General features: G+C 39.6%; 2 protein-coding genes across 4 annotated transcripts; both read right to left on the bottom strand.

The window, feature by feature from the left end:
* Nucleotides 1–14,935: 14,935 nt before the first annotated feature.
* On the bottom strand, nucleotides 14,936–56,432 carry atxn7l1 (ataxin 7-like 1). 3 transcript variants are annotated; one of them, XM_020714120.3, is made up of 13 exons: nucleotides 56,241–56,346; nucleotides 55,718–55,792; nucleotides 42,124–42,228; nucleotides 33,322–33,441; nucleotides 32,791–32,989; nucleotides 30,137–30,576; nucleotides 26,315–26,397; nucleotides 23,648–23,913; nucleotides 22,969–23,185; nucleotides 21,450–21,571; nucleotides 20,055–20,555; nucleotides 19,149–19,359; nucleotides 14,936–18,566 (listed from the first exon to the last, which is right to left on the bottom strand). In XM_020714120.3, the coding sequence occupies exons 4-13, from the start codon at nucleotides 33,335–33,337 to the stop codon at nucleotides 18,549–18,551; spliced, it is 2,073 nt and encodes a 690-aa protein (XP_020569779.1). In that variant the 5' UTR covers nucleotides 33,338–33,441; nucleotides 42,124–42,228; nucleotides 55,718–55,792; nucleotides 56,241–56,346; the 3' UTR covers nucleotides 14,936–18,548. The 3 variants fall into 3 exon arrangements, with proteins under 3 accessions (XP_020569779.1, XP_011489356.1, XP_011489357.1); XM_011491054.4 differs by lacking the exon at nucleotides 33,322–33,441 and having other exon boundaries at nucleotides 56,241–56,430; XM_011491055.4 differs by lacking the exons at nucleotides 33,322–33,441; nucleotides 55,718–55,792 and having other exon boundaries at nucleotides 56,241–56,432.
* A 3,253-nt stretch (nucleotides 56,433–59,685) lies between these two features.
* On the bottom strand, nucleotides 59,686–69,352 carry sypl1 (synaptophysin-like 1). The gene is made up of 5 exons (XM_004083130.5): nucleotides 68,562–69,352; nucleotides 62,933–63,051; nucleotides 62,484–62,688; nucleotides 62,215–62,406; nucleotides 59,686–61,540 (listed from the first exon to the last, which is right to left on the bottom strand). The coding sequence occupies exons 1-5, from the start codon at nucleotides 68,631–68,633 to the stop codon at nucleotides 61,409–61,411; spliced, it is 720 nt and encodes a 239-aa protein (XP_004083178.1). The 5' UTR covers nucleotides 68,634–69,352; the 3' UTR covers nucleotides 59,686–61,408.
* Nucleotides 69,353–72,089: the final 2,737 nt, after the last annotated feature.

Raw genomic sequence — 72,089 nt, 5'->3', positions numbered from 1 at the left:
TATATATTTTTTGCCACACATTAAGTTTTGAGTTACTTCCAAAGATTGTGAATTGATAAACTGTCACTCTACGATGTTCTTCTAACGTTTTTCCACCAACAGGGATGCTTGTTTTCTGATTCATTACGGTTTTTATTCAGTAATATGTCACCAAATGGTAAAATGCTTGCCTGAAAAAGGAAAATAGCCCCTCAGTATGATGCTACTACCACCATGTGTCACAATCGCAAGTGGTGCCAGTAGAGTTTTAAGGCTTTTTCTTCTGAAAATTTTTTTTAAATATTTTTTCTTCTAATTTTTCTATGATGGAGGACATATTTGAAGACGATGAAGCTTAAAATTGCATATCTGAGTATTTCTTTATTCAAATCATTGGGAATAAGGAGAATATGGATAACGGGAAATGGGGCAGGCTTACTCAACAGTACCTCCCACAACTTGTAGGCAAAGTTCTAATGAACTACTACTGCTGTGCAGAAACTATGTCCAGAAAATGACTAAGGCTTTTTTGATTTTGGCTAAAAACTTAATAATCACAATTTTAAATTCTAAAGTTGATCAAAAGAGGATCGGAGTGGAACTTTAAGGATTTTCTTTTCTAAACCAAAAAGTGTCCGGTGTGTTTCTATATTTCAAATATTTGTGCATAAACTCCAGTCTGGCTTTCATGTCAGCAGCAGGGCTTGTTGAAAAAATCAGTCTTGAGTTGATCATTTTAAGAAAAACAGTGTCTTCAGTTACTGTTTGGTTTAAAGACATCTTTGATTTACTGATGTCTCTGGGGGTTTTTTTTCTCAAAGTTTTTGAAAATGTTAAACTATGTTAACAGTAAAAATTCATTTGATTGATGAAGAGGCGACTGTTCAAGATACATTGAGTAATTTAGGAGAAGCTCTATCACACAGTAAGCATTTTTATTTTTTCCATGTCGATGAGTTAATTTTTGGACATTTTATTATTATTATTTTAATCTATATAGATTATACTGGTCCTTTAAGTAAAGCTGAAATGTCTCTTGGCTATTGGTTTTATTCCTCAAAAATTATTTTAAAAGAGGAATGGATTTTTTTTTAACCTAACAGTCAATTTTTTTTGAAATTTTTTTTATCTAAAATTATGCATTCAACACAGCTGGTAAGATATTTTGTATTTTTGGAGTTATTAATTTGTAAGTGTTGGCCATACAAAATCAGAAGTGCTAAATTCTTTACACTGAGCAAAAAGTAGTACACTTGAAGTTTATTTTATGAAGTATACTGGAGTATAACAAGTCTACTACGTATATGTAGTATAGCAAGTATACTAACTGAATATTTCTTCAGACTAAATAGGAACATTTTAAGTTTATAATTAATAGATAGTATATAAAAATTAAACTTCAAGTACACTGCCTCACTTTTTGTATGGGCTAAGTATACTTGTAGTACACCTGGAGTACCTTTGACTAAGGGTATGCAGCACTCTAAGGGGAACTTTGCCATTAGAATTTCACTAAATTCAGAGTTCATTTCTCAGATTTGCTTGGTAAAAAGAAACTTTTCAGGGGTGCCCAAACCCCGGCCTTGAGGGCCGGCCTCCTGCTGGCTTTCTATAAAACTCAGCCTTATCTGCTGTTGATTACCTGATCAGGTGTGTTTGGCCAATGAGGAGCTTCAATGGCAGGTTGGTTGGAATACAGGTAGGATGCCGCCCTCGAAACTGGGATTTGGGCACCCCTGGATGGATTTTGTAAGTGAATTTTAGAGTGAGTTAACATCACTGGGAAGTAGATGCACAACTGTGCCATCAAACTGAAGTAATCTACAGACAGTACCTGATTTCTAAATGGTAAATGTGATTTAAGAAGGAGATTTAGATACTTAGCTACATATGATAGTCTGAAGACTTGTTGAACTCAACTTTGGTCCTGGAAATCTTCCATCCTCCCCGTTTCCCGGTTGTCTCTGCACTGTTTCTGCTCAGGTGTTTCCTCAATCTGATTGACTGAACACACCTGATCCAGGTAATCAACAGCAAAAAGTCCAGGGAGAGCTGGAAAACAGGTATTGACGGTGGATCTCACCTGGAGAGATTACCACCCCAAAACGTGCAGCTTTTGTAACTGCTTGATTTTTCCTGGCCACTTGGTCTTCTGCCAAGAGTGCAGCGTGAAAGCCAGCGAAACCACGTAAAGGTGTGAGATTCTGGGGATATTTCCTGCTCAGCCAGAACAAATTTACTGATTTATTCCAGTGGAAAAGCCCTCAAAATGAATATTTTGATCCTGAAAAGTGCTCTGACTAATTTAAAAACTGCTCTGTCAGCTAATTATGAATAGAACAAGCAAATTTCCTGTTGTTTATAATGCAGAATAATCATTTAACAATTGATTTGTGATCCAAAACACCAATTTAATGAGAACTGTGTTGCTTTAAATGGTACAAAATTAAAAATAATAAAACTTTTCAACTTCATAAAAAACACCTGTTGCATGCGGCACAGCTCTGGAGGCATCTTGAAGCATCGTTACCTTTTCTATTATTGGACTCAAACTTGTTCTTGATTGGCCGATGGCTTTGTGAATCCCTGAAATGGCCCTAACACAAGTGTCTCCCCTATAAAAAAAAAGGAAAAACTTAAAGCAAATCAAATAATGGCAAGCACTCAGCAAACTGAATCGTATGGGTGGAATCTGAGAAGTTCCATAAAAAGTAATAATCCCTGCCAGCCCTTCCCTTTAGACTCACGAGAGCCTACAACAAAAGATGCCCACCTCCATCGTCTATACACAATTAGCTAAAGCACCAGCTTTATGCCATTATCATAAGAATGCCGGTTGCAATGGGTGGTGGTGCAGGGAGTTGCGGAGTGGGGTGGGGTGGGGGTCTCCTCAGCATTCATGGAACAGAACTGAAAGCTTTTATCTTAACAAATACATGCAGGCTGCATTTATTTCACCATCTGTGGACATGTTTGGACACTTTTGGTGCATGAAAACACAATTAGTTTACGCTGGTCATCTGTTTGCAATTACAAGCTACAAGGATGGGGAGGAGGCTCATAAATAATTACAATTGTAATGATTTCTTTTCTTTATTTATAACACATTTTAGATCCTGAAAGCTTAAAAAAAAGTGTTTCCGTCAATTGGGTTTCTTGAAAAACTTTGATCTTGATGACTGCTGTCGTTGGGTAACTTTAAGGTGCTTTACACAACAAAATGATGAGGTCGTGCTAGATACGGTTGACCACAAGGTGTCAATGTTGTTGGGTAATATGGCTCTACTCCCATGTTGTCTGGAAGTTTCATTAACATGAGCAGCAGGTAAAAGTGCCTGCTGGACTTCATGCTCATCAATCTAATTGGATGTGGAGATTTTGTGCGCCGAGCGGGAACAGAAGCCGGGATGCAGGCATGCTTCCGTGTGCTTTAATGCTGGCTCGGGACGCAGCCGTTTTACGTGCAAACAGACCAACTGACCTGATTGAACGTTTCCCACCTCCCCCCTCCCTGGAGAAACGTCCTCCCCAGCTCCCGTCACGTGCCGTCTCACTCTTACGAAATGATTAGCATCAGAAAGGTCAATTGAGCTTTTTTTTAAACTAAATTTATTTGCAGTATTAGGAATTTGAAGTGCTCGAGTCTTTTGGTGCTTTTCAAAAAAAGAAAAACATGGACAAAAATGGGACAACCCAGGTGAGACCCATGAGGTCCTACATCATAGAAGCTGCAAGGTGTGCCCTATGTAAATAGGGTGCAGGGGTCATCGTTGATCCAGCCTCAAAATCACCAAACATCTCTGCTTTATTTTTATTTACTCCTTAATTTGATCTGTTATTTGTTTGGATTGGACCAAACAATCGACTGATCCTGGTCTTTTTGAATGATGACAAATGTTGCCAACACTTTTTTCTCTACATCCAATCTTCTTCCACTTTCGGCTTCTCCCATCAGGGGTCGCCACAGCGAACGAGTCGCATGGTAAATTTGGCAATGTTTTACGCCGGATGCCCTTCCTGACGCAACCTTCTCAAACCGGGCTTGGAGCCGGCAGAGGTAGAGAAGGGAACAGGGAGCAGCCCGGAGTCGAACCCGGGTTTCACGGACGGAAGGCGCCGCAAACCAGCACGAGCTAAACTGGCTCCCCATGTAGTGGCTAAATTGCAATAGTTGTTTGTCTTTTGGCTTTTCCCATCAGGGGTCGACACAGCGAACTAGTCGCATGGTAAGCTTGGCAATGTTTTACACCGGATGCCCTTCCTGACGCAACCCTCTCAAAGCAACCGGGCTTGGGACCGGCACAGAGGTAGAGAAGGGAACAGGGAGCAGCCTGGAGTTGAACCCTGGTTTCACGGATGGAAGGCGCCGCAAACCAGCACGAGCTGAAACTTCCTGTTTGAAGCAGGTTTAAAAATCAAAAATAACAATTCCCCATGTTCCCACAAGGTGGCTTGTTGCACAACCAAGTAAAACCCCATGAACATACCAGTATGGTGAAAAATCTTGTTTTTAACCTATGTGAAAAGATTTTGTTAAGTTTTATTACAGTTTTTTGTTAAAAACAATATTTAGAGTGACATTTCCATCCTTTGTCATGTTATTTCGGTTATTGAAAGTGGGCCTAAAGTGGACTTAATCTTTCAACTCTTTAACAATGGAACTTTAGTTTCAGTGTTGAAATTATTCGACTTCCGTTACTATTTAATCGCTATTAACGTAAATAATGTCAAGGTGAGCATCAAGCCCTCAGTCGTTTTTATTGGTATGGCTTCCAGCAACCGTTAGGGTTGTTTTTCCCTCCTTTTCAGCGATTTTTGGAAATCTGGGTTTTGGTGACATCACATCAGACCAAAAATGAGGATGACTGTGGAGCCATAATAAAGCAGGTTCCATTTCACTCTGTTTCAACCAACAGTGAAGTCACTTCAGTTTTCTTTAGTCTTTGCGCTTAACTGTGTTTCTAATGCTACGCTCACACAGCCTTCAGCATGATGTGTTTGAGCACCCAGTTTTAACGAAAACTCTATTTAAATGTGCGGACGTCCTCATTAAAAAACGCTCTATGTCACGACTAAACGCAAGTTTTTAAGTCCGTATTCAACATGCATGGGCACTCACGTTGAAAGTTAAACCTGGTCCAACTTTGACCAATCAGAGACTCAGATTTGGTAGCGACGTATGGGTAGCGTTTCTTTTTATTTACAGATGTACCAGCTGTTTGAAAATTGATCATAAAGGAGAAATTCTATGACACAGAGTCATTCATATATTGAAATAGAACTGTGAAAGACATTTCACACCAAGCCTCTTCCAACTGTAGGGGGCGGACATGCGCTAGTAAACAGTAGAAAAAGAAGAAGCCCCTCCCTGCTTCTTCAGTGTTAACACTGTAAGCGACAATGGTGGACAAAATTGTTGGTACCCCTCAGTTAAAGAAAAAATGTCCACAATGCTCACTGAAATGACTTGAAACATTCAAAAGTAACAATAAATTAAAATTTATTGAAAATTAAATAATCAAAATCAGCCATTACTTTTCAGTTGTTCATTAACAGAATTATATTTTTTTTAAAACTAATGAAATAGGGCTGGACATAAATGATGGTACCTCAATAAAAGACTGAGAACTAATTGCCCAGGGGGTCATGATGAACTCAGGTATGTCCTTTAATTGACATCACAGCTGTTTTCAAACCCAAAATCAGTCAGTCTGCCTATTTAAAGGGAGACAAATAGTCCCGTTGCTGTATGGTGAAAAGGTGTGAACCACACTGAACATCGACAACAGAAAGCAAAGGAGAGAACTGTCCCAGGACATTAGAAAACAAAATTATAGACAAACATCGTAAAGGTAAAGGCTATAAAACCATCTCTAAGCAGCTTGAAGTTCCTGTGACGACAGTGGCACATATTATCCAGAAGTTTAAGACCCACGGGACAGTAGCCAACCTCCCTGGACGTGGCCGGAAGAGGAAAACTGATGACAAATTGAGGAGATGGATAGTTGGAACTGCATCCAAAGAGCCCAGAACAACCTCCAAAGACATTAAAGGGGAACTCCTAGATCAAGGTACATCAGTGTCAGATCGCACCATTCGTCGTTGTTTGAGCCAGAATGGACTTCATGGGAGACGACCAAGGAGGACACCACTGTTGAAAAGGAAATCATAAAAAAGCCAGACTGGAATTTGCAAAAATGCATGCTGACAACCCACAAAGCTTCTGGGAAAATGTCCTTTGGACAGATGAGACAAAACTGGAACTTTTTGGTAAGGCACATCAGCTCCATGTTGGTAGACTCAAAAATGAAGCATAAAACGAAAAGAACACTGTTCCTACTGTGAAACATGGAGAAGGCTCAGTTCTGTTTTGGGGCTGCTTTGCTGCATTTGGCACAGGGTGTCTTGAAGTTGTGCAAGGTCAAATGAAATCTCAAGATTATCCAGGCATTCTGGATAGAAATGTGCTGCCTAGTGTCAGAAAGCTTGGTCTCAGTCGCAGGTCATGGGTCTTCCAACAGGAAAACGATCCAAAACACACAAAACACAACCTCTGAGATTATAAAAAGGACTAGGGTGACAAGGTGACAGCTACAGAAATCACCAATTAGCATCCCAGCAGCAGACACAAAATCCAACCTGCACAGCCACAATTATCACCAACACAGATTCATTGACAACACCCAGTTTCAAACATGTAAACTTTTATTTTTTTGGTTGATTTTTTTTTTGGCCTTGGAAACTGGACATTATGCCTGTGACAATATTGGAAAATGATCCTGTCATGAAATGCTCCAAGTCTGCAAAATAGAACAACCAATTGGGTTGAAATCAACTGTTTTTGACTTCCAGCTCAATGACAAACGCAGTGATTTTTTTGCTTATATAAAATTATGAGAAATGGAGATTACAGACAGATACAAACCCCACAAATCCATTCATCCATCCATTTTCCAAACACATTTAATTCCTTTTGGGGACACGTGGTTGCTGGAGCCTATCCCAGCTATATTGGTGCAAGGCACGGTGCACCTTCGACAGGTCCCCAGTCAATCACACGGTCGCACAATCACAAACTCACATTACCACATATGGACAATTTAGAGTAGAGTTGCAGTACAGTACAAAAGATACCCTTAAGACCCGTTCACACCGGGACGAATTTCGCTGGCGATTTTCGCCGACGTTTAACGCCTCGTGACTAAACAAAGGGCACCAATGTGAGTGTGCACACCGACGCGAAAAAACGCCACGCGTCAAAGCGTCAAAAAAAAAAAAACGCCTTGGGTTCGTTTTTTTTTTCCGACGCGTCGCGTCGAAATCTATTCGACCAATGAGAATGCCGATTTTTGCCCACGTGTCTGGAGCTTCTGAAGTTACAGTAAAACACAACTTGGGGGCGCTCAAACACAAAACTGCCTTGCTGAGCACACATACCAGCGAAGAAGATAGACGTCAAGTAGCGTCTACACTGCCGCGAAGAAATAATGACGGACATTCTAAAATATCCCCGAACCAAGCACCAGTTGGAGCTACTGGTGCTTGAAATATTCATGTTTTCTTTGTATTATTCTGACTAGCGCGTAAATACTTGCTCTCTTCTTCTGAGTGAAAAGCGACTTTAAGAAGCGTAAAGTTGCGCAGCGCCACCTTGTGTACAGGAGTATTTCTGTTTACATTAAGCGCCATCTAATGTCAGGGAATGAAATTGCATGTTCACTCGGCTCATCGTCAGCGAAAATCGCCTGGGTGTGAACACAAAAAACGTGGCGAAAAACGCTGGCGAATAACGCCTGGCGAATATTCGTCCCGGTGTGTACAGGCCTTTACAATAACATACCAGCCTATGTCATTGTTATTACAAACTTTGAGTTTAACCACTATCAGGGCCTTGAAGAAGAAGCAATGAGTCAGTCGTCTGTTCATCTGAACAGTTGCGGTTAAAATAGTAGAAAACAGAAAGAAAGAAAAATCTGGGAGACCAGTTGTATGAAAAGAGGAACAAAAACACAATGACTGTTCAATTGTTAAACACGGGAGTGATGAGGAAGAGTGACCAATGCATTATGGGACAGCACTAAGAAGCAGAACTGAAGTGCTGGTTCGTGGTTATCGAGGCCATTAAAGCTTGAATCTTAAAATTAAAGACATAGTCTCTAGTCTTGAAATCAAGAGGAAAGTCATTTTCACTTTTTCTTTTAGTGAGAAATTTTGAAACAGCTTCATACTATAGTCTGAAAGCATAAAGTGAAAATATAAAGAATCAGTGTTTCTGCATTTCAATAACACTGGATGTTTTATTTTACTTTGGTCATATTAAAAAGAACAGAATTCTTCTTCCACTTTCGGCTTCTCCCATCAGGGGTCGCCACAGCGAACAAGTCGCATGGTAAATTTGGCAATGTTTTACGCCGGATGCCCTTCCTGAGACGCAACCTTCTCAAACCGGGCTTGGAACCGGCACAGAAGTAGAGAAGGGAACAGGGAGCAGCCCAGAGTCGAACCCAGGTTTCACGGACGGAAGGCGCCGCAAACCAGCACGAGCTAAACTGGCTCCCTATTAAAAAGAACAGAATATGGTTTTATAATTTCTTTTATGTATGTATTGAAAGAATTTCCCTAAATAACCAAATAAAAGCAATTTATCGTAAATGTACATAAAAACAAGTTAAACAGACATTTGTATTATTAAAATGTGTTTTCAATAAACAACTGTTGTAAATTTTAGGCAAGCCTATGATAAGCAGCGTATCAGCATAAAAACTGAACTTTCAGTAATGTCTGATAAAACGAGTTTAACAAAAAATATACAGTATATAAAGTAGAAAAACACCAGATTAAAGTGGAGATCTAACAGACAGAACTAAATGCTGAGTCAAAGTCGCTGGACTCAGCATTTAACAATCAGTTAAAAAGTTTTACTGAAAACATGTTGTAGAGAAATGTAAACTCAAGTTGATTTTGAGTGTAATGACACCAAAAGTGCGTAAATTCAAGAAAAAAAAACACATTTTTTATCTGAAAGCCCACAGAATAATCAGAAATACTGGGTTCACGTTTTGTTTTTGGCAGACAGAAGGAAGTCCGAGTTTGAGATCAACCCAAAAAAATGTTTTTGTTCCATATTTTAAAAAAATAATGAAAAAATATTTAATTTTTTCAAAAACAAATTAAATATTCTGATGATATCTAGCAAAAAAAGAGTTCATGGAAGAGCTCCCTCTGTGCAGATTTAATCAATGAGCATTAACAGCACAAAGGTCACTTTATAAAAAAAAAAATCTATTTTTTCTGTTTTTGTAGTGGAAGCCTCTTCTCTTTGCAGCTGAATAGGTTTTTCAGAAAATATAATTTTGTAACACTAAACTGTTCCAGTTTTAACTTCTTTCTGTTGATGTAGAGGAGATTTATCTCTACTCAAGAGTTCCTTCTGAGTGATCAAGCTTTCTTTTATCTTTTATGCTACTTTCACATATGGCTCAAAAATGCGCATTGAAGCAAGCACTTCCAATGAAAAGTTTATGTAAACGCATGCATTTGCATATTTTAGGCTTCTGCGTTCAACACTCTTGCCATTTTTCGATTACAAAATACAAAGCTGTTTGGTAGTGACCTCTGGGTTGCGTCTTTTTTAAAACACAGAAGTGCCAACTGTTTGAAAACTGGTCATGAAGGAGAAATTAATCATTGTTTCGGGCTGGACTTCTATGTCAAGTCTTTCATAAATCGGGATGGAGCAAGATTCCCGAGATTTTCACCACTATGAAATTTCGCACCAAACCTCGTCCAATCGTGAGTACATGAGCTAGTGTTGGGTAGCGACAGACCAGTGTGAACACCATGTGCTAAAAGCACAGTCAAGAATGCCTGTTTAGCAGGTTCTTAAACACGCCACACATGCCTGGAGTGTACATACTGTAGCTTTAGGGATTGCTCAGCCACCCTGCTAAGGAAACTCATTTCAGACATTACTATCCAGTATCTCATCTTTTCACTCATGACCAATGATGAGGGTTGGAACACAATAAATCGAAAGCTTGGTTCTTTTGGTTCAGCACCTTTTTGACTATAATGGGTGTGGATTACTGCAGCCGCTGCACCAATCAGTCTGTCAATCTTACATTCTTCCTACACTTTTAAACAACACCACAAGATACTTTAACTCTTCTGGTTGGGGCAGGAGCTCCTAACCTACATAGACTTAGAGGTGCAAAGTCTGAAGCCTTAGTCACATGGACCCATATGTGAGGTTGACCTGTACTGTTGATGTGGGTTTTTTGGGTTGTCTGGGGCCGTTGAGGGTCATAGACAGGGGGCCACATCGTATCTTGCAGTTCCCTTGAAGCTCGTACAGCCACTTTAACGGACGCCATAAAATTGGAACGTACCATTGTCGCGCGAGTGGTCATTGTACCAGATCCTTACTGAGTGCAGACAAATGCTGCACGCATGGGGTGTGCAGGTGATACGCAAGTGCCCATAGGACTACCGTAGGACCCCCTGCTTCTCATCTCTGTCATCCTTGTTTAAGTGTTTATTATGACCTGTCACTCACAGCATCCCTGTAAAAAAAAAAGAAGTGCACAGGTTCACAGAGTGGTCTACAGCCTTGATATTTCCCGTGGGCCACCTGCTTTCCCCATACAGGCTTTCCCTTTTTTTGCCAGCAGAAAACCAATATCCACCCTTCAGGCCAGTTGTAACTAAGTCTTAATTACAGTAGCTTCACAATCCACTGTGAACCACCCCAGTGCAAACTGAAGCTCCTGATGAAGCAAGAAAACAACACCATCTGCAAGAAGTAGAGATAAAAACCAGCAGTCCTCAAACTGGACTTTCTCTGGCCTTTGGCTACACCTCGAAATTCTGTCCATAAACATTTTGAACAGAACCGGTAACTCAGGGATGAGTCATGACTTCTGCTTGGGTGATGGACTGGCCTACTCCTGTGTCCTCGGTGGAAATAGTGTCGATAGGATTCAGAGCATTCCCTGGACCTCTTCATGATGTCCTCAGTCAATGCAGTCAAGGAAGCTTGAATTTTGTTGGAGGTTCCCCGATTGTTCTTCTCCACGGCCTCTTCAAGTTCCTCTCAGACCGAAGTTTGTGGCTCTGTCTGCAACTGTCAATACCTGTCTATAGCTGCCTCAGGGCTCTCACAAGCCAAACAGACTTGATCAGACTTCTTCTTCAGTTTAACAGAATCCCTGTGTGGGTTGGCGCTCCGAAGCTAGATTCACACCGGCAACGTGAATTCAAGCGACCATTTTTAATGAAATGTCGATGTAAAAGCACATAAATGCTTATTTTTGGCTTCCACATTCAACCTCTCGAGTTCACATTTTTTAAAACTGGTCTTTGGGGTCTACATACAAAACACACAACCACTGAACACGGGTTGAAAGTTAAACCAGGTGACCCATCAAGGACTCTGATTCAGTAGTGACATTTGTGTATCGTCCTTTTTAATTCATGGAGGTGTCAACTGTTTGAAAATTGATCATGCAGGAGAAATTACTTATTACGGTTTGTGCCCGGCCGGATTTTCACACCAAGTCTCTTCCAACTCTGAGTCTATTAGTATCAGGCAGCGACAGTCCACTGTGAACACCATAGAATGCTGTTTAGCGCATTCTTGAATGCAGAACAAAAGAGCTGGAAAATGTGGTCCACTAAGATCCAATATCTCCAGCCTCCTCCTATATCTGGTCAACGTTCTCCCAGATGTGGGGCATGAAGAATCTTCTGCCAGGGGCGGAGCTACAGGGTGCAGGGGAGGTGGGGCAGGTGCACCCCTAGCAAAAAATCCCCTTATTTGCTCCCAAAGCTTTGAGTCAATATTAGTATAATTTCTGACAACTATTAATTGCATTGATCCTCTTGGCTTTTCAGAATTTCTACAACTTTTACCTTTTTTTTGCAACAGCTTTACATTAGTAATAGCACCTCAGCTAAAAGAACTGCAGTTTTATTATGAAGAATAAGAATAATAAAACTATTTGAAATACGTATTTTTGATCACTTTATTTCAAGTCTTTTGCCCTCCCCCACCAAATAAAATGCTCTAGCGCCGCCCCTGCAGTGGGCTCATCCAGATGTTCCCACCAGACTAACAACACGGAAAATCTGTTGAAAGCTCCGCCCCCTCTGTTCACCACAGTGACTAAGACACAGAATGGAGGATGAAAAACTACAAAGTCAGTTATTGACCAGTCACCCAGTGCCACAGGCACCGATGGACACCCTTGGGCTTGGACATGGTGTTCATTGTGGATAAACTATAACTGGTAGAAAAGTCCCAAAATAAAAATAAGATCATGGGGAGTCCTCCTGGTCACTGAGGTGAACTTCGACACATGACGTCTGACCTGGTGGTTAAAGCAAACCATAACGTGACTTAGATGACTGATACAGACGTCTCTGAAGGGATTCATTGAACAGTAAAAACATGTGTTGTGGTTCGATAGATCATCTTTTGACTCATTTTGTGGGTTAAACCAACAAGCAAACGAAAAAGGAAAAAAATCCATATGGACTGAAGCTACTTGAACAAAAAAATCTTGTAGCTTTGGCCAGTAATAGTAATGACTTTAAACATATAAGATGAAAAACATGGACAGATACTGGACTGGTCTATGATCAATCAAGGCCAGCGCAGTGGGGTGGTGGTTGACACCGAAATGCGAGACGGCCCTGGTTTGAATCCCAAACCTTCTGTGGAGTTTGCACGTTCTCCACGTGCATGTTATTCGGCTTTCTCCGGTTTCCTCCCACAGTCCAAAAACAAGCTTGATTGCTGAGTCTAAATACTCCATCAGGAATGGGTGTCTGTCGGTCTCTGTAGACCTGTGATGGACCGTCCAGGGTTCACCCCGTCTTTGCCCTACAATAGCTGGGATAGGCTCCGGCAACCTCTGTGACCCTACACACGACAAAAGGGAATAGAAGATAAATACATGTTGAAACAAACACGGCATCATCATCATCCATTTACTTAACCTGATGAATCCTTTTTGGGGTCACAGTTGCTGGAGCCTATTCCAGCTACTGCTGGGTGAAGGCAGGGAAGAGCCTGAACAGGTCGCACGTTTCTTTCAGGTCCACACACCCACACACACCTGAGAGACAATTTAGGATCATCAAGTAATAGTCGGGGATTAAAGGGCAAAAATGGGCCTTCGTTCACAGAGCGGATCTCTGGAACTGCAGAGATCGTATGACCCATTTGTGCCGGTGTCAGAACCTGGAACCTGTGGATGAAGTTCTGCCACAAGTCCAGATTCTGTTTTCTCATTTGATCCTTACATCAGAACATCAACAGAAAAATCAGGTACCTTTAAAAGATGACAGTATATTACACATCAACAAGTTAAAAGATTTTCTGTATGAAACTGGAGATTGTAGGTCTTTCTTAATCTTATAAAAATATATTTTTAAAATTAAGTCATTTATCTCAACACTTGTTCAATTAAAAAGTAGCTAAACTGAACTGTATTTAGGTAAAATAAACCAAAATTCTTCCAGTAAATTCTTAATTGACCATAACTCTATCTGAGGAGAAAAATCCGGATATTTGATTAGCAAAAGCATTACATTTGTTTTTTTAGATCAGAAAAACTTTATTGATCCCTGATAAGAAAGCGAACTATTGTGAAATAGATGTCAGTCTTTGAAAACATTGATCTGACAGAACATGTAAGTGACGGCCTCATAAGAAACCCCTACAAGAACCATTAAAAAAACAACTACTAAGTTTGAAAATATTTTTCTATTTTTCGCCCAAATCTGTTAAAAAAGCAGTGAAACTTTAATGAATTCTGTTGCTAATAAGGATAAATCAAAATCTACCCGGAAACAAACTCGAAAAACGCTGAAAATATTCTTAATACTTACTTTGTTTTTAACAAAGCAGCTTTTTGTTGACGTAATTTCCTTTTTTCTTCTCAACAGTTTGACTTTTTCCTATAAGACACTAGTCACATTGTTGGGGAAATGTACATTGATAGTCTACAATTTCCTGTCTATGCAAAATATAATGACAATTAATGTGAATAATTGAATTTAGTTTAAAAAATGGATAGGCTCCGGCAGCCACGTGACCCCGAAAGGGACAAAACAGGGTTAGAAGATGAATAACTGAATGAATGAATTAAATGTAATTAAAGTAGCATACATTTTGGAAAGATAAAAGCAGTAAAAATGAGGCTAAACCGCAAAATATTTTATGATAATTTGCCAAAAATACTTAATTATAGGTTGAAATTGTCTAAAAAGATTCACCTTTAGATTGCAATCGATGATAGTGAGCAAAGGAAACGTCTCTTTTTTTTTTTTTTAGAATTCTCCTTTAGAGGAAGCACTTTCTGCCGATCTACAGAGGAGGATGTGGTTAGAAAACCATCTTCTGGGTAGGATGTGCTCATTGTGTGGACAGACGTGCAGTGAGAGATGCAGCTGAATTGCAAGGTATTTACTTTAAAGCGCCAAGATTTAAAAAACAAAAATGGCCTCATGGTGGCGCTACGTTAAAATAAATTGGAGGATGAAATTTGAAGATATTGCCTCTGGCGATTTGGACATATAGCTTGCATTGTTTTTTTTTTAATTTGTTTTTTTTTTCTCAATTAAATGTTTATTTTTCAAGTTAAGGTCAAAGAGACTGAAAAAAAAATGCTTAAAAAATAAAATAAAAATGGTTTAAAAAGAACAATAATTTTAAATATTGTCCTAAAAGAAAGCAAAATTCATTTAAAATGATATGCTTTGTCAAAAAAAGTGTAATTTTTATGGTCAAATTGAAGCATAAATTGGAAGTTTTCACAAAAAAAGGATAAAAGATCCTAAGAAGACACAATAAAGAGGGTTTTGTGTTTCAAAAGAGGAACACAAATCTATAAAATCACGTGGGACACTCATTCTGAAAATCTCAATGGATGACATTTGCACAAATAACAGATGCTTTTTCATTCATTTAATAAAAGCTCGGATACAAGATCATCTTTACAGCTTGTTATGTCCTATAGTTGAAAAAACAATTCTTATTATTTTGAAATCAACTGCAGCAAAGATGAATAAAACACTGAAATCCCTCAAGGCAAAAGTCTTTCTCTTCAACATTCACCACAGCTTTAGATTATTCGACAATGACAACAGTGTGCTGGTTTAGGGGTCAACCGCCACGACCTTTTCCTGTATGCTTCCCAGAAATACTAACAAATATAGAAAATCTCGGATATTCATAGAAATACATCCAGATCTGAAGGTTGGAACAAGTTTAAAGGAGGAAAAAACCTCAAACTAAACTGTAAATGGGAGCTTTGTTTAGGTTTTTGTAGCCAAAAAAATCCCATTTTTAAAATCTTTTTTTTCTTTTTTCAAAGTGCCTTTTCCCTAAATTTTTTTTTGAAAAAGTAGCTTGTTTAAAATTCACCTGCTGATTTCCTGGGGGAAAAAAAAGACAGATGAGAAAAAACATCTGGACAAAAAGATGCTAATATTTCTAACATGAATGCTAACACCGACGTGTATCTACAGGAAAGATTTCCCAGCAGATGATCCCACACACTTCATGAAGTCTGCCGGAAAGCACTTTTGAACTTTTGTTTTTTTTTAAAAAGGAGTTTAAAAATGCAACACAAAAACGGCTGCTTATTTACAAATCGTCCAGATTAGCGCTTAGAGACCAAGCTAATTGTAGCAAGTAAAACTCAAAATGGCTTCAGTTGTGCGAGTGCGAGTAAAAAAATGACTTTTCTGGAGGGTTCATTTTTAAAATAGATCAAAAGCTGATTGAAGTGGGACTTTAACCAGTAAAATCACCTAAAATCCACGCATGAAGGTAACTTTTGACACCTCATTCAACCGAATAAAGTAGCTGATAATACTTGTGGGTCACTGGAGGTAAAAAAAACTTTTAACATAAAATGCTTTTTGTTTATCTCCACTTTGACTAAATCTGCATTTTTATGATCGCTTAAATGATAGGAATGACTAATTTATACTGTAGTAGGTGAATGGCCCGGTTCTGGCCTCTCACTCAACACAATGAAACCAGTGTCGACCCATCAGCCTGGGAAGAAAGATAAATACAGTTAAAGATCCAACTAAAGCTTTCAACGCTGGATGGAAGAGGAAAGAAAAATGTGGAGCTACAGGCAAACAGTGAAAACAAGGAGAAGGAGATGCTTTGATTTGCTGTGAAGGAATCCACCATGTTTGATGTCTAGAACCCGCTAGCAGTGTTTTATGCTACGTTCACACCAGGCTTGGAAACGCGGGTTCCAGCGACCACTTTTCATTTCTAAGTCTGTATAAATGTTTTGGGTTTCCATGTTCAAAACTCTTCCATTGACGCATCGCTACGCAAGTTTTTAAGTCGTTTTTTATGGGGGGCTCTACGTACCAAAACACGCCCTCATTGAGCGTGAGTTAAAAGGTATAATAGGTTGAACTTTGACCAGTCAGAGACTCGGATTTGGTAGCTTTAAATTGACAGAAGTACAAACCTTATATGGTTCTAGCCGGAATTATTTAAGGAAATTGTGTCCGAAATCCTTCACTACTCACTACTTAGTGCACTATATAGTGCGTTCGCCATTTTGTAGTGCTGTCTGAATCTACCATTCCAAAAACAAGTGCCCTAGAAATTTCCCAGAAGTCTGCAAAAAACCTGAGTACATCAATGCTCACTAGATTGACAAATACAGACCACAATGCATTGGGTCTGAACAATTTTTGCACAAAAAAGTAAATGTGTTTTTTTAATAAACCATCAAAGTTTTCATCATTGGAACAATGTGGATTCATTAATAGCTGTCGCAATATTTTGTTATTGTTAAGATTTTCATGTTCGGAAAATAGTAAATCAAACTTTATCTATAAAAAGCGCTTTTCCTACTTGTGCAGTTCAAAGAGCTTCACAATAAAAAACATACACAGAAGTAAGAAGGGTGTCTGGTTTTTAAAATCCAGGGCCCTAGATCGTCCGGCACTAGATCGTTATTTTGCAGTAGTGGTCAGGGAATAGGGAGGGAATTCGGAAGTCTTACATTTATCGGATTAGAGCCTGGAGGAGGATTTGCACCAAGCCTCTTCCCACTGTGAGTGCATGTGCCAGCATCGTACACCGTATGCTAACAGCTCGTTCAAGTATGTCTGTTTTGCTCGTTCTTGAACGCGCATCACATGCCAGGGTGAGAGCAGCCTTAGGAGACGCCCCGGTGACTCTCTGGATCACTTTTGAGCGCAGGACAGGGCGAAAAAAATAAAGTTTTCCTTAGAACAGAATAAACTTCGGTGACTAAAGAACCAAAACGGCTCAACCCCTGAATGCCTCTTCCAAAAAAAAAAAGAAAAAAAAAAAAGAAAAAAACCCCAACAGTGCATTTACACAACATGCCATGTGGAAACCAGACGCAAAATTTCAGAATCTGCCATAAAACTGTTGAAGTATTTCAACTTTCTCTTGATAAAATACTTGAACTGACTAAACTGAACACTGGTAAACTCGAGTTAAGCCCGTCAGCTGGTAATGCAACAAGGAAATGAAATAAACAGTAAAAAAAGGTTCCTATTTGGCTTTGTGCGTGTATTGAAATGGCGTTAGAAGATATATTTATGTATATATACAAATAATGTTATTTTTGTTACCAACCTCATTCTTAAAAACACATGAAGAAGCCAGGCCAGTCTCATTATTCCTGTCAAGCCTAAAGAAAAGTTAGAATTCCCTCTCTAATATAAGCTAAAAGAGGACAATTATTAATAAATACAAAAACAGTAACAGATATGTACACATAGGAACTGTAATAATACTTTCTTTAAAATGCCATAGAAATGTTTTACTTAAAAAAAAAAAGAAAAATGTCTCTGTAGCTTTAACCTCATTGGTTAGTTAGATATCAAACATTCAAAGATGATAAATTAATTTACAAAAAAGAAAGGCAGTCCAAAAAAAATTGTAGTAATAAATCCATTTTTGGGGAGAGCTGCTGCTTTCCAAACAACCTAGAACTGAGAACAGACTGTATTTTATTTTGAAAATCCAATGCACTGATGTGGCAGTGTGGCGACACAAGCCAGGTTTTCCTCTCCCGGGTGTGAACTGGGGTTGTGTGTAGGACCGCTACAGGCGGTGGAGGGAGCGCCGGATGCTTGTAAGTGCACTTTGAACGCAGGCGTGCTGAGGTGGGCGGGGCTCGAGATGAAGACAGAAAAGGAAAGGAGTCCGTATTGATGTCATCTCCTGTTTTCGAGCATCTCCCACCTTCAGCTCTACAGTGGTGGTGTTGTGAACAATACCTGGTACATGCAGCGCTAATTCCCTTTCAGAAGGATAGTTTGAATGCAATGGCGTCCGGTGAAAATCGTGGTCACGGCAGCTTTCCAAACAGAAGCATGTCCAGGCTTCACAGCGCTGCCGTCACGCTCGATCAACTGAACGGCCATTGTTGTCATCCAGAGGATGCAGTCTGATTGGTGCCGTCACTGGAGGAGTGGTGAGGTCAAAGGTCACAAACGGTGCTGGCCCACGCAGCTGCCCGGCGTCCTGTCCACAAACCGGCTTTCTGTCAGTGATGCAGCTTGGCCTGTGGAGACGAAATGCACTCAGTGTTCTGGGTTTATTATGAGGACTAACATCCTCTCATTAGCTGAAACCATAGAAGCTAAAGGCAGTTTTTACGCCATTGACTGTATATGAGAACTGGACTGAGCGACCCCTCCCCCCTGGCATTCAGGAAGTTCACGCTGACTCCATCAAGCCAAAATCCCATTAACTTCTATGAAGAAATGAACATCTAATTTAATTGTGAGAATTGTTTTAATTTTAATTTTTCTTGATAACCTTCAGTTTTTTCTTTCTTATAAAAGCATGTAATCTCACATCAAACATTCAAAACGTTTGACAGATTACCCCAAACCCGCTTTCAAGTGGTAGGGGCGTGGGCTTTCAAAAACGCTCACTCCTGATTGCTGAGAGCGGTTGCCATAGAAACAATGACCAATGGACCAATTGCTGCTTACTGACAATGTTCGTCTCCAACATGGCGGCGTCTATGTTGCAAAAAATGGCGACTGATTTCATTGGAGCCGGAAGTAACGCTTTTTCTGCAGGTGATGTCACACTCGCTCAGTCCAGTTCTTGTATAGAGTCTGTGGTTGACACCTACGTGTCTCGGGGATTCCGACCCCGAAGCCAGGATTCCCCCGCTTTCCTTTGCTTTCCCGAAAACGCTCTCCATTCCGCCTAGCCGGCTCAGCTTGCTGGGCTTCCCTTTGTAAGAGCTGGGGCTCCTCCTCTTTCTCCCCTCAGCTCCTCCCCCGTAAGCTAAGGGTCCTGTGGGGGGAGCCATTGGCTGATTGGGCACTGAGGCTGCTTCCCTGTTTGAGAAGAGGAAAATGCTGGAAAAGGGTTGTAAAAGCGCAACATACAGACCCACTCTGATCGTCTTTTGATCTATTTTTAATCATGATTATGCTGTTTTTAGCAAAAAAAAAAACTAGCATTGTTTTCTAGGACATAGTTTCTGCAGAGCACCAGTAGTTCATTAGGAATTCACCTCTGAGCTTGCTGAGAGCTCTTTGTTTACATGCTCTACTTCTAGTCTTCAGTACGTACAGTTTTGAGCCAGATTCCAGCTCGGACGAGGAAAACAAAGATCTACATGGATCTAGTTGTATACAAGAGGATGCATCGGAATGGAGCGGAGCAGAGAGCTTGCGGCCCACCCAGTGTATTTTCTGCATCATAATTATGATCTTTTTCCAACAGTATTTCCTCGTCTGCTCCCTATTCCCAACGATTTGAAGGAAGAAATACTCAAACTTAATTTTAAGCTTAATCTTCTTCATATTTGTAAAGAAATACACCTCAAAATCACGATGAAAACACCAAAAATATTCATCAGAGTGGATCTTTCAGCCAAGTTCGATGCTGCAATCATCATAACTATTTGATTGTCCCTGTAGAGTTTTCCTGTAGTCCTGGCTACACATAAAATATAAATGAATTAAATCCAATTAAAGTTTCCTTTCACAATCTCACACTTTTGAACGTTTGAAGTTTCTGAACTCACCTCTTCTGTGAGGTCTGAGTGAGAGACCCATCCCCTCTGGCGAGCCAGGCATCTGAGCTGCTCAAAAACCCACTTTCCCCCGGACAAGGTCTCTTTTTCGGAGCCGTACCCCCTGAGCCTTGCAATGCTGAATAAAAGTTGCTGCTGTTCTTCTTGCTGTCTACAGTCTGAAAGGAGGAAGAAGGCGAGGAGGTCGACGAGTGGGAGGAGTTTAGCTTCTTCTTCAGTCCCGTTGAAGAGTCCTCCGTGGCTTCTTTGGACGGGCGGCTGGCTCTGTGAGCGCCGTTGCGTCCTTTTGCCGGCGGGAAAGCCGGGGCGGGCCGCTGCGGGGAGTCCCTGATGCCGAGCGCCCCGCCGGTGGAGGCAGACTGGGGGAACGGAGGGGGGAGTTGGGAGTTGGTGGGGGAGGTGAAGGAGGTGGGAGAATGTAGTGAAGGAGACAGAACGGGGGTACCAGACGGGGAGAGGGAGGGGAGGCTCTCTGCAGCCAGAGGAACCTTCCTGAATTGAAGAAAGGAGACGTTTTCAACAAAATAGTCCCCGAAAAACAACACACACACTTTCAACTGTTTCCAACTGTTTTTGTATTCAATTCTTAACCGACTTCCAACACACATTTTTTTTTACTTTCCTTTCATTCGAGACACAGCTTTACAACAAGCTAGTTGTTTATTAATACTTTGGTCACATATCCCAAAACGCCACAGCGGGGCAAGTTTTTCATCGCATTTGGCAGTCTCATTTTTACATTGAGAGGTTTAAAGAAAATTGTAACATTTTACAGACGATTTTCTCTAAAAGTTGACGTCGGCCGGTGGCCGCCCGGGCACATTTAGTCTTCCTAACGTACTCCCAGTTAACACTGACATTTCACATGAATGGTTTTCTTAAAAAAAACTCCATAATTTGGATTGTGTCCAAGTTTCCTCTAAACTCCCTATAGTTATTGCAATATCTCGGGTGTTAGCCATTTTTTTGGCAGGCGTCCGAATCTACAATTCCATAATCCAGAGCCCTAGAAATTTCCCACAAGTCTCTGTGAAAAACTAGTGTGCATCAATGCTCACTAGATTGGCAAACATGGTCCACAATGCATTGCGTTTGAAAGATCTTTCATTTATAAAAATGTCTTTGAATTACATTTTTATAAATCATGAAAGTTTTCATCATCAGAACACAGGGGGGTCATAAAAGGTCGATGTAAAATATTCATATTTATTTGGATTTTACTTCAGCAAATGGTTGATGTCATTTTTTTTTTTTTGGCATAAGCATGTGTCCGAATTGCGTCAAGTTCCAGGGTACTGGATAGTCCCGCACTGGATAGTTTTCAAGTAGTCAGGGAGTAGTAAGGGAACTGGGACACAGCCCTGCTGAATGTTTGTACAGACTCACCTCCACATTTGTGCGTTGAGGTGTTTTTCCACCATGCTCTGCAGTGCCAGCCTCATCCTGTCCCATCGCCTGTCAAACACGTAGTAGCCCCGCCCCATGAGCCGGCTGCTGAAGACGCAGAACTGGAGCGGGATTCGGGAAGAAGAGGTGGGGAAAACGTCATGTTTGGAAAGGTTTTTCTCCTCATCACTTGTTCAGGTTTAAGGGGCATTAAGGCAGAATGCTTGAAAGCAAACTGCGTTGTTATCTAACCTTAACCCTTATGCTATCTTAGATGACCCCACCCTTCCATGACAAAGGTGGATAAAGGTGGAAAGATTTCATGTAATCCATGGACACCAGTGAAGATCACAAATCATTGAAGAAAAAAGGTTCAGAGCACTGTCTAGTGGGTCTAAATGACCCAACTCCCAATGTTAAAGTGCCTAGGATAGCACAAGGGTTACACACCCACTCCGATGTAAATTGTGTTTTTAACATTTTTTCCATGATGGAGGACAAATATAGAGAAAATTAAACTAATATTTGCATTTCTGAGTTTTTTTTAATTCAAATTTGTGTGAAAAAAAAGCCTTTTGAAAAAGAGCTATTTTGTTACATAGAAAATACACGGGGCGGGCCACACGCTCCATGCTCCAAGCAAGCAACATAGCAGATCTCCTTATTCCTTATGCACCCGGTCCCAATCTTAGATCTTCTGCAAAAGGCCTTTTAACAATCCCACAATCTAGATTGAAGACCAGGGGAGACCGGGCCTTTGCTATAGGAGCCCCAACACTCTGGAACATTCTCCCTGAAGAGATCAGGCTCACTGAGTCCCTACCAGTATTTAATCTCTTTTAAAAACCTACCTCTATAGGCGTGCTTTTAATGATTTGACTGGTTCTTAAATTTAAACATATGATTTTATTGAATTCATTGATTTTACTAATTGTATCAATTTGATTGATTTCAACCGCTGTCACTGTTACGTGTGTGTGCTGGTTTTTATTTCTACATACTGTAAACTGTTTTTAATCTGGATTTTGTTTCATTAATTGTAAAGCACTTTGTAATCTCGATTTCGAAAAGTGCTATATAAATGAAGTTTATTATTATTATAAGCAAAGCAATGGGGAGGGGAAGAGGGAGCGGGCTTGCTCTGAGCCAGCGGTGCCGCCCACAACTCAGAGGTGAATTTCTAATGAACTCCTGCTGCTCTACAGAAACTTTGTCCTAGAAAACAGGACAGAATTTGGGGATTTTGGTTAAAAATGGCCCAATCCTAATTAAAAGACCACTGAAAACGCTTACTATGTAGAACAAAAGATGATTGGAGTGGCTCTTTAAAGTATCTTTTGAAAAATTAAAGGTCTCAAAAGATACACAGAACCTTTTTTAAAAGCACTAAAAAACAAAACTTTTAAACAAATTTTGGATGCCTAAACTGTTGGATAAGTACACATAACAGGAGAATATTTTCATCTAAATAAGATAAAATAAACAATGTGATTTAAAAAAAAAAAAGTCTATTATTTACCCCTGAAGGCTGTGGGTGATGACTGTGGTACTGCAAGCCAGGTTTGTCCGTGTCCTCCGAGGTCTCTGCGTCTCCCTCATCGCTGGAGAGTCTGCCACCGTCTGCAGCGGCCGCCGTCCAGCTGATGGGGACCGGCTCTGGATTTGGGGCCTGGGCCGGAGTTGCTGCTGGGGGCAGAGGACTGGAGGTGGAAGCGAAGGAGGAGCTCCCAGGAACCCTGGTGTTTAAAATCAGACACAAGGGTGAAAACACTACACAGCTAAACATAATGTCATTTGCAGAAATGGATGATAACTAAAATGATATGAAGGAGAAAGAAGAAGGAAAAAAACTTTTATAGTCCTTTCTGATTTTATTATTCCCAAAAGTTTAATAACTTTATTTCCTTGTTCTAAAAAGACCTTGATGACAGCATCACCTGGTGGAAAAGGATGGAGAGGCATCTATTGAATCAGAAATTCTAAAAAAAAAACATTTGGTTCATTACAAATCTGCCACACAAAGACTCTATACGTTATACTGTTTACTTGTAACAATGAATTTAAAACAGCTTTTACCTAGAAAATCACAATTTTCTAAAAAAAAGTCCTAGAAAAAAACCCTTCTTGTTTGTTTTGAAACTTCCTTGGTTTTCTCAGATTTGAATATGTTGTGTCGAATGCTGCCAGCGCCCTCCCACCTTGGTATGTGTGCGTTGGCCAGGCGCAGCTTCAGCGTGGAGAGGGGGCGTCCGTTGGCGCACTGGGTCTTGCCGGGGCAGGCAGCCTCCTGAGATGCGATGCTCTGCTGGCTGCAGGTCTCCTTCCCTGCCGGCGCCGCGTCCTTGCTCCTCTCCTTCTCCTTCAAAGCCTCCCTCTCCTTCGCCTGCTCCTTGTGCTCCGCCAGCAGGAGGTCGAACTGTTTCTTTCGACCGGGAACAGCTCGGCGGTGAGTTAAGGAATGAGTCTGTGGTGGGGGAAGAAAAAATAAGAAATGCAGAAATGTGATCTAGTTTCATGATAGTTTTTCTGTCTTTCATCTTAAAAATGTAGACAAGTATTATATCTCGGAGGTGCTGCTAAATTGTTTCTTCTATTAGGAACCGTTCCTAGGCAACAGCAGCAGTCAGGGCAGTGGTTCCTACATCAAAACCTAAAATCAAACTGCTTAACCAAAAATGTACAGGTCCATCGTTTAAAGATAACATAAAAGGTTTGTCCTAAACCAGGGATGTCCAAAATTCTGCAAAGAGGAGCAGATTTGGTTAGCTTGTCATGGTTAGCATGTGTCGTCTGGTAGAGCCTCTGGGTAGAGCTTTAGGGTTTGCATTTCACTGAAAAGAAATACTCAAATGGCTTGGAAGCAGCAGGCCTCAGTGTCAACTTTCCCTTGTTTTTTTTTTTTTTTACAGAAATTAGCTAGAAAGCTTCACTGAAGGGTGGCACAACAGAGTTGCCACCCTTCAAGTCAAGAAATTGAACATACAGTGTTTCGAAAGTGCTGAGGCTGCATAATGATTTTATGACAGGAGCTTTCGGGCTGGTGGAAATTTCCACCTACGAGCCGGACTTTGGACAGGCCTGTACTAAAGCTTATTGTCTCTTAGTTCACACGTTAGTTGATGAGACAAGTTTAATATAAGTCTGTGTTGTGGTAAAAGCATTGATGCAATGTATACGATTTTTATTATTTAGTTGAATCTATGGATTCCACCAAAGGAGAGTAGCGTGCTGCCTTCATGCCAGCAATCATGATCCGAGTGCAGCATGCACTGCAGTGTTGCAAACAGATTATGTTAAAAATAAGGCTGTTGAGAGATTAAAATGTTTAATTATGATTAATCACATGGCTGTGTGTTGGCTGTTGAAGGGAGCAAGGGATGAAAGAAACGCCTGGAGGGAAGAGCTGAAATTTCCCGTACAGCAGGGCCTGGATCTCCAGATAAATCAGAGGATGTTGACCATCATTAGACAAAATGAACCTCAAAGATGGTTCTGACCTACATAAGACCACCTGAAGCTTGGTAATAGGGTTTTAGGGATGGTTTTAGTACTTTGTGTACAAATAAACTTGTCTGTAATGATCTTCAGGAAAACAATATTTCAGAAAAACAAGGATTATATGCGATAAATCTAAGCCATTATACTGTACTTCACATGGTACTGCTACAAAAATATAACCTACCAAAATTCAAAGACTTTTTCAAAAGCCAATGTTGTTCTTGGCTTGGTTTAAAACCTGGTTTAGGTTTATTTTGTGAATACTTGGGTTATATAGCATGGTGACCCATATTTCCATCAACCACTGATGGGTGATGGGAGGTCCCGCGGTTTTTACAGCTTCCTTTGGTTTCATGAAAACAAACATATTTTGCTGTTATTGTCTTCAGAACATTAATATCTTAAAGCAATTATCGCCACTTTGGATTTTGTACTGAACATCAATATCTTCAGTAAATAGGAATACAAACAAAATGAAAATCTGTTTCAGCTGCACCCATTTGTTAAACAAATCTGGCCCTTGTGCACCCGTTTATAGAGTGCTATGCTGGGGGCGTTACCCTGACACTCCTTGTAGAACCCAAATAGTGCACATCCAGGTATTAAAGGGCCTAAACCATGCTATTCTTAAGCCTTTTATAGTAAACAATATCCATGTATGTGATATAATATATTTACCTTTGAAACACAAAAGAACAAATGTTTTTATGAAATATGAGTTCTTTTCCAACCCAAAAATAAAACGTGATCTCTGAGGAATCGCCTTGTGCCCTTTTCATGACGTCATCCTTGAGCCAGCCTCTGCAGCGCATCTGCGTTTTCGCCAAGGAAAAACAAACAACATCCGAACTTTTGCAAAGACGGATGAGCATATTGTGAATATAGAATCAATCGTTTTTGCTGATCACCACTAGCTCTGGAGAGAAAGTGTTTGCGTTTTCCTGGGGGGCGGTGCTGGGAGTGCAGACTCTTCCTGGAAGGAAGGGGCTGTTTCACTGGTCAGGTCTTAAGAACCCGCTCGTTTTTCGGATATTGGGAGGGAGACGCGAGTTTATAGAGGAACACTCAGAAATGCACGAACGGATCAAAATACCATTTTGGGGTTGTTTACAGAGAGGAATGGACATTATAATACACAGAAAAGCTCAAAAAACATTTGCATGGTATAGGCCCTTTAAAAAAAAAAAAAGACGCTTCAGAGGCAGGAACTATGAAGAGGGCTACAAACAAACACACACCTATTTTTGTCTGTCAGGCAGCACTATAAGAGGAAAGCAGAAAAAAAAATGCTGACTAAGTGTTGTTGTCTCCACACAAATAACAGCGAGGCACAGAGTGGCGGGCGGGTGTGGGTGTTTAGGAGGTACCTTGCAGGTGAGAGATCGCGTGCAGGGCCTTTTAGTCTCTGGGTCCTGTACTCCACAGTGCTTGTTTGGATCAAACACCCTCCCTGTAATACGTACACACAAACACAGGTTGGGTTGAAGAAAAAAGAAAAAACAAATCCATTACTGGGTTATTTCTTCCTTCCTTTATCTAGGTATCCACTCTATATGACAGAGAGGATGAGTGCACGCTAATTTGCTTCATTTGACAGCAGTCTGCTCATTCAAACTCATGTAAGCGATGCTGCTATTTTCATTTCAGTCACTCAGCGGCTTAAAATGGTTTTTATTTAGACTCGGAGATCTTCTATGCAGAGACAGAAGGCCATTTTACTCTGGACTGCTTTGTCCAGACCAGTTTCTTTCCTAACAGGAAAGTTCATCTGAACTCAGGTAAAGATCAACCAAGCAAACGCGTCCTCCTGAAAAAACAAACCTCTTTATTTCCCTGGAATGTGAACCCTGGAGGTTTGAGGGACAGTTGTAAATGCAGGCGGACAACTTGGTAAACTAAAGTGAGAGACATAAATAAACTGTGTGTTTGCAAAGCTGGGGGGAAAAAAGAGTTTGCAAGTGTTTGTTAGGAAACATGATGTAAATAGAAAGTGGGAAAACTGATGAAATGTTTGATAAAAGACCCAAATTTGTTTGCTCGTATTTTATTTTATTTTTTACAGCGCATTGTGTTCTGCGTCCTGATTGGCTGTTGACCTTATCAATTAATCTCTTTCATGTCAAGAACAGAATATGAATATTTTGAGAAGTGTCGAGAATGGAATTTGACGCACGTGGAAAGAGAAGCAGTAGACATGAATTTGACTTTTAATTTAATGCTCTGAACGCAGCATTAAGGCGGGCTTGGCAGAGTTATTGTTGACTTGCCAGTGCGACTTATGCGTGAATTTTTCTTTGTTAATTTGCTTTTTTTTGGCTGCCAGAGCAACTTATAGTCTGAATAATACGGTAATTATTGAAATTTAGTAAGTAAATTAACTTTAAAATGTAACTTAACATTTATGGTAACAATGTTGAACCATTATGTTTTATTACTTCTCATGACTTTACTGAAATATTTTTAAATATTCATTTTAATATTTCCTTTTGTTACATGATATGCATGTCACAATATGTATGTATTTTCACCTTTGCAACTTCCTTAATAAACTTTTAGCATCACAATTGATTGTTTTAACCTTTTATTTCTATGTTCATTTTTGTATTTTTAGGGTCTACCACTGTTGCTCTAGCTGGGAACCTGGCCCACCGCCTTGCTGTGGTGAGGCTGGTGTGGCATCTACCCCCAGAGGAGGAAAACTCAACCATCGGTGTTTCCACCCCCTGACTTAGTTGCTTTTTCTGTGCTCAGCTCAATGCCCGATGGGTCCGGAGACTATGAAGTGTGTGTGCCGGGGGTTAAAGCTTATTTACTTACATTTGTATAGCACCTAGTGCTTCAATGAATGAAAAGTGCTATTTAATTAAGGTTTTGTTTGAAACAGTGTCACGTGAGGGTTAATTCTTATTTCGGATCCAGAAAACTAAAGTTCTGATCGTCATGACAACAGGTGTAACAAATCCTTTAACTGAGTTTTGTTGAAGAACTTTTGTGTTTCTTTGGTTCTTCAGTTGGTTCCTTGGGTTTACTTAATGTTGTCTTCAAGATTCAGCCAAGTAGTTCACAAGTGACAGATACATTTCAAGCCTAGCAAAGGATGCTCAGGCATTTAGCAGCTGAAACAGCACATGACCTAGCAAGCGGCCACTGGGGAGCAAAGTAAAATAAAGCAAGGATATATTATATTAGATGTGGGATAAGAAAATATTTTTCAGAGAAAATAACAATCTTAGGCATGAAGGTCTGCTTGGGCATTAAAAAAAAACGTGCATGTTTTTATAAAACAGATCTGGATACAATAAAACATGTCTGCTCGGTTGTAAATAACAGCAATAAATCGAATCCTCCTAATCCAAAAATGGCACCAAAACAAACGTTTTTCTGGGAGTTTTTACAGGTTTTGTCCTCAGAATTGGATTCAAAAGGCTTTTACAGAAACACAATTACCCGCCAATGTGCACTCTGCAGCTCTCCATTAGAGCAGTGACTCTCTGCCAAAAGGTTAATAACATTCTGTTTGTGTTTTGTCATTTTTCAGGTGTTTGGAATATCGACACACATGTGTGAAGGACTAATAGAAACCAACAATTACGGCCACAACCGACTTAACAACAACAACAACTGTCACGTTCAACGTCAATTAAGTGTTCTCAGACATATCATTTTAAGTATAAGAAGTTCACAGATTTGCATAGATGTGAACTTTGAGATTAAAAGACAAAATAATAGTTGACTGCTTTACTGATGGTGGAGTTAGAGATAAACTAGGAGTCTAACTACCACCCCCAGTCAGCTGGTTAGCTTAAACAGAGATACAGTCAGAGGACTGTAATCTTGTGCTGGCCTTCCTCTAATCCCTGTAATCTTTTTTGCATTTGCTGCATCAGGCTAGAGGTCAAAACAAGTGAAGGAGAAACAAACTGGGACGTGAGCTCCTTCGCATGGACACCAGAAGAGAGGAGAAGAAAGAAAAAAAAAAGGAGGAGAGAGGAGGAAAGGAAGACAATAATGTTTGGAGAGAAAAATACCAACTGGGGAGAAGACACAATAGAGGACAAGAACGAGGGAAAATAGAATGAAAGAGTAGGCGGAAGAAAAGAGGAGAATAAAAGTTAGATGACGCAGAATGTGAAAACAAAACTCTCAAACACACCAGAAACTTTTTAGCAGAGACGATGAGCAACCATCATACACTTAGGAATGTTCCGATCCGACCAGGTAGCTTCAGACATGGATGTTGCATCCCGATGAGGATTATCACTTATTTTTATGATCCGCAGTTTTAATCTAATTATAAGTACTCTACTAGAAGTCTGCCCATCGTGATCATTTAATAGACGTCAAACGCAGCAGAATATGGCACAAAAACAGTTTGGTAAAGTTAGCACGATACTCCCAGATTCGGACTTCTGGAGACAAAAAAAATAAATGTTTAAACTGACAGCGAGCGCCTCTGTTGGTTTGTTCATTCATTCATCTTCTTCCGTTTATTCCCTTTCGGCGTCATGGGGCTCCCGGAGCTTATCCTGCCCACTTATATGCGAGGGCAGGGGGCACCCTGGACAGGTCGCCAGTTTGTCGCAGGGTCACACATATCACACACCCATGCACACTCACTCTCACACCTATGGACAATTTAGAGTTTCCAATTAACCTATGAATTTTTGGACGGTGGGAGGAAGCCGGAGCCCCCGGAGAAAACTCACGCATACACGGGGACCTTTGCGACTTATTAAGCCAATTATTTTTTTAGCATCATGATTAAGAAAGAATATTAAGAAGACGACATGTGAAGGAAAAAGCAAAGTGATAACTTTGGAATGCATAAGAGAATCTTACGCTCCCTACACACCAGACATTTGACGGATGTGTAAGTACGACCATCGTGTTCGCACTGGTCAAGCAGGGATGGGCTTCTTCACATAGTTACATGAGGACAGTGAGAGTTTTGAACGCGGAAACCCCAAACGCACGTTTACATAGACTTTTCATCGGAAGTGCCTTTTGAACGCGCGTTGCAGAGGGCGATGTGAATCAAACTTTACACTTAAACACTAAAATTCTTTCCATTTAAAAAAAATTTAGTTACTACCAAACATTCTGGGTAAAAGGAATCAAAAAAAGGCTAAATGAATTTAAGAACTTGTAACTCTTCTGACCGACCGATCAAAAGCAGACTTTTTCCTGACCTGAGAGTCTCTTGTGGGACCTGGAGGAAGTCTTCGTGCCGTTGTGTTGCTTCTTTTCCATCGGTGACAGTGACTGTAGCGCTGGCAGAGCGACTGAGCGGTGAGAAGGCGAAGGTGAAAGGGAGGACTTCCGGTCCAGTGGGGACGGAGACGGAGTCGACGACGCTCGTTTATCCAGTGGCGAGTGCGCCGGACTGGGGCGCCTGTCCAGGGAGGATGGAGGCGTGATGGAGCGCGGCGTGGATGGCCCGCTGCTGCCACGACCGTTGGTTAACTTTTCGCTTGTCCGCTGGGATGTTGGGGGCGTGATGGAGGAGGATTTGAGAGGTGAGGAGGAGGAGGAGGAGGAGGAGGAAGGTGGTGTGAGCCGCACGTGGGATGCAGACTCGGATCGGCTGAGGCACGGCATCTTCTCCAGGCTAACAACTGGTAGCGACACGCTGCAGAAAAACAGAACAAAAGCATGACAAAGTGTGAAAATAGGTTGTGTCTGAATTCCTTCATAGAATTCCTTTATAGACTGTTACCCATTTTTCAGGGTGTCCAAATCTACAATTCCAAAATCCAGTGTCCTGGAAATTTCCCAGAAGTCTCTGCAAAAAACCTGTGTGAATAGATGCTCCCTAGATTGGCGAATATAGACCAAAATGCAATGCATTTGAACAATTTGTCATTAGAAAAAATGCATTTCAATTTATACCTGAGTCACATGCCCCTGTAGGGGGGTTGCGCCATACGGGTTGTGTGGGTTTTGGGGGTTTTTTCGGGCCAAGTAGACATGAATGCATGCATCTTAAAGAGAGCGCAGGCGTGTCCTTAAGGGGCATCCTGGTAATAGAACTTACCAATATTGTGCATGTGGTAAAGATACGATGAAGTATACTGTATGTAAAGGTTAATTGCACGCACTTATGAACCACAGCTGATGGAATCATGCCCTTGTGCTCCACTCTTGTCATTAGTGAGGCCCCGTCTTGACCTTGTGCAGATGCTGCACACATGGGTTGTGCTCGTGATACAAGTTCCCTAGGACACCTGTAGGTTGTCCACACAGACTAGTCTCCGTTTGTCTAGTTTCAAGGAGCACACACCCGTCACTAGAAAAGCATTAACAAGCCCCTTGTGCAGTGTGCAGGTTTCGTGTGGTTGAAAAACTGAAAAATGTATACAACGCCCCTGTGTCTTGACTACTTTCCCCTTCCGTGTTGTTCGCTATGATTTGTCATCCACAGCAAACCCGTAGAAACAGATTGTGCAGGAACGCTTTTTCACACTACATATTCACCAAATGGTCTACCACCTTGAAATTTCGTGTGGGCCACAAGCATACAGATTTGACAATTTTTTTTGCCAGCAGAAAGCCCGTATCCATCATTCTTAAAAAGTATTCGTCAGAAGAAAACAGTGGATTCATAGTCTCTGTTAGGCCTGCACAATATACCGCAAATTTATCGTTATCGCAATATCAAGCAGTGCAATATTCATATCGCAAAAGTCAGCAAAAATCGCAATAAATGGTTACCTTAAATGTGCTAAAACAATCCTATGGCAGCTTGAAGCATTTAACGAATCAAATAAATCCATTTATGCTTTTGACCAATTGGATGGACCCTTTCCGATGTTGACCAATCAGATGAGCCCTTTCATGTTAGATGTTTGCCTCCAACGTCAACGAGGGTCATTTGGAGTATCATTTTTTTAAACTGTTCCAATGAGATGGTAATGATGTTTTTGGTTGTTTTGCTATTTGTTTATATACCGCAAATTATAACGCAATATTGATCACTAATATCGCACATCGCAAGTTTTGCTCATATCGTGCAGCCCTAGTCTCTGTAAAACGTTCATATTTACCGTATTTTCCGGACTATAAGTCGCCCTTTTTTTCATAGTTTGGCAAGGGGTGCGACTTATACTCCGCAGCGACTTATATTAGAAATAAATTGAAATAAATACATTGTTAACCCTCCTGTTATGTTCATTTGTGAGGAACAGAGATGATGTTCCTGGGTCAATTTGATGTATGAGGTATGTTAAGTGTTAAGAGTATGTTAAGTGACTCAGAGAATCAGCAAACTTTTTTTTACAGTAAGATCTTGAAAGCTAACAACATAATATTCTATTTTCCAATGATTTCATAGATTCAGAAATGCAATAAAAGTGAAAACTGTTTCTACGAATACAGGATGAAAACAGAGTAGTAGTTGGCCAATGATGCTTCATGAAAGGAATAAATAAATAAGTTTGAGAAAAAATTACTGTGAAATTATTAGATAAACAGTCTGCTATGATTGTGTCATATAAGGTTGTGAAAGTTAAAATGCGACTTATAGTCCAGTGCGACTTATCTGTGTTTTTTTCTACTTTATAATGCATTTTTGGGCTGGTGCGACTTATACTCCGGTGCGACTTATAGTCCGGAAAATACGGTATTAGGTTTTTACTTTGGAAAAAATGGTGAAAAACAGAAGAAGAAAAGGAAAAGTAGTGAGCACTAAATAGTCCCACACTATGTAGTCATTTAGGATTTAGGGATTTAAGGAGTGGGGACACACAATTTATAATTTGAAAGCAGATCTGACAAATTACTCTTACGATGATTTGAAGATAAAATTCGATGAATTTTCCAAAGAAAGATCTACGGTTATGCCTACCACGTTTTGTTCCGTGCCCCCTTTGGTGGGTAGACGGCAAGTGGAGCTTTGCTGAAGCGGGAGTGAGGGTAATCTTTGGGGACCCTGAATGCCAGCGTGTCCCCAGTGCTGGGGGCCACGGCGGGGGCCACGGCAGGCGCTTTAGGCTTCATGGGAACCAAAGGGCTCCTGGACGGGACTGGGGAGCTGTGTCTCTTCTCTGAAAGAGGAGAAGGCAGAAAACAAAAGGACGAATCTCTTACATGTGGAAGATGAGAGAAAAGAAAATGGAAAAAAACGGCAGACATGCACAACGTTTCTCAGAAGCACATCCACCTCCTTTCATTCAAGGTGTCTCATTTGCAAATCCCAAATATTTGTGTGATGAACTCCACGAGTCCAACAGGTATGAATGACCCAGATGGGAGAAGAACACACATGACATTTGCTGAAACACAGCAGGAGATGCAACGGAGAGGAAAAAATAAATAAAAATAAAAAAATCACACGACTGTCGGGGTGAGGGAGCTGAGGAGAGGAGCTTCCACTTACGGTTTTTGCTATGCATTTCTTTGTGGGAGGGTAGGGGAGTAGGGGGGGTGTTGTGGTCTCTCTGTGTCTTTCTCTGTCTCTCTGTGTGTCTGTCTCACAGGGAAACTAAATCCCAGCTACCTGAATGAAAACAGAGGGGTGAACACGTCGTAAACTCGCAGGTATGAGCCGGAAAAACACACAAACACAGCAAACCCACAAATATGGTGTTTTACCTGTTTGACTGTGTGTTTTATATACAGTTAAGACTAATTATTTCATCTTTGTTTATTTTCTAATCAATGTATGACTTAATATCTGAAATGGGTTGGGTGTGTCTGCGTTATAAAATGTACTTTTACAGTACTGATCCATTATTTTTGGTGCTCAAAAGAAATCAAAATTATTCACATTTCAAGCTAATTTTGACTTAAAGTTAATTTTATTCAACCACAAAGTTTCTTTTCTATTTGTAAATGACAAAGGTATCTCCTAAAACATAAAATCGTGTAAAATTTATAGATGTTAAAAAATAATTATCAGCTTTTCTTTAAGTCAAAAAAGTCAAAAATTTGTAAAAATCATGCTTTTTTTAATTAAAATTGCTTGATTTCACGTTTTTTAGATTACACAGTGGTACAGTTATAGAACATAAACTGCACTTTGTGCCTCATATTAAAGACCCACTCTGATCAAAATCATGTTTTTTGCTGGTTTTAACATGTTAAATATTGTTCAACATTTTTGCTGCACCACTAATGGTAGGTTGGAGTTGCGAGGGGCCGTAAGCGTGCAGGAGAGCGTGTTAACAGGTGGATGATGGCAAGTGGAGGTGTGGAGGAGTGTCCTGCCTAAAGCAAAGAGGTATATTTCTCCTGCCGCTCTGCAGAAACTCTGTCCTAGATCACGACACAGGTTTTGGGATTTTGAGTGAGAACGCTTTTACAATAGATCAAAAGATGATTGGAGTAGGTCTTTAACCCCTTGTGCTATCCTAGGCACTTTAACGTTGGGAGTTGGGTCATCTAGACCCGCTAGACAGTGCGCTGAACCTTTTTTCTTCAATGATCTTTACTGGTGTCCATAGATTACATGAAATCCTCTTCACCTTTATCCACCTTTGTCATGGTAGGGAGAACACCCGGTCATCTGGACCCCAATGGATAGCACAAGGTTTAAATGGAACCATTTTTTTCTCACACTAGAGAACATATTGACTTGCACAGCCACCTACACATACATATACCAGAATCATGCAAATCAGCTTTAAAACCACTCCACTTTGCTTTAGCACAGCCATTCATTCATCCACAGCAACACGAGCGCATAGCAGGAACTTTCATTGAACTACTTGGGAAGCTGTTTTACTAAACAAATTCAACAATTTGTTCTTCTGGATGGCATAATAGACTGCTTTTCTTCTTTTATAGTTTTCATTATAATGTAAGGCATGTCTCCTTTTATCTCCCATTTGATATTTAATGCACCTATGGAGTCGACAGCATATGATGTGTAAGCAGACTTTACTCACAGTGACGGGGGGCTTTCAGATGACATTTTAGGATCTGCTAACCTAAAGATTTCAATACGCAGGTCCAGTTTGACATTTTGGGGATTTTTGCTCTATGTGCTGGTGTCTAACACCTGCAAAAGTTCCAATGTTTGACCTATGAATCATCATTTCATGATCTGGGGGAAAACTGAAACTAAAACTGATCAGATTTTTAAAGACTAAGCTGAAGAATCAACGCCAACTTTAATTGGTTAGTAGATTCAAATGAACAGCCGCGTGTTTTGACTTGATTTTCAATCCAAATTCAAAACGAACAGCTATTTTACAATTGTAGAAACTTTTCTAATTAAATCCAAAATTGTTGCCAAAAATGTAATTTTAAACTGTAAAATGTTTAACACTTCCATTTAACACAAACAGTAAATCATATTTGCTGCTGCAAAGTTACACAATTAACACATTTTATCAACGGTTATGTCATCTTGGAAAAGCAGGAAGATACGAATCCATTAAACCAGCCCCGTCTTTACAATTTGCTCGTATAATCCATCTTAAAATCATTTTTTTGTGGCACCGACTTTTACTACTAACCCTTTTTTTAAAATTTTTTTAATCAGATGTCATTTTATTATATTCTACATTAATCTTGAACTATACCCAAACTCCATTCCGAATAGTTAACTTTTTTTTTAACTGCCAATCCCACAAAAATTCAGATCAAATTTTGTTTATGTTTTATAACAAAGATCAAAAGTGCATTGATCATAAAAATTAAAATGAATAGATCCAAAGAAAAAGAAAGGCCCGCTTGAAAAAATGTGAAAAAGGTTCAAAGTTGGCAAACCTCCTCTAAACAACATTTAATGTTTCAAGGATTTATTGCAAAGAAGTATCACAGTTACCCGTTAAGTTTGTTTTAAATCAAAAATTTCAAAGATAGCCTTTTTGAAACGTTACATTTTGCTCGAAAAGTACGCTAATGGTGGGTCGGCGCCATTCCTTCGTCACTGTAATCTGAGCCGATGGCTGACGTACCTTTAAATTAGTTCACTGAAGTAAGATGCAGATAAGATCCAACGTTTGCTCCCAAGGCGGGGATTACAATATCTGCTGAAAGATGCAGAAACTGCTACAGAAATGATTTGATTCCAATCATTGTTTTTACTAGTTTGCCTTTAAAAATAAGTTAAAAAATGAATCTTCATACCTTACATTTTCCATAGTAAAACCTTTTGTTGGTTTTATATAGTGTTGGGGAGAATTAGGCTAGTACTGCTGGGTTTAATGCTCAATTCCGATTTTTTTTTTTTTTTTTTAAATTTGATTTTTTTTGCAAGGCCATTCACATTTCCAATTAAACACGAACTTTTGGGATCTCCTGTGTGACCGTGAAATGACCCAGAAGTGACCCGCATGCGCAGAAGAGTACTCAACGGTGAACAACGTCACTGTTGTTTGCTGAAGTAGCTAACGTTAACAATGGATGTCAACAACAGTGTTCTCAACAGCGGAGCTCTTTTTGCATTGTTAAATTCATTTTCACAAAGGAGCCAGCACAATTACAATCTTCTCATTTTAAGAAGGCATTGGAGCCGGGACTGTCTGGACCCACTGTTGTGGAATGGGGATGTTTATGTGCTGGGGCTGCGCGTGTGTGTAAGAGAGAGGAGAGAGAATGGGCAGCGCAGTAGGGAATGAGAGGGGCAGTGGGGGCGCGCATTCACGTTGTGGGTTAGGGAGGAAGGAGAACGATAATAAAAGAAGGCTCCCCCCAGCAGAACTGCCATAGACTCTTTATTAACCCGCTCTGGAGAATCTGAGGGTCCGAATGGGGAAGTGAACCCCGAAGGAGGATCCGCCTTCGGTCCTCCGCGCTTCTGACCACGGTTGGAAAGGGAAAGAAAAAAAGTCATCCCTGGAAAGGTTCAACACCACGCTCGGCCATTTCGCTGGAAACGTTTTAAAAACCGCCCGGTTGCAATAAGAGCCCTTGAGTTTGGCCTGAATAGAGCTGTCACCCCAAATATCAATCAAATCGGTGACCTCGCTTCCCTTCCACTGACTGGTCTCAGCAGCATCGTCTGCCATGGTTGATGTTTATGTTCTCTTTCCCGCCTACTTCAACGCAGAATGATGACGTTTGTAGCGTATTGATGACGTGCGGGTTGGATACATGTGGCCTGGCCGTTCAGACGGAGGTCGCATTTCAAAAGATCGGATGCGTATCGGATTCAGGACCACATACCCAAGTGGCCTGGATCGCATTTGAAAAGATCTGATCTGTGTCGATCAGACTGTCATGAAAAGATCAGATGCAGGTCGCATAGGGGCAAAAAAATCAGAATTGGGTCATTTCAGCCTGCAGTGTGAACGTAGCTTTAAAGGGATTTTTCAAAATACATTTTCTACCAGTGTAATCTCACTGTGTGGACTTTTACTTTAAACATTTTCCATCATTTCAACCAAAATGATTGCCGAAAACTGTCAAAATTCTTTGGTAAATGCTTCCCGCTTTAGGCATTGACTCTAAAGTTTACTTTGAGTGCAGCAGAGTGTTTGTGCTGCAGGTGACACGGATTAAAATAGAAAAAAAGAAGTCAGTGTGTGAGTGTTTATTAGACAGGATGAGATATTGCGAGCGCAGCGATAAATGCTAGTGTGTGCATTTGACCGGATATGCAAATGACTAGCTTTGGAGGGTAATATCTGCATGTGTGATTGTGTGCATCTGTGTGTGTTTGTGTAGCAGGTGTGTAAACAAACCAGTGGAAACAGGCAATCAGGAGGACAGCTGCATGCAATAGCAGGGCCAAAGTCCAGAGTCCCACTCCTTCTCTCACACATTTTAGTCAGAATGTCAGTTTTTTTGAGCGAAAGAGATCAATTCATTTTAAAAAAATGCCCATCCATGCCCATTCATAAGGTCAATAATGAATTTTATACTTTTCAAAAATATCCTTCGTCATGAACTTGTAGAATCCTTATTTTATAATTCATTTTTTTCAATAAATTTGAAAAACGTTAGAATTTACTGTTTCTATTGGCTCCAGCCACAAAACAACATTGGAGTTTTATTCCATCTAATAGAAGAGAATGTTGTCGGCCTTTTTTTAAGTAAAGTTATATCTTTTTATAAAGTAAATCCAGCAATCAACTTCCAGTTGGAAGTGAACTGTGTGGATTTAAAGCCCAGATCCAGTCACTAAGCCACTCCAGCTCCAGGCCTGTTGTGATGGAACTAAGAGGCCAGCTGGCTGCTCATTGGCCCAGATTCAGCCAGTGGGTGGAGCCAGAGGCAAAGATGGACCCTTCCCAGCTGAACTTGTTGATGTTGAGGAGAGAAGAATTCAGGAGATTTTCAGCTATACAAATAATATTTGGTGTTTAAATTACTTAGTTTGCTGCCCAAATGATACAAAATGTGAATAAAATTAGGGGATCTAATAGAATTTTTTGCATATAAAGATATTTATTTCATGTCAAAACTATAAAACCTGATTTGGAAAATATATATATATATTTTTTTAAATTAGGTCATTAATTTACAAAAATATCAAGTATGATGGGAAATTATCCTCCCTTAAGTTACTCAAAGAAGCTTTTTTTAAGCCAGTATACTTCCTGAGAAAATGTAACTTTTCTTTTTACTTTTAAAAACAATTTGTAGGCTAAACTGTTGTTTACATACGAATGCAGAAAGCATGACTTGAAATAATGCTAAAAATACAACATAACAGCAACCAATCAGCAAGTGATAGGAACTATTAAGACCACAGCATAAGTATGCAGACACCCCCACCTTCACCACAACACACAGATCCACGGAGCAGGATGGGGTTTTTTCAAGTTAGAAGTGAAATAAACGAATCATCAGCAACACGCAGCAGGAGGGAGGTGATAAAGAGAGGAAGATGAAGAGTACAGAAATTAAAACAAAAGGAATTTTTCTGAGGAAAAAGCTCCAAAGACTAGATCTGTTTCTGCAACCAACTCTACTGTTCTCTAATTCTGTCTGATATTAAATTACATTCAAAAAAATCTCAAACTTAATGGAGTTTAAATTCAGATAATCTCTCCATAGCTAATCTTTGAAATTCATTTTTTTCAGCTGTTTTATGAGCTGTGCATCTTCCCATTGTATTTTCCACGTCACAAATACAATCTTCTTCCATCTGTGTTTTTTGTCTGCTCCTGTGTCACAACGATTTGAATGAAGAAATACTCAGAAATACAATTTTAAGCTTCTTTTTCTATTTATATATATCCTCCATCATCAGAAAAATGTCACACGAACATGTTAAAAACACCAAAAACATCATTTTTGTCTGAGTTGGTCTTAAAGGATCTATTTTAGGGTTAAAAAGCGTTTTTTTCCCACGTTTTCCCTGACTATCCTCAGCCAACATTGCCAGTATTAAGGATTTACTTTTCTATCCCATTGGGAGACTTATGCTAATAATATGCACGCTCGCCTTACTTTACAGACATTTAAATAAACAAATTTAGTGCATGGAGCGAGTGTCTGATGTACAGACTGGAGTTTAGCTTCATCTTGGAAGCGTGGGTCAGTTTGGTAGACATTATTGCCTTATTCTCCAAACGAGTTGCTGACCCAAACAAGGCAGCAACGCCTCCTCCCTCCTCCCTCTATGTATGTATTCCTGCATATTATGAATAGAGCCTCTCAGCTTTTTGTGTGTGTGTGTGTGTGTGTTTCTGATCTACAGGTCGAGCACGGAAGCTAAATCCCCTTGATGAATGCACAGAAAAAGCAAACAAGTATGTGCCGATGAATAAAAAACACAACACTTCCAGCTGCATTACCAGAAGGGACAAGTTGGACGCCGAGTCTGCGAGGAGGCAAGACGAAAACGTGCAACAATGGAGGGAAACGCATAAAACATGAAGCTGACCTGACAGGGTTGGCCTCTAGTTGCAATCGAGTCATCAGAGGTCAGGACAATCGTTTTCTACGACAACACTAAGTGGAGTTAAAACCCACTCTGATGGCAATTGTGTCATTTTTCTGATAATGGAGGATAGTCCATGAAGAAAAATTCATTCAAATTTCATTTCTGAGTATTTCTCTCTTTAAGTCATTGTGAATCAGGAGCAGATGAAAAAAATGCAGTTTGAAAAAGATTGTAATTGGGGTGGAGAAAATGTACTGGGGGGGCCACAAGCTCCCTCTGCAACAGGGAGAGGAAAGGGGGGCGGGTCAACCCAACAATCCCACCCACAACGCAAGAGGCGAATTTCTAATGAACTACTTCAGCTCTGCAGAATTCACAGGTTTTTTGCATAGTTTGGCCAAAGGTGCAACTTGTGCGCTTTAAAAAAAAAAAAATATATATATATATATATATATATATATATATATATATATATATATATATATATATATATATATATATATATATATATATATATATATATATATATATATAGGAGCAACAACCACTAGAGGGCACTTTAGGTGTATCAGTATTTGCTACTGACAGCAACGTAGAAGAATCAGGCCTACGCCGCGCTCTGTAAAATTGTTCCAAAGTGACACAGTAGAAGAATTTCATGGATCTAGTGATTTGAAGTGAAAAAAGAGTTTATTGATTGTTAGCATGTTCCTTATGCTCTGATTATTTGAATAACAGTTCATATGTTGCGCTAACTTACTAGATTCTTGTCACATGAAGATAATTACGGTAAGCCTCATTGTGTTATGTAACATTCACATTGTTAACATTCACATTGTTATCGTTATCTAATACGTTATTATAATTTGTTTTTTTATGATAAATTGTCTTTTCTATTTCACAAATTTTGTGAAATGTCTCCCAAAAGTGCGAATTATGATGTATTTTTTTTTCTTCTTTATTTTTCTACTTGTACTCCAGAACGACTTATAGCCCGAAATACATGGTGTGTCCAAGAGAACAACAGGTTTTTGGAATTTTGCCCAAAAACGTCATAATCGTACGGAGCCCGTGTCCTGACATTAAAAAAATAAAATATATGTCGTTCCCACAAATTAACATCTTGTTCGCACGAAATAATATTCAGTTCCCACAAGATAATATTCCGTTCCCACGAAATACTATTTCGTTACCGATTAATTCGAGCGAACAAAGTAATTATTTACATCATAAGTCATTCATAAACACGGATTGCTGCTTCGCCTACCGGACATAGCTCCTAGCTTCATAAACACGGATGTGAGCAATAGTTGGAGACCTTCACATTTCTGTCTGTGTGCGTCTCATTACATTGCATTGAAGACACGGAGGATGTTTAGAGATCAGATTTATTCATTTTAAACCGCTCTACAAAAGCATCATACTCGTTAACAGTCACTTTACATCCGAAGGCTAGTAGGCTACATGCTATAATATATATAATAGTATATAATATATGAACACGTGGTTTCGATTCTTACTCAACAACAGTGTTGGGTTTTTATTTGTAGAAAATGACAGTCTGGTTACTATGACCTCAGGAACATAGGGTTCTTGGGAGGCTGTGTTCCGGCTCAAGTGCCAGCCTGGAACCTGTTGTCATCCGCGCCATCTGCAGTAGTGAGGAGCAGGAACTAAAAGACAACAGCGGCTGCTGTTTCGGAGAGCCTCTAACTTCTTTCAAACAAGAAAGTGAAAGTGATAAAGTGTGTGAGCGTCTCCGCCGCCTCTCACCACACAGAGAAGGATTATGTTGGTGTGTGTGCTCGGGAAGCGTGACAAAGCGTGACAAGCCCTCCGAAAGCAGACGGCTCAGGCTGGGGGACAAGCTGCTGGCAGAAGGGAGGAGTGGCTTACGAGCGCGCTCAGTAGAGTCACGAGAGCAGAGACGAGCGAGAGGTGCAAGACAGGGCCTTTTTTAAACCAGGAGGCCTAGCTGGGAGAATACATGTAGTTTAGCCGTTTTTAGATTAGCATCTTGAAGTCTTTGCTACAGTGTTTAAACTTGTCAAAGCACCTTAAAAAAATCACGGAAAGCAACATTTTTCTTTAATATACCAATTAATTCTCATCTGTACCTTTTGAGGAGATTATCCCACCTTTTTAATAAATAGAAAAGTCTGCATATGAGAACCCTTCTTTACATTTTTTTTCTGTTTTTATCATCTTATTTTTATAATTTGGTTGAATATCAGAGTATATCTTTGAGAAAAAGGTCATGGCAAACACAAGTTATAGTATTTTTCTTATATTTTTTGTGTTTAAATTAATGAAATACGTCTACAGATGGTGGATATTTCAGATCAGAGGCTTTTGAATCACTGTGTGTGTGTTTGTGTGTGTGTGTGTGTGTCTTACCGTAGTGTGCGAGGATGCCCTGAGGAGTCACCACCTTATTGCAGATATGGCAGACAACCAGACAAAAATCCTCCAACATTGGGAAAGGACTGTGCACGTGCATCTCTGGAAGAGACAAAAGAAAACTCTTTTTTTTAGGTCATATGAAATAAGTGTCACCTAAAATATTCAAGAATAAAAAGACAAAATTCTAATTTAACACTTAAAAAAACCTTTTTTGTAACGTAAACACCATAAAGTCTTCATATTTTCTTAACCGGACAAAATCTACTCCCCCCAAAAAATTAAAATGTTCACATTTTTTTGTTTTAACAAAACAAATAAGAAAACACTGCCACATGTATTTAAAAATAATATATTTAGGCCTATACAGCAATTTAACTAATTATTATTCTGTTTCATGCAATTCTAATTATAAAACCCACATTTTCCCTAGTATTAAAAACCTGCATTTATTTTCTCCTACATAATATAATAAAATAATATAAATAAATGTATCAAAGCCTGGTAGCTCTGTCAGCCTGCTAAGCCTAAAAATTATTTTTTTCTTAAAACATCTTTCTCAGACATATATGCTCTTATTCTGAAATCTGATGCTGCAAGAACTCCTTTTTTTCCCTATTTACTCCTTACAGGGTAAATTATGGAAGCCAAAAGAATAGGGCCCGGAGGTGTTTCTCATAGCCGTGCATTAATATTCTTATCAAAAGACTTCCTGTGGGATCTCATCCAAACATGAATGCATGTGAAAACCGTGTTCACAGCTTTAGAATTTGCTCTGAGGCACAAACATGAGGCTCTGAAGAAAAAAACAAAAAACAAAAAAAACACACAACTCAAAACTATAATCAGGAGAAAGTGTGAAATGTAATGCTGACATTAAATAATATTATTTTGACAAAGTGAATTGTGTGAGGCACATATTTATTTACTTCTTTCACTTTTCAATTTCAATGCATTTTCAAGACATTTCAAAGAAAAAGAACATAAAATAGAAAGGGCATTTAGGAACACATATTGGAAAATCTAGAGTAAAACAAAGAAAAAGTCTATATCAATGAAAAAACTAAACATATCCTAGTCTTTCTCTCAAATTTAAAGATATATTGTTATTTAAACCATCTGGCTTAAAATGTTTTAACTTTAAATTCTATTGCCATTTATATAGAATTCTCTTCCTCCCGATCTACGCATTACTGACTCTGCCACTGTTCAAATCCAAACTCAAGACTCATCTCTTCAAACTCTTCCACTTTCGGCTTCTCCCATCAGGGGTCGCCACAGCGAACGAGTCGCATGGTAAATTTGGCAATGTTTTACGCCGGATGCCCTTCCTGACGCAACCTTCTCAAACCGGGCTTGGAACCGGCAGAGGTAGAGAAGGGAACAGGGAGGAGCCCGGAGTCGAACCCGGGTTTCACGGATGGAAGGCGCCGCAAACCAGCACGAGCTAAACTGGCTCAAGACTCATCTCTTCAAACAATCATACAATTAATCCATTCAGTTATCACAACTTCATTTTTTATGTTTTTTTTATATCCTGTTTTTATTATGTCTTATTGATGGTTATCTTTATGTTTATCCATGTTAATTTCTTATTGATCTTTTATTCTGTTTTTAACCTTGTACAGTGACCTTGGGTGACCTGAAAGGCATGAGCATACAGTACATGAGCAACACACAGAAGGGCATTGGTAAAGACTCCAGAGGAGCCAAACACCAACTCCTGGTTGACAGAATAGTTGCTCAAGACTGCAGGTCACGACACACCAACCTGTGGACAGCCTGGATTGATTACAAGAAAGCCTATGACTCAATGCCAGACACGTGGATCACTGAATGCTTGGAGCTGTACAACATCAATAGGACTCTAAGAGCCTTCATAGGAAACTTAATGAAGCTGTGGAAAACCACCCTTTAAGCCAATGGGAAGCCACTTGCACAAGTGTCCATCAAATGTGGGATATACCAAGGTGATGCTATGTCCCCACTGCTGTTCTGCATAGGTCTGAACCCCCTCAGCCAAATAATCAACAAGACTGGCTATGGATACCGACTCAGAAATGGGGCCAACATCAGTAGCCTCCTCTACATGGATGACATCAAGCTATATGCTAAGAGCGAGCGTGACATTGACTCCCCGATCCACACCACCAGGATTTACAGTACTGACATTGGGATGTCATTCGGGCTCGAGAAATGCAACCGGATGGTGACAAAGAGAGGCAAGGTAGTCCACACAGGAGGGGTCTCACTCCCAGAAGGAACAATAGCAGACATTGAAGACAGTTAGAAGTACCTTGGAATTCTGCAGGCAAATGGCAACCTGAAGCAGGCAACAAGGAAAGCTGCAACAGCTAAATACCTCCAACGAGTAACGCAAGTCCTGAGAAGCTAGCTCAATGGCAAAAATAAGACCCTACGCACTGCCAGTTATCAGATACCCTGCAGGAATAATAAGATGGCCAAAGGAAGAGATACAGACCACGGATGTTAAAACACGAAAGATTCTCACCATGCATGGAGGGTTCCATCCCAAATCCAGCACCCTGAGACTGTATGCTAGCCGCAAGGAAGGAGGCCGAGGACTAGTGAGCGTAGAAGCCACTATCCAGGATGAAACATCCAAGATGCATGAGTACATCAAGCTCAAGGCCCCAACTGACAGTGTGCTCTGTGAATGTCTCAGGCAATGGGGAGCAGAAGATACAGTGCTGGAGGACAGATCCTCATGGGAGGACAAACCCCTGCATGGGATGTACCACCGGACCATAACTGAAGTGGCTGATATCAAGAAGTCCTACCAATGGCTAGAAAGGGCTGGCCTACAGGACAGCACTGAAGCGTTCATCCTGGCAGCTCAGGAACAAGCCCTGAGCACCAGAGCCATAGAGGCTCAGATCTACCACACCAGACAAGACCCAAGGTGTAGGCTGTGCAAAGAGGCGCCTGAAACAATCCAGTACATAACTGCAGGGTGTAAGATGCTGGCAGGGAAAGCATACATGGAGCGCCACAATCAAGTGGCTGGAATAATATACAGGAACATGTGTGCAGAATATGGACTGGAAACCCCAAGGTCAAAATGGGAAACACCTCCGAAGGTGGTAGAGAATGAAAGGGGACTTCCAGATCCAGACTGAAAGAATGGTAATGGCGAACCAACCAGACATTTTAGTGGTGGATAAAGAACAGAGGAAAACCGTTGTGGTGGATGTGGTAGTGCCAAGCGATGGGAACATCAGGAAGAAGGAACATGAGAAACTGGAGAAATACCAGGGACTCAGAGAAGAACTGGAGAAAGCCTGGAAAGTGAAGGTGACAGTGGTGTAGAGGTAAGATCGGGCCTAAAAAATCTAGCCCGACCCGACACAGGCCCGCAGGCATTAAAGCCGAACCCGGTCCGAACCCGACCAATTAACTTGATTCGCAGGCCCGAGCCCGAAGCAAACCCGAAAGTTGAATTTATCCCATAGTATTTTTGGCAGAAAAAAAAACGCCAGATTTCTTAAAGGTTAAATAATCTACATATTTTTATGATCATGAAAGTTATTTTCTTTCGAACAGAGAGTTGTCGCTGCAGCCGCACGCGTAGTCAAGCTCGCTGTTGTAGCATAGAGTTCCACCGGAAGCGCTGCGCATAGGTTCCTCCTTACATGATAAATGCGTTTGCACAACGAAATAACGCTGGAACACAGAATAAGAGGCCAGACAAAGAGAGTGAAAGAGAGATCTTGATGCGCACTCGCTTCATTACGCGGAGAAATTCTGCAGCCGCGGTGCATGTTTGCCTTTTCAGTTCCCCTGTCTTAAGTCTATCCTTGACTTCTTGCTGCTCCATATCGGGGATACCTAAACAAAATAGATGTAGACTTGCGGAGGGAAGATGACATTCACGACACGTGCGCAGAGCTGCGGGTGGCCGGCGCCCCCCACTTTCTGACAGTTGCTGGACCACAGTGTATGTCAATCAACAGTGGGCTGGTGACTGGTGGGATAGAGGGGGTGGGGTCTACCTGTGTGTGTGCGTACGGTGAACGTTCTCCCTCTGAGTAAGAAGAAGCTGTGCCTTTCGGTTCGTGCGGTAACCGTTCTGACGTACAGGATTAATAAAGGGCTGTTTGACAACCGCCGCCTAAGGAGCTTCTTTGCAGCCATTACAATATATTTATTAAAAAAGTCAGCGAGAGAGAAGCCTGGCCCGAACCGACCCAAACGTAATGATTGTCATTCAGAACCCGACCCGACCCGGACTCGGGCTTGGGCTTAAGATCTTACCTCTACAGTGGTGCCTGTGGTAATTGGAGCACTTGGGGCAGTAACCCCAAAGCTGGAGGAGTGGCTACAACGGATCCCTGGAAAGACCTCAGACCTCTCAGTCCAGAAGAGCGCAGTGCTAGGAACAGCTAAGATACTGCGGAGGACCCTCAAGCTCCCAGGCCTCTGGGACCCGAGCTTGGAGGAGAAACCACCCACGGAGGGTGAAAGGGGCTTTTTTTTTTTACATAATTATTTTATTTTTACTATAAAAAAAGAAATTAATTCCTTTCAATATGTACAACAGTTAATAAAGGCAAACAGCAGTTAAAGATTTAAACATTGAATCAGATTTGGCCTGCACAACAAATCGCAAATTTATTGTTATGGCGATATCAAGCTGGGCAATACTCATATTGCAAAAGTCTGTGACAATATTGCGGTAAATGGTTACCTTACATGTACTAAAACAATCTTAAGGCAGCCTGAAGTAACGAATCAAATAAATCCCTTTATGCAATTAACCAATCAGATGGATGCCTTCATGTGGTTGACCAATCGGATGGAGCTCTGTTATGTCAGATGTTTGCCTCCCATGTAGACGAGGAGCATTTGGAGTTTTATTTAAGGTATGTTAATTCTACTTTAAATTAAATTGTTGCAGTGAAATGAATATTATGTATTTAGATGCTTTGCTATTTGTTCATGTTTTGCAAGTTACTGTATATCGTCATCGCAACATTGATCACTGATATCGCAAATCACAAGTTTTCATCATATCGTGCAGCCTTACAGAGAATCCATATTCCATGTCTATAATCAAGGATTGCTACAAAGCTACAAAAAGTAGTTGTTTTTGAAAGCAGGAGTGAAACTGAATCTAATTGGTTTGAAAAAGGGTAACAATCACTCACATGTGAACAAATACTTTTCATCAGGCAGATATGACAGTTCAGTATCAGAAGTGTATGGAATACAACAGTGTCCTCATGGGGAGCTGGGTTGCAGTTTAGAGTAGAAAACTGTCTGCGTGCAAACACTGTATTCTCAATACAAATAGATAAAAATAGGTAAAGAAGAAACTAGGGCTGCACGATATGAGCAAAACTTGCGATGTGCGATATTAGTGATCAATATTGCGATAACGATATAATTTGTGGTATATAAACAAATGGCAAAACAACCAAGAACATCATTACCATCTCATTGCAACAGTTTAAAAAAATGATACTCCAAATGACCCTCGTTGACGTTGGAGGCAAACATCTAACATGAAAGGGCTCATCTGATTGGTCAACATCGGAAAGGGTCCATACAATTGGTCAAATGCACAAATGGATTTATTTGATCCGTTAAATGTTTCAAGCTGCCATAGGATTGTTTTAGCACATTTATGGTAACCATTTAATGCGATTTTTGCTGACTTTTGCGATATGGATATTGCACTGCTTGATATTGCGATAACGATAAAGTTGCGGTATATTGTGCAGGCCTAGAAGAAACAAAAGATGATTGACTCTCACGAACGCAGGCTGGTTATGTTAAGAGTGCAGTTGAAACAAAGATGTATTACAGTAGAGGAGATTCCATACCACAACTAAGCATTACGGTTTATTTTGAAGGGGAATTCTTGTCTTTGACAAGAACTGAAAACCAAATATTCTCAAGCTGAAAAGCCACAGTCACTGAAAAGAAGTGGGATGTGAACGTATCAGAGCGGGTTGGTACGCATGCATGCAGGGGGGGTGAATCACATAAGGCACGGGTATCTGACCATGTGTCATCATGACCTTGCCTTGCTGACATCTGGACGGCTGTACATGCGGACATTCAGCACAATCTGGTTGGTGGATGTGTGGCTCGTCATCCAAGGACATAACCTGCTGCATTACACGTAACATATTTACATTTACATGCATTTCTTTTTAAAGGACATTCCCATCATGAAGCTGTTACACTGTGTCTGCAGCTAAGTGCATATTTTGAAAGAAAATAAAATAGCCAGTCACTGATAACAATGTCATGGTATCAAGTAGATGTATGTTGCTTCTTCATATCAGCGAATCAAAATCTGTGTTGGAATAATTAGTGAAGTCCCTGCAGCTATGATGCATAAGAAAGGATAGGCTTCACATAACAGAGAGACCATTTAAAAACCCACTTCCATCCTCCCTTGAGCGATGTTAAAAGTGTTCCCTCTAGTCTCTTGACTAGGATTTGATTATTATTGACATTTTTAAAAACTGTGTCGTTTTCTAGGACACAGTTTCTGCAGATCGGCAGTCATTAGAAAAATCACCTTTAAAATAAGGGATGAGACTGTTGGTGCAATCATCCCCTTCCCATTGCTGAGAGCTCTCCATTTACATGCTCTGAAGCTAGCCAACAGTCCCCCAGCCTAACATTACAGACGAAACAAAAATGGCCTAAAGTGTTGGAGCTATCCAGGCATTCAGATTTGAGCCTGATTCCAGCTGGGATGAGGAAAACAAAAATGTCTACAAGTGGATGCATCCGAATCGTCTGTTCCTGATTCACAACGATTTAAATAAAGAAATGCAATTTTAAGCCTAATTTTCTCAATATATGTCCTCCATCATGGGGGAAAATGCAACAACAAAATGTTAAACAAACCAAAAACACAATTTTGATCGAAGGAGGTATTTCCGTAATCAGATCAAAAGAAATCAAAGCAGCTCAACATGATCCTTAACATATCTATCCAAGAATATTTGGTAGGTATTAAAACGTTACCTCCTCAAATGCTAACTTAGATGCGTTTTGTTTTGCTGCATGAAGAGTGAATTTTGTGTGTGTGTGTGAGAATCTTAAAGCTGCCAAAGGACTGACAAACCAGAAAATGAACAACAACACACAAAGAAAAAGAGAAAAAAATCTGGTGAAAAAAAAGCATGTTTGGAGCTGCAAAAACAAATCCCTCATCAGACACTGATCCTGTTTTTAAAATGAAGAGCTCCAATCCCATTGGTAAATGACTGTTGGGCGAGCAAACACGGCTGCAGTTAACAAAACAGTATGAAGCAGCAAATCTCCAAACCGTCGCATTGATTGATGCCACCAGTAAACAAATCAATCGACTTTGGGAAATCTGGAGAACGCCGCTTAGTTGAGGTGGTTGGCCTGTTCTGGTCCAGAACGATCAGCTTGTACTTAAGTAGCGTTTTGGACAGAGAGCAGACAAATCTTGGTACAGTACCAAAATGTCTAATAGAGTAAACAAGCTGACTAGCACTTGGCAGAGAGCTGAGCCTCCCCACACACATGTCCGTGCAATTCAACTCTCCCTTTTTTCCCCAAAATGTCCAAGGTCTGAGGCATTTTTAAAGCTGCTCAGAACAAGGAAAAGTACTATAGTCGAAAGGGGAACACACGTCGTTTTAAAGCTTTTAACCCTACAATCTATGACATTGCAAGAACAAAATAATAGCACAAAAAACAATAATGTTACAACCATATTTGAAAAAGTTAGGTGGAGCCAAGGAAAATAGAACAAAGCTACAGGAACTTTCCAGCAACTTTGACTAGAAAATTCATGTTTTCACTTTATACTAGTTTCTAAAGGTCAAAAGCCAACCGATAAACACACGTTTATGAATATTTTACGACAGAATTGTATTGCTTCTTTGTTTACAGTGCTTCCTGTTTTTAAATAGAATATAGTAAGAAGTAGCTGCCACTTTTCTGCAGGTTCAAACTCATCATTTTACTTTCTGTTCTTTATTCAGATACTCTCTAATAGAGTCTGCAGAATCACTGCACAAAACAATCCTAAATCAAACATCAAACGTTCAGAGGTCTAGAAAATTTGCACTTTTATTTTGAAAATTGAGTGTCCTAGTAGATACCATTTTGACTTTTACTGTATAGATCCACATTTATTTTGAATAAATCAGTGCCATTTAATGAAAAAAGGAGGAAAAAAGTTTTAACTGAGCACAGAAAGTAAAACTACACTTACTATCCACCAACTTACGCTTACATTACATTTACTGCAGAAAACAGTTAGTCAGACAATACATAAAGTTGGATAAACATTTCAATTGAGTTGCAATTTATAGATTTAGGGGAACAGAAGACCTTATTAGACATCCTTTTAGTTAAAAATAGAGAGATGCCAGAGAGCTTTTTACTTCAGAAGAGGAAAACCACAGGGGGAGATTTGATTTTAAGTTCAAACATACTTTTCTTTTTTTGGGGTAAAAGTTGGGAATTTCCAACAGAAACTCGTAAATATTTGTTAGAATAAACTTCAAGAAAATTTGACTCATAATCTTGATAAATATATTAACATATGTTTTGTGTGGTGGCGGCAGGTGATGTAAGGCCATCTAGGATTGTCTCTTTTTTCTTTTTTTCTTTATTTAAGATTTGATATAGTGGCAGAAATAAATATATATATATAATTTTTTTTCTCACTGCTTTTTTCCTGTCATGAAGACATAGCCTTGTGTTGTGTTTTGAACATGTTAATGTATTGCGGTACTCAAAAGAAACAGAGAACAGTGATTAGAAAATCACATTTTCACTTTTTTTTGTATCTACAGGTCAAACACAAACAAATAAACATATTTTCATTACTAAATGTTATTATTTTTGCGATCAATGCTTCCTATTTTCAAACATAAGTTAGTAAGAAGTTGTTGCCAGTTTTTTGTGGGTTTCAACTCATTATTTTACTTTCTATACTTTATTCAGACACCAAACCATCAAATTGCGTCTGCAAAAACATTTCTCAACAAAAATTCTGAAAAGGTTCCGTGATATAGAAAAGTGGCGCTTTTATCTGGAAAAATTATCCAGCAGTTCATTCTGACATATAGCTCCACGTGTATTTTGAATAAACTTTATTTAAGCAAAAATCAACACCACTGTGTGGCATGTAAACAAAAGGAGGGATGGGAAACGTCAAGAAAATAGAAATCTGGACAACAAGGTTTGAGGAACAACTTGACTAATCTCTTCATTTGAATACGAGCAGCACTTAGTGGATGACTAATTGAGTCGAGGTGGTTCGCAGAGACTTTCCCGGCTCTCCACTGAAAGGCTTCAAGTGAGGGAAATAACTGATAATGGAATCAAAGACTCACATGTGGCGCTCTAAGTGTGTTCAGATCTGACTTACAGACAGAATAAATCATTACGGTGAGAAAAAGCATCACCACGTGATGTTTGGGATAAAGCATGGAGTATAGTCAGCACACAAACAAACAAATAAATAAAAGCATTGATTAAAAGCGAGATGATGACAGCGACCCGCACTGCTCATCGATAACCACAAACAGGCGAAGCCTCAAGTGAGTCAGCAACGTATCACTCACCACTACGTTAGAACGTACAAACTACTGCTTCTCTCTTTTTCTTTTTTTGTCTTCCTCTGGCGTGCGCCCCAGCAGGCCTGAGTGTCAGAGTGCCAACAGATCAGCAGTTTTGGAGGCGCTGCTTCGCTTCGGCTCTGACAGAGGAAGATGATGCATGTGAAGCGAGGGTGTGTGGGAGGTGGTATCTGAGCGGACAGAAGACTTTCCCCGGACCGGGTTTGTGCGTCACTCTGTTCCCACGAGAGCGACAGCAGACTCACTGCTTCAAGCGTGACTCAAACGTGCGTGTGACTGCGGGTATTTATGGATGGCGAGGTGTGGAGAAAGTCCTCCCCCTTCGGTCTGTGGAGCGGAGGAACCGAATAGGGACGACGCAAGCTCTACTGGAATGAACCAAAGCTCACGTGCAACCACTGACACGAGCCATCGCACTTAAACGACAGCTGAATAGGCTTTAAAAATGACAAACTGGTATTTACTTTAAAAAAAACCCATCAGTTTATCAAAATAATTGAATTCTTTTCCTTTTAAAGTTTTTTATACATTCTTATAAAAATGTTCAAAATACTCATTTTATTAATGAAACATTCTGTTTTGTTAAGTTTAAATCTATCGTTTTTTTTGTAACCAAACAAAATTTGTTTCATGGGGAAGCGGAAACGGCCTTCCCTACTTTTTGTAACGGTTTCTCATGATAAGGAGTTATGACGAGAAAACTAATTTTGTTTTCTCGTGATAACAAAGAATATATGCTTGTTCTCACACTGAGACGCCGACACATTTCCGTTTTAAGTCCCTTTATTTTTTTGGTTTTTGTAGGCTGTAACCAACACCTTCCAGCTTTCACCAACAAATCTCAACGACAGCAACAGAAATGCTCCCCAAAAGTAGTTTTTTTAGGTTCTTTTTTTTATTTCTAAGTGGAACCGCGCTCCTCAGACGCCGTAATGCCGTCTCATGCACCAGCACCCCCTTCCTTTATTCCCCTAAAACCACCGACAACAGGTTGAATGACAGAACCCAGGGCCAGCAAGCGTCTCTCCGTGGTGCGTTCACTGAGCTCCAGCCTTTAGCGGAACCAAAACAGCCACCCAGCCCAACTCAGTCCGATACCATACTGTTTTTGTTTTTTAACAATCTGCAGCAAAACAAAGCACTTTGTCAGAGAAGATTTGCAATTTATCCATTTGATCGCAGTCAAACTCAGGCGGAGATTGTGCTGATGATGTGGTTCATAGAAACAGGGTCCAAATCAGTCATCGTTACTTGTGGAGAAGGTTGGTGAAGCGTTCAGTGATTCTGCAGTTGTCAATTTTATCAGTGATCAGGTGAGGGGATCAGGCCATCTACACAGTCACAGAACGATGCGTACACACGCGTAAATGTGCATTTCGGGCTTTTGCGTTCAAAACTTCTCACGTTCACGTGTCACTACACAAGTTTCTACAGCCATTTTCGAAATCTACGTACAAAAGCGGGCCTTTGAACATGCATTGCAAGACTACTTTCATTTCAACCAATCGGGGACTTTGATTTGATCGTTACGTCTGAAAATTGATCATGAAGGAGAAATGAATAAATGCAGTGACACTCAATCCTATTGATTTCTCCTGTCCTCCCAAACATTCCCTTTATCTGGAATAAGACACAAAGATCACCAACAAACAACGAGAAATAATCCTTTATAGGAATGCTGGCTTTGCAGCGTCCATCCACACCTGTCAGGAGTCATTTTCAAAAAAAAAAATAAACAGACTCAAAATTGAAAGTTGAACTTTACAACTGGTAAAGACCATCGTATGATGGACGTCAGGGTTTTGCAAACATTGTGGACAATTTTTAAGATTTTCTGTCTCCTTAGTGGACTCTTCAATGCAACCATAACTGTGCCGTCAAGAAAAAAAAATCAGCTAAGCAAGTAAACTTCAGCTGGCGGTTAAACTCTTGGTGATCCAAGCTAGGCCTGCACAATAAATCGAAAATGTATCATCATCGCCTTACCAAACAGTGCGATATCGGTATTGCAAAAGATGACAAAAACTATGATAGATGGTTACCATAAGACTTCCCCACCTCCTAGTCACAAACTGTAGAAGCTGAGCTTAATGGCTACTTGCCGTCCACTGTCATAGACGGCGAGGAAGACCCCTCGGCACCAAATTACATTCCCACATATAAGAAAGCTTGCAGGGAAGTATCTCTGCATACCTGCTGGTAGTTCACCTTCAAACAGGCTTTTCAGTACAACAGGATATAGAATGTTTAAAACCTTCCAATGTAAACATGTTGGTTTTCCTTCACAGCATTCCTTGAGGAAGGGAGGATGCATAGACAGAGACACCATTATGTTTTCAAAAAAGCCCAAACGCACACTACCTGCATTGTTACCCATTGTTGTTCATATTAGTTTTGGCCAGTTTTATTGACAGATTATTATTCTTCGGTTTCCGAGATACATAAGTTCTTACCTGTCTCCTATTGAGATAACTTGCACTAAAATCTATGTTGACTTTTATCTAAATAAAAATGTCGCAGTGAAAGGGAAATTATGTAGTAGTTGGTTTTGCTAGTTGTTCATATATCACAAGTCAGATCATCATCGCAATTTTGATCACTAAGTTGTCCTCATATCGTGCAGCCCTAATCGAAACTGGGAAACTGTTTAAACTGAATAAGGAACAAGAAAATGCATCATCAACCCCTTCTCTATGAAAAGATAGGAATAATATGGTTGAACATTTGGAAATATTTTAAAAAATACATCAATTTTTGACTTTCTGTGTATTAAAATATAATTTACACACATAAAAAACTAAATCGTGTCTGAAGAAAAAAATGCAAAAGATGTTAGCATTTCAAAGATTTGCCCTCCCTCCTAAACTTTAACCATGTGTGTACGTTAGAGTAGTTATGATCTCTACCTATTGAAAAATAAGGCTTTACAATACTTATTTTTAATTAGTATTTTGGGGGGACAAATCCTCATTTATCTATTTTTGGCTCATTAAAACAGAATATTCAAAAATGTTTTTTTTTCTATGTCAAGTAAAATACCCTTTCCAAGCAATATAACAATGTTGTTATTAGTTTATATCAAAATAAATGATGGTTTGAGCCATTACTGCCCATCACAGTCAGACTCAAAACAAAAGTAGATCCAGTTTAGTTACCAACAAAGGAATCATCATCTTCAGGTTAAAAAAAATTGCATAAAAAGTGCAAGATAATTGAGGACTCTATAAATCGGGGGTTTAAACTCCCTTCATGTTTTTGTTGGGGTTGTTTTGACATTTTAACTTTGATAAAGGTAGAAAGCATTAAACATTGAACGCTGATGCTCTTTTATAAGAGCAAAACAACACTGCCACTAACTATCTATCTATCTATCTATCTATATAGCCAGGCTGTGTCCCACCAAGGTGGGTTAGCCTAGACAGGGCACACATTTTTACCTCCCTCCTTCTCTTCCCCAAACCCTCCTCCTTCAGTGTGTGCGTGTGTGTGTGTGAGACTGGTCAAAGGCCACTAACTAAATCTGCTAATTTCCACAAGAAACATACAAAATAAAAGCTTCAAATGTGTTATGTTATAATCAACATGGATCTGCATATATTGGGTTATCATAACAAATGACATCAACTAGTTTGATATTGTTTAACATTTAGCAATTCCAAACCGTTATCAATTAATAAGTATTGTTAGTTAACAACTTATTTAGAGGAAATAATGATATAGACCTAGATACGGAAATGTCGCACTGAAATTGAACGTCTCTTTAAACAAAGGGGTGCGAATTCAGTATTTTTATTTTTTTATATATATATAAAGCATGCATATGAAGGTCAGCTTGTATTTGTCCGTGCTGGTTTTAAAACAAACATGTCGGGTTGAAAACACGGCCGTGCAAAGCGCTCGTGCGTGCGCAACAAAACAATAACAAACCACCACCGTGTGGTACGTGACAGCGTCCTTGCCTCGTACCAGCACAACTTCCTCACCTGGTTTGCCGAGCTTCGCGGCTTCTCTCGGGCAGTAAAACTCTCTGCTGTTGTTGTCCAGGGACGCCGCCGCGTCTGAGTGAACAAAACAAACGCTTTGAGGGACACAGGCGGCGGGCATTCACAACAAAACTTTGGGGCCACGCGCGGAGCCCTGTGCTGTGGTTGGCTGGCTAGCATTAGCATGCTAGCGCCTTCTTTAAGCTGGCTCGCCGAACCAAGTGGAGCTGTCAAAGCTAACAAACTTACAGCTGGGCACTTGGGGGATATTGTTACAGAACGGCGCGAGCCCCGCGCGGAAATGTTTAGCTGTCCGTGGCGTGAGCGCCTGCGCGCGCGCGGCTGTCAAAGAGCGCCCCACAAATCCTGCATTTTGTAGTAATATTTTGACAGTTACTTTGCTGGTCTTTGACAGACCCTGCATGGTGGAGAAGCTTACTCAACTCAATCACAGACAGTTGGAGCACGCACTTCCCGACACTTTGCAGGCAAACACAACCCCCCCAGCGACGTGCTAACTTACTGTCAACAAAACGTAATTTAGCCGCACTGACGAAGGTAGACCAAGGCTTGTGAAGGAAGGTATCCGGACTTGGTATTTGGCGATCCAGTGTCGCCATTGCTCTTCCTTCTTGTTGCTTTGCTGAGAGCCTCTCTCTCCTTTGCACCCAGCAGGCGAAAAACGAAAGAACGAGATATGCTGACGTCACTGTCGGCAGGGTTCGGCAAGCGTCGGCAGCTTCCGTTGGGCAAATATGTTGGACGCTAATCAAAAGTTCAAAAGTTCACTTTGTGAGCATAGAAACACAGAATGGTCACAATATTAGTTCTTAATTATTCATGGGCGCACAAGATCAATCAAATATCGTTTTTTTTCCCTTAAATATTGAATAAAAGATAGGATACATGTTTTTATGCACTTATGTTCATTTATTGAGGGTTTAAATCATATATTACTTTACTGTTTATCACAAGGATCCAAAATAATTAAAAGTTGACCCAATTTATTTGTTATGCACAATGCATTGTGGGGTTTCAATGCAACAAGGGCTCAAAAAATATTTTTTATTGCAAATATATATGTAAACTCGAGTTATTTTTTACATTTTTTTTTTTAGCATTTTGAGTTATTTCCAATGATTATTTTGTTGTATGAGAAGCTGCTTGCTTATTATACCAGTCTTGTTTAGATACACGGTTTTGTACTTGGTGTCCTTTGACAGCTCTTTCGTCCTGTTCGTGGTGGATAGGTTGAAGTCTGATTGTTTAAGTGTGTGGACCGGTGTCTTTTATACAGATTACCAGTTCAAACAGGTCACATTATTACAGGTACAGAATAGAAGAAAGAAGAGCTACCTAATACAGAAATAACAGGTCTGTGAGGGACAGAATTCTTGCCTCTAGAAGGTCAATACTTATCTTCTGTGCCATTTTACAAATCATTTCTGTAAAGAAACAGATGTGATTTCTCAGATTGTTTTTATTTTTTGCATTCTGTCTTGCTTTACAGACCTCTCCCATCTTTGTAACCCTTGTGCTATCCTAGGCACTTTAACATTGGGAGTGGGGTCATCTAGACCCACTAGACAGTGCTCCGAACCTTTTTTCTTCAATGATTTGTGATCTTCACTGGTGTCCATGGATTACAGGAAATCTCTCCACCTTTATCCACCTTTGTCATGAGAACACGTCAATGTAAGGGTGGGGTCATCTAAGATAGCACAAGGGTTAAAGGGGACAACTTGCAGAATCTGTGACTGACAAATACTTTTTTGACTTGTATGAAGCTCTACAAAATACAAAAAAATATGTCACACAGTGATTTTAACCCTTGTGCTATCATAGATGACCCCACCCTTACATTGACGTGTTATTCCTACCATGACAAAGGTGGTTAAAGGTGGAAAGATTTCATGGACACCAGTGAAGATCACAAATCATTGAAGAAAAAAGGTTCAGCGCACTGTCTAGTGGGTCTAGATGACCCAACTCCCAATGTTAAAGTGCCCAGGATAGCACAAGGGTTAATTCCTACAAGTGCATTAAAACTGACCCCAACATTTCGGATTGTTTTTGGTTTTGTTTTGTACTTTTTTTCTGCTTTGATTTACTGTAGTTCTGCAAAAGTCAATCCGCTTTTAAGCAGCAAGATCTTTTTTTTTATTACCCCAACAACAGTCTGTAAAAACACCAATGATGTGCTTTCTTTCACTTTTGTTTACTGGTATTTATAATTTGATATAGTAAAAAGGCCTCTGTCAAACTTCCAAGGGAAACTCCTGCCAGAAATGAAACTCTCTCTAAACAGACACAATAAAAAAACTCCTGCAGGGAAGCAGAAATTGACTTCTCAGAATCCTTTCAGAGCTAAAGTGTTTAAATTATAATCTCTAAGTTTTTTAGAGAACTAAATCAAAGTAGACGAATAGATATTTAAGTTAAGCAAACCAATATGTAAACTGGCTGCTTATATTTTTTAACAACAAATGTTTGCCTTTCTTTTATGACAAAGATTTGTTCAACAGTCAGATAGACAACATATGATTAACCCTTGTTCTATCCTAGGCACTTTGACATTGGGAGTTGGGTCATCTAGACCCACTAGACAGTGCTCTGAACCTTTTTTCTTCAATGATTTGTGATCTTCACTGGTGTCCATGGATTACATGAAATCTTTCCACCTTTATCCACCTTTGTCATGGTAGGGAGAACACGTCAACGTAAGGGTGGGGTCATCTAAGATAGCACAAGGGTTAATATAAGTTACCTCTTTTTGTTAAAGCTTTTGCTGAAATGAAGTTGGAGCCATTCCAGCCATCAGAGGACGTCTGTTTAAATCTTTTCATCTCTGAAGGATAAAATACTGTAAGATAATATGCTTTTGATGAGAAAAATCAAAAATAATCTGGAATTGTGGGTAAGACTCGAACTGAAATTTTAACAGCTTTATGTTTCAGCCCCAGCACCACATGCCAATTGTAAAGCACAGTAGAGGGAGTGTCATGATTGGTGGCTTCTTTCTGGATCTTCACAAAAACATGCATGAGATGACAGCATAGCTAGAGACAGTTTTACCTATGAGAAATGTGGTTGGTTGCAGAGGATGCATGTAGTACCGCAGGGGCGCACAACCCCCCCCCCCCCCCCCCCAGAATATAAAGAAACCCCCCAAAAAATTGCAATTTTTTCTCTCCATCCAATTTCCATGTTTTGTTTTAACCTATATAGTTATTAAAGTAACACAAATAATATATCACGGTTTTGTGCTTGTAAATTGATGTTACAACAAAAAAGTTAATTAAAAACCAATTTGCTGTTTGTTTAAATACATATCCATCAAAAAACACAGTTATCGACCAATCCAAATCGGATTTCCAGGAAAAATACTGTACGTCTTTCAAAATCATTAGTTATTTATGCACTGTTTCCAAAACATTTACTCATTTGACAAAGACATGTATTAGATTAAAAAAATAATTATGAATTGCCTCCAAACAAAGAACCACACACAGAAAAACAGGTTCCCTCTCATTTAACGCTCATGGCACTACAATGACCTCTTGTGGCTGGAAACCAAAGTATACTTTCAGTGCAAATTATTATTATCAGAGCAACCGGACACTAAACAATTATAGGGAAACCTCCTTTCACACTCACATGCTCCTCGTTCTGCAGCTCTCTTTTAGCTAAATTCACTCAATCTGGCAAAAAGAGGCTTCTTTTTTCTCCCTACAAAACTGTAATCTCAGAGTTAACAGGACCACCCAATTTGTCACATGGCAACGCGACACCTCGTCTTTTACTCTCCACATGAATCATTTATTAGTTGTTTTTATTAATTCAAAAGAATAATAGCTAAAAACATTCTGTTTTATTTTTTGAAACTGTGTGGCATAGTTAAAATTCACACAAATGTTACACATATTTTAGATGCATTTACCAATAATGTCAAAAAAAGGAGGCGGCAATAATGAAAATCATTCATTTTTATTTAAAAAAAAAACACGATAAAATAGTCACGTCATACTTATATTCATCATGAAAAAATGTTCCTAAAATGCTGGACAGTCACGAACAGAGCTCAGAATTGACCAACAATGATTACCACAGCAGTGTTGGAGGCATAACTGGACAAACATTGGCTGTTTCCTTCACTTTGGCTAAAGTTAAAGGCTTTTACTTCATCACCCGACAACAAAAACAAGAAAAAAATAGGAAAGAAAGAAAGAAAAAAAATAATCTTCATTATAAAGAAGAGACAGAGAGTCTAAAAAATGTATAAAACAAATTTTGAAAATATATTTGGTGTCACATAAAGAGCAATAATAACGTGGGTGATCATTTTTTTTTTTTAAAGTTTAAAACAAAATCACCCTGATAGATAAAATAAGGAAATGGAGATGTGTCATAATGAAATCAAAAAAGGGAAATGTTAAAGCATAAAAAAAGAAATATGAGTTTGCTGGTACCATGGAAGATTTAAAGGATTGCACTCAGAGCAGCATCACTTTCTACACTTACAAAAATCAAATTATCAAGTGTTTTTCTTTTATCTAAACTAAATAAAAGATATTTTTTTCAATCTAAAGAATTGCATTTAGCACCATTTAACATCTTTTTGGATTTCGTTAACAATGTATTTACTTTTGTGTGACCCTGACAGGGATAAGGCATGTTCAGACGATGGATGGATTTAATTTTAATATTACTTCATGCATTTGGATGGATTGATCCAAAATTAAAAAACAAATATTTTAAGGCTTAAATGTTTATATTTTGTCACTACAAAGTACATCTAACCATATTAAATACAAAAGTGCGAATCTTTTATCAAAAATTAAGGATATGTTTTTTATTTATTTTTTTAAGTTTAATATTGTGTTTCACAGTAAATAACATTATTGTCATTTTTCTTACAAAGTTCTGAACTAATTTAAAAAACTGTCTAAGAAAAATGTCAATCAGAAAGTTTAACAAAAAAGTGAGTCTTGAAAGACCCACTCTGATGGAAGGCTTTAATGTTTTTAACATGTTCTTGTGGCATTTTTCTGAGGATGAAGAACACATGTTAAGAAAATTAAGCTTTAAATGGAATTTCTGAGTATTTCTTTATTCAAATTGGAGTGAATCTAGACCAGATGAGAAAAATTCCATGTAAAAAAAAGTTTGTGTTTATGATGTCGAAAATTCACTCCCTGCTCCGCTGCACAATGGGGATGGGAAGAGGGGGCGGGATCGCTCTGTGCCAACGGTCCCGTCCACAACTCGCAGGTCAATTTCTAATAAACCTCTGTCACTCTGCAGAAACTAAGTCCTAGAAAACAATAGATATATTGTTTTAGGTTCATTATTAAAAGACCACATAAAAAAATTAATTCACTGTTTCCTCTTTTTTCTATCTTCTTGGCTGTTTGACAATTTACTGTAAAGGACTTTGTGTCTTTACAACAGTTTAGCATAAAAATGCAAGAAATATTATGTTATCAGACACTGATTTGGCTCTAAATATGTTTATTTAGGCTTTAGATGTTACTTTTAGAAGAAGTTCTGAGCTAACAACGATCAAATCTCCTGATTCAATCTTCCTTTTTCAACTTCTACCTTCTATAATGTGCGTTCATGTGTGGTGAAAGTGGGACTTTCTATTGTTTTCTGTCTATGGTTGTGTGTTTGTGTAAAGATTTTTGGGTGCTAGATTGGTGCGGGGACTTGTTGCCGTCCGGGTCCGGATTGGGAAGCGAACTTCTGGGAATGCCAGCGCGTCTCCTTGTAGACAAACCAAGCATTGGCCGCCCACACAAGCATGTTGAGGTAGCCAAAAACCTGATGCAAAACACACACAAAAACAAAATATTCATTATAGTAAGACAACTGTCCAAATAAAAGAAAGGAGGAGAATATTTTGAAATATGGAAACTTGTGTTTTCTTGCAAAATAAAGTCTAGATGCATTCTCTTCTCCCAAAAGAAATAAGAAAAAAAGTAACCCATTATTACCACCTTTACTACTACAACTACTAATAATAATATTCAATCAATTCATGACTATTTATATTAGGTTAAAATATATATATGTATAGACACATGTTTCATTTGGTTATATATAAATATATACATACATGTAATTTTATTTTGTGTTTATCTCCGTTGGTTAAGGGGATGGGAGGTGTGAGAAGCCGTTGGGTTGTGTGTGGGTCCGAGATAAAGGGGGGGGGGGCTCTATTTTTAAATTATTGTGCTAGTTTTATATTGTTTATTTTGGTGAACAGCACTTGGTGTTATGTTATTGTAAAACGTGCTGTATAAATAAAGATTTATTTGATTTTTTGATTGCTTGAAAGAAATTACTTCCAATCTCCATCAGGACAGCCCAACCCTGCCTGATTTCCAGCTCTCCTTGCACTCCTTGCTGCTGGCTACCTGGGTCAGGTGTGCTGAGGCTGTCAGAATGAGGAGACGCCTAAGTCAGAGCTGAAAAGCAGGTCAAGTTCTTCTCACCACAGAGAGGTTGAGAGTCCGCATGTTGGCAAACTCGGTGACGGCACAGGTGACGTTGCTGCCTTTGCAGACTGCTACAGTTGCATCTATACCGTCAGTATTCGTGGCATCTTTCACATTCTGCAAGCCCTTTGCCCAGGCAGAAGAACACACCAGCCACAGGAAGACCAGGATCGCTGTGATCACAAAATCCTGTAAAAACAAAAATTTAAAACCTCATAACAAGTTCCCCCTGCATCATTTCAGGTTTTTTTTGCTTATAAACTCACTAAAATAGGTCCAAAGTCAGAGTCCTTATAGACATGCATGTAGCCTAAGTACACCAGGAGAGCAGCCATGCTGTACAGGAAGCAGACGGTGCCAACTCCCACGAAGAACTCCACCGCAGAGGAGGCGTCTCCCACCAGGTACGTCGTACCAACGGTGTGGTTGCAGAGGGTGGTGTTTCCCTCAATGAGGGGGACCAGACTCAACCTAGAAACCAAACAAGCAAGAAAGAAAAACGACTTTCATTCGATTATTTTAAGAGGAACTGGCTGCAGACAACAATGTCTGGAAGTCCCCGCATGTCACTCGAAACTTTTGACTGACGACCCTAAGAGTTACGGGTTTTCCCATTTTAAGCTTTCGTCAAATTTTTTTTAAAAGTCCTAACACTTTTGGGTAAAGGTTAGGATGATGTCTAAACAAAAACCTCAAACGTGTTTTTCAAACTGACCTGAATGGGTAGTGAAAGTTAGCACTGAGTGTGTCGTTCCTGCCGTCGCCGCAGAAAAGAGATACGGTGTTCCTCCCTGAGAATCCGGCGCAGGTTCCAAAAGCAAATATGGCCGTGAGCTTGAGCAGACAGGAGAAAGTAGAGCATTACTGAAAAATACAATCTTTAAAACAACAACATGAGGATTAAAATGAGTGTGAAAAAGCAGGATTTGAAAAGGGTGTTTTAAGGTGCTACAAATAGGTAAAATGACAGGATAATTCTTCCAGCCCTGCTGGCTGCTCAGTCCAACAACTGCAGCAAAAATAATCGCACTGTTCCTCTGTAATGAGCTCATTCCGTCTCACTAATATCAGTGTTTTGCTGCCACCACGGACGAGGATTCAACATGATGTTATCAGCACGTCCCTGAATTTGTGACATAAAGTAGCCTCTGTTGAAGGTTTTGAGCTGCTTTCTGATCGCAGATTTTTTAAATGTATTTATTTTGATTGCTGAGAAGTCGCTCATGTAGCAATGAAAGCCCAAATACTGAAACTCCCGCCACCATTTATCCTTTACTGAAGAAGTTGCAGTTTTTTTTTCTGCCTAAAGCAGGTAAGTCAGAATCCAGGCCTTGAGGGCCGGTGTCCAACACGTTTTCCAACCAACCTGCCATTGAAGCTTCTGGCTAAACACACCTGATCCAGGTAATCAACAACAAATAAGGCAGGATTTCTAGAAAGCCAGCGGTAGGCTGATTCTTGAGGCCTGGAGTTTGACACACCTGCGCCCAAGGTGATACTTTAAATCAATGAATTTTTAAGTCTTCTGACCTTTCCATTGTTGTTTATTTTATTTTTTTAAGCGTGTGTGCACAATTTCCGGACTAAGCACCTGAAACATCAAAAATAACAAACGTTTCTGCACCTCGTTTCTGCAGCGATCCTGGTCAATCATTTCTGTGAACTCTGGAGTTCCAACCATATGAAAAAGGTTCCAGCCTGATGCACATGATGTCCTCACAAATCCTATGTGTGAATTCACTCCCAAAAAAAGGATTTTGCCAACCAGAAATCTCGCTGATTTGTCCATACAGCTTTTTGATTGATCGTGCTTTAGGTCAGTGTTTTTCAACCTTTTTTGAACCATGGCACACTTTAACCTTGACAAAAATCCCGCGGCACACCGGCATCCAAAAAAAAAGGAGAAACTCATAATCTGTATTGATCTACAGCTCCTCTCACGTGCATGTTTGTGATAATTGTGGCAGAAAAAGCTGGAAGATGCAGCTGTTTTTTCTAAAAGACGTAATAAAAGTTAAGTTAGAAGATTTAAAAATTGTTTGATGTGTGTTTGTTGTGGTTTCAAGACGTCAAAGGAAGATTTGTGCGCTCAGACCTTGTCACTTTAACCCAATGCATCATGGGAGATGTAGTACAAACAGCCAACGAACGCAAACAGACTCGTGTCTATGAGCTTCATGGTTTTGTTCACATGTTCCACGGTCTGATGCTGGATTCTGTGGAAAGTTACACCGCTAAAGACGAGCTTCAGCTGGTATTTTTGTTAGAACTGGGAGACTTTTATGAAATCGGAACAAGGAAGTGAAGACTTTAACCACTTCTGATTGGTCAGACTGATGACATGTGATTAATCCTCCAAGAATGATTGGTGGAGACGGTTAAAGGGGCGGGACTTTTCCAAAAAACAGCTGAAGTTGCGGCTAAATCGCGGTACCGTCATTCTTATCAAAATGTCTTTAATAGAATCAAATAAACACAAAGAAAAAATTATTTTATATTTTTTTTCATATTCCTAACTACTCAGTGTTTTATCAGGGCCTGTTTGGATGAACAAACAGCTGATATCCTGGAGATGGGAAATGTTTTTAGATCAGTGAATGAGGGCATTTTCCCACGGCACACCTGACCATCTCCCACGGCACACTAGTGTACCGCGGCACACTGGTTGAAAAACACTGATTTAGGTCATGGGTTAAGTCAGTAGATTTTGGAGATTTCTCAGGATTGACCTGCTAATGTGGATCTCTTCGGGTATGAACAGTGTAACAGCGCAGTCAGGAGTTCATGGAGTTTCTTTATGGTACATAAATGGGACTTTTAACACCAGAATAGTTCAGTGGAATTTATTCAAATGAGCAGAAATGATCTAAAAATTTCACAAATTCATTGGGTTTGGCATGCTTTCACACTGCACTTTTGAGAGTGGACTCAACCAATGCTCCAACAACAGAGAGCTAGCTGCCTGATCTTATTCCTTCTCTCAGTTATTTAGAAGTATTTGACAGTTTCTGTTTTGCCCTCTCTCTTTTGTCAGCCATATCTCCTCCTGGAAGGCCCCGCCCACTCACTTGTGGTTTCTCCGTGGAGTGGCGCACAGCTGCCTGCACTTGAAGTTGGCTTGTTTGAGCAGTATTAAAGTGTCTCTGTTTCCCATTCACTGCATCTGTGAACTGGACTAAGTGACTCCTCCCCCTTGTATCCCAAACAGGAAGTACCTGTTGGCAACACTGTCTGGCTCCAACATGGTGGTGTCCATATCGAGAAAAAATGGCGAATGAATTGACTTAATTTAGTTGGGCCAAGAAATAAGCCCTTTTCAATGGGTGACGTCCAGTTCTCATGTACAGTCAATGGTGATGTAATATTTGGTGTTTAACCCTCGAATACTGCAAAGTCCCAGGCAGCACAAAATAAAATACACAATTTCCACAATTCCAATGGTAATTCCAACGTCAATAAAATTCCAACAGAAGCAGCTTAGTAGTAGTAGCATTAGTATTGATTGATATGCAACACTTCACTAATCTAAAGCAGGTTTTTCCGCGTCAGAATCAACAGTTTACGTTAATTGCATAACTACTTTACTACTGTGAAGTGCTCCATAATGATGGCAACTAAATTTACTGAATATTTCATTGGAGCTGGAGGTAAGGCATTTTCTATGGGTGACGTCACACTCACACGATCCATTTCTTATACAGTCGGAGTGCCCGATCAGTTTAGTTTATGTTTAATTTTACCTTTCTCTGCACTGTGGTCACAGTTTGTCACGTTGGGGTTTGTTTTTTTACATTTTTTTGTGATCATTTCATTATTTTTTTGTGATTATACATTATTTTGTGATTACTGGAATGCTATTTTTTGTTATTAAATCAGAAATCTTTTATTGATCTTGACTGATCTTGGTCAACCTTGCATAACTTTTGACCTTTTTTTTCACAGTTTGAGCTTCTTCAGGTTTGTCCTTTGACAAAACCTTCCTCATCCAACTCATAATCCATGTGACTAACTGGCTGATTTCCACATCTGATTGAACAAATGCACACAATTGTTCTAACTTATTGTGAGGAATGTTTTTTTCACTTTCATAATCAAGGTTCTTCTTGTAAAGCCTCTGCTTATTTTTCCTTAAATGACTTTAAAATCATTTCTGAAGACTTTAGTTTTGACCCAAACTTAACCCATCCTCCCTTTTTTCTGTGTAGTAGTCCTAAAATGTGGCAATCAGAGATTTATGATAGCCTGCAGCAGAAAACTTGAAGAAAGCAGAGCCAAAATAACATAGTATTCCCCATTTTCTTGCTAACTGGTCTTTCCTGAGTTTGGAGGAATACATAAAAAAAATAGGTGAGTTGCATCAATGAGCAGAAACTCGGAAAAGACACGCCGGCTAAAAAACACTTTGAAGTGAACGCTCCTTTTCGGTTTGAGAAGAACTGAGCTGCACATGCAGAAAAGTGCTTACGACAGGACTCCACTGACTTTTACTCCTGAGCTTCACCCCACAAAAATCCCATTTGAACACACTCCAACACACAGCTCAGTGCCTTTCTCCAGATGTTTCTCCAGATGTCACTTTCTGCCACTTCCTGTTGTTTGGGCTGCACACGTAAGCTAAGGCATCAGGTCACAGGGAAATAGCATTATCAGGTTTATAAGCCAACAGGAGGTGAAAACATACACAGACCTTAGACTATTTTGTCTGTTTTTACATTAGTCTTTTTGCAGTAAAAGCTACAGTTTTTACACTTCCCATATTGTTTTCATTATGGCTAGGAATTTTTTTTTTTTTAGAGACCCACTTCGAGGAAAATCGTGTTTTTGGTGTTTTGAACATGTTCTGATGATGGCGGACTTATATAAAGATAATTAAGCTTGCATTTCTGAGTATTTCTTTATTCAAATCATTGAGAATCACAGATCTATTTATGTCTTTGTTTTCCGCCTGAGCTGAAATCTGGCACAAAACTGTACGGCTGGATGGCTCCAATACTGGTAACCATTTTTGTTGCCATTTCTATTTTTTGCTGTTATTGTAATTTTTTGGTGATCAGAGCAGCCATGTGAAACCTTTACACAGTGAGGTCATTTTTATTCTCTCTTTTTTTTTTTTTTTTAAATTAGCAGCAGCTTTGAAGCTATAAATGATACTGGAACATTTGTTTGACGACCCTATTCAAACTTTTTCCAAAGCAGACACCAACGAAAGCCAAACTTCACAGAAGTGACCACATGTTTTTCCTGGTTGGACCGTTTTATTTTGGGTCCACCTCATACAGCTGAATTTGCAAAAAAATTAAAAACTAATTTTTGTAACAATTTTTATTTGCTTTTAGATGGATGTAATAAAAACATGGATGCATGGTTACAGTGATTTTGTTCTGCTATTTTATTTTTCCCCCTTCTTTTTATATCACGTCAAAGACAGATAATCGCAGATATTACGGTAGCTAAAATCTGGCATTCCAATGTGTGGCTTCATTTTCTTTACAGTCTTTAGATTATCTGAACACTAATGATTTAAATTCAAGTGTCCAGATGAATTTCAGAAGCCAGGGGTGGCACCCACATGGGTTTTTGTTCTTCTTGAAACCACAAAACATTCCATTGATTATCAGATTCCACACAGGAAACAGTTAAATCACAGCAGCATCTAGAAAATCTAATTCTTGGACTAAAAAAGAGAGATCCTTAAAATCAACAGATTGGTGTCTTTGTCTAAACATTTTTCAGATTCGATGAAGTTTTAAAACTAGTTTGAGTTGATGATTGTAGTAAAAGATGACCAACAGATTTTTGTTGTTAAATGAAGACTACGTGAAGGGAGCTCATGTGAAACACAAATATGCATCCCTGTTCCAGGTCAGATGACCACTGTTACCGCCTCAGAGTGTGCGTGAGGGGAGAAAATGGAGCAACAGAGAAACTGGGCCTGGAGCACCCACACTGGACTCATCTGACCCACTTCTGTGGAGCAGAACTGATGACATGGACTTCCTACAACCATGTTGATACAAACATAAAGTTCAAAACAGCTCTGTTGTGGAGTAAATTATTAGTGAGGGACACATTAATCTACAACTGAGATGTGCCAAGGGCAGGCCAGAGCAAGCAACACACATAACCGGCCTAACAGACTCAGAGGTTGCTGAAATCAAGTTTTGGGAAACTAAGAAGATCCCCCTTTATTTCTATTTTCTTCTTTTTTTTACATTCAAGGTTTGAATAAAGACTCGGGCGTTCAATTCCCTGGGGATCTGATTAAATCTCTTTCAGTTTCCATTAAAAAATGAGATGAAAAGAAAGAAAAACTTCAATAACTCCATTGACAAACACAAACTTACCCATTCAACCAGTTTGATGAAACCAAGAGGCTCCTTTAGGGGCGACAAGTTGAGCCGAAATCCAGTCATCATGATTGCGTGCGGAAAAGTCTTTATCCAGTTTTCCTCACTCTGTGGATGATGATCCAAGAGCGAAGAGGGGGGAAAAAATGTAGGAGCTGTCTCACCGGATGACGTGGTTTTCCTGCAGACGCTGCAAAAAATGTCCCACTGAAAGGGTGAGTTTCACAGCCTGTAGAAGGAAAAATGTAAAAAAAAAATGCGCCAAAAGTGGACTATTTACTGAATTGAAATGTAACAAATTTGATATTTGGCAACTTCAGTAGACAAAAATAAACTTTTAAATCAGATCTTGTGTTGTTTTGATCGAAATTTTTTCCAGTGTTGTTGGGAGACTTATGCGCACCGTTTGGCAAAGCGCACGGATAGCGAAGTCGGCGCGTAAAAGTGTGCCAAACTTGTCTCCGGCGCGCAAATAGATACTCGATGCAAATTATTTTTGAAAGCAGAATGTTCCCTCTGCTTTAGCGAGTTGTACATTTGCCCCCTAAACCCGCAAAGAAACTTAAAAATATCCTACAGCTGCAAAATGAAAACGTGGGGGGGTTTACCGCTGAAAACCCATGCAAATAGTAAGGTAGCAGCAACAGCACTTCCTCAGCAAACTTCATTCAAAACATAAGGGTTGCATTGGGGTCTACTGGCTGTATGTAACATGGAGGCTGCCTCCTCCTTGCTGAGTTTGCAGCTGCGGCGCACGGAACGCCTCCTCGGCGCTGACTCAGTCATATGATTCTCAGGAGAAAAGGCGCAGAATTCCCCCACTTTTAAGAGGATTGACTCAAGCATCAAGCGTTCACGCGCCACAGTTTGAAAAAAAGAGATTTCAAATATATAATTTTAATGTGCAAAATGTGATCTTGAACCATAAATAACAATGTTAGGATTCGTTGAAGTGCCTTTTATGCGTTTAAATCAAATCTGTGGATAAAACCGCTCCACTGTCTTATCTGTTGTCCCAATACGTATTCTGTTACAAAGGGAGGAGTCTTTTCAGATTGGTTAATGACTCTCTGAGTGACTGTTTGTGTCTTAATGAAATCAGCCTCAAGTCACTTCAACATCTTATCTCAGAACATTTCTGCTTGATCAAAACACCGTTTTCAATGAAATGATTTTACCTAACCCTATATCAATTCACATCACATTTGATACACACATTTCTGGGACCTCCATCTTATTAGCATGATCCAAACATTACTTAAAACCCATTATGAAGAACTTGGTCAATTATTTTTTTCCCTGTAGTTCATCATTATTCCACTAGGGGCAGTAGAAATGCTTTTCCTGCTCATTCCAAAATGGCTGCCACTATGAAATCTCAAAAACCCTTTTGGCGAGGAAAAGGTTGAGCAAATTTATAAAACTTTATGGCGAGAACAACTCATCTATTGTTATTAATTTGATTAAATGACTACTTGCTGTTTTGAAAGGATGCAACATAGTTGATAATTATACAATAATGAAAAAGTTACACCATGTTAAAAACATATGGATCAAATTTGAGACAGCGGCTAAATAAGGTGCATTTTTTTCCAGTACACTCGCCAATATTTTTTGCATCTTAAGCCAACATTGTTGTGAACAAAAACTTACCGAATGAACCATATCATATTTGACAAAATAAATAAATAAATAAATAAAGGGAATGAAATAAAATAGAGCTAATGGGTAAATGAAGTAGCTCTTAGGAAATAATGAGAAAAAAAAGGGCATATTGCAATTTTTTGGGGGGATTTCATCAAAAAATTGAGCCTGCTTTCACTTCGTTGATGTTTAGCTTTATAGATCAAATCAAATAAAAGCTGTTTTATACATTTTCAATGGGAGATGTTGGTATTATCATCAGTAGTGTTTAGGATTTAGCGGACAATTAGTTACCTATTTAAAAAGAAATCTTGTGTATCTTTCCCTCTCAAATGATTCAGTACCCATCTGGAAACGTCGTCCATGAATCAATACATAAAAGATTCAACCAACTTTGTTGTGATACAATATATTCCAATTCTTTTACTTAAATGGATACAATCTATATGTTCAGTGTTAATTAAAAAGGTATAGTAACAGAGAAACTATTTTTTCACTTCTTATTTTGAGCAACTAAAACAAATTGTCTACAGGATATAACATTCAAAGCTGGCATTAGACTGTATTGTTCTTTGTGGTGAAAAAAGAAGAGGGACAAAGTACCGGTGTACAAACAGAATCAATAGTAATAAGTGTTGCCTCAAATACAAAAGGGGTTTGTACAAATATACACCTTGTGTATCAGAAGATTCATAGCCTCCTATTATTACAGTAAAATCTGTCCAACACAAGAGGCCTTAAGCTCATATCTGTTAGCTCAGCTGCTGGATGGGACAAGTAAAAAAAAAAGTGAGTCAGATTAATTAATATATTCAGGCATTGTTGTAAGAGCTGTGAAAAATATCATTAAAACAATCATTGGTCACTGTGGTTCACCTTTAGCCAATTGTAATTAACCCAATATGGTAGAAGCAAGTTTGTGATTGGTCGTCTTTTTGTTTACATCACATATACACAAAAAGGAAAAGACAGAGACACAACAGGAGGAGGAACTGCAAGTTCGTCAGAGACCAATTTTTTATTTCCCAGATTGTTTTTATACAATTTTACCAATGTCATCTTGTTTGTATCTGTATTTTTACTCCAACACTGCTGTTATTCTCAGTACTAGATCGATTTTTTTATTCATATTACATCCCTAACAAAAATGGTACTTTTTAATGTTGCTTTTTTATTTTTTGGCAAATTCAATGCTTTTGATGATGTGACAGAATCTGATGGAGTTCCTCAAGGTTATCTACTAGGCCCACTTCACTTAGTTTATTCAGCCAAGATTGAATAGTCGGTTGAAACACTGGTTACTAAAAAAAAGCTAAAACTGGAAAAAGATATGTTAGATACACATTTACTGAAAGTAGATTAATGAAAAACCATATGTATTTTTTGTTTCATTTTAGTTCAACAGAATCATTTGTAAAAATAAAAAAAAGTAATAACAGACTTGAACCAAAATATTGTTAGTTGGACAAAGTTTTAAGTAATCACTGAAATGAAATAATTTCTGTTTCATTCAATGAGATTTCTGCACCTGTCAACAGATATCTGAGACCAAAACGCTCCAGTCGTTTCAGGTTGGAAGGTAGTTTCCTGCAGACAGTTTTTGCTCCTTCCACAGACTTATCACAGTTACAGTCACAATAGGTCTCTTCAGATTAGTGCGATGTTTTGCTCTCTCATTGTTGGGTGTTCCTGTGTTTATTTCCTGTAGGAAGACCTATGACCTGCAACTGAGACCAGGCTTTCTGAAACTATGCAGATCATTTTGCTTCAGAACATCTTAAACAGATTTTAGTGTACCGCTGAAATTCAATCATGCTGGATGCAGCAAAGCAGTCCCAGACCGTGATCGGACTTCTTCCGTGTTGCAGGCACAGTCTTCTT

This window comes from Oryzias latipes, chromosome 23, assembly GCF_053564925.1.
Source record: "Oryzias latipes strain Hd-rR chromosome 23, Olatipes_Hd-rR_3.1".
NCBI lineage: Eukaryota > Metazoa > Chordata > Actinopteri > Beloniformes > Adrianichthyidae > Oryzias > Oryzias latipes.
The sequence above is the reverse complement of the archived record's forward strand: the minus strand, read 5'-3'. Positions and strand labels throughout refer to the sequence as shown.

Coding starts and splice junctions, on each gene's coding strand:
- atxn7l1 (XM_011491054.4), bottom strand. CDS start 56,337: ATGGCGACACTGGATCGCCAAATACCAAGTCCGGATACCTTCCTTCAC. Junction 42,229..55,717: donor CGCGAAGCTCGGCAAACCAG/GTGAGGAAGTTG, acceptor TGTCTCTTCCAG/AGATGCACGTGCACAGTCCT. Junction 30,577..32,790: donor GGGGCACGGAACAAAACGTG/GTAGGCATAACC, acceptor GTTTTTCTGCAG/CGTGTCGCTACCAGTTGTTA.
- sypl1 (XM_004083130.5), bottom strand. CDS start 68,633: ATGATGACTGGATTTCGGCTCAACTTGTCGCCCCTAAAGGAGCCTCTT. Junction 62,689..62,932: donor AACTTTCACTACCCATTCAG/GTCAGTTTGAAA, acceptor TTTGGTTTCTAG/GTTGAGTCTGGTCCCCCTCA. Junction 62,407..62,483: donor CTGACTTTGGACCTATTTTA/GTGAGTTTATAA, acceptor TTGTTTTTACAG/GATTTTGTGATCACAGCGAT.